The sequence below is a fragment of the Lutjanus erythropterus genome, chromosome 9, assembly GCF_056507025.1.
Source record: "Lutjanus erythropterus isolate fLutEry1 chromosome 9, fLutEry1.hap2, whole genome shotgun sequence".
NCBI lineage: Eukaryota > Metazoa > Chordata > Actinopteri > Lutjaniformes > Lutjanidae > Lutjanus > Lutjanus erythropterus.
This window is the reverse complement of record NC_139325.1, coordinates 8,107,099-8,168,793: the sequence shown is the minus strand read 5'-3', so window position 1 is coordinate 8,168,793 and position 61,695 is coordinate 8,107,099. Positions and strand designations below refer to the sequence as shown.

At 39.1% G+C, this 61,695-nt stretch overlaps 2 protein-coding genes across 2 annotated transcripts; both read right to left on the bottom strand.

The window, feature by feature from the left end:
* Positions 1-5,778: 5,778 nt before the first annotated feature.
* Positions 5,779-34,024, bottom strand: slc6a20 (solute carrier family 6 member 20). The gene is made up of 11 exons (XM_084726022.1): positions 33,776-34,024; positions 27,323-27,463; positions 26,796-26,887; positions 23,744-23,971; positions 18,719-18,829; positions 16,538-16,779; positions 15,366-15,528; positions 12,775-12,976; positions 11,665-11,824; positions 11,356-11,521; positions 5,779-7,559 (listed from the first exon to the last, which is right to left on the bottom strand). The coding sequence occupies exons 1-11, from the start codon at positions 33,897-33,899 to the stop codon at positions 7,389-7,391; spliced, it is 1,800 nt and encodes a 599-aa protein (XP_084582148.1). The 5' UTR covers positions 33,900-34,024; the 3' UTR covers positions 5,779-7,388.
* A 19,911-nt stretch (positions 34,025-53,935) lies between these two features.
* Positions 53,936-60,989, bottom strand: ggctb (gamma-glutamylcyclotransferase b). Its single transcript, XM_084725610.1, has 4 exons — positions 60,678-60,989; positions 60,445-60,590; positions 60,197-60,329; positions 53,936-54,875 (listed from the first exon to the last, which is right to left on the bottom strand). The coding sequence occupies exons 1-4, from the start codon at positions 60,786-60,788 to the stop codon at positions 54,711-54,713; spliced, it is 555 nt and encodes a 184-aa protein (XP_084581736.1). The 5' UTR covers positions 60,789-60,989; the 3' UTR covers positions 53,936-54,710.
* Positions 60,990-61,695: the final 706 nt, after the last annotated feature.

Here is a 61,695-nt window from a genome sequence, read left to right as displayed (position 1 = left end):
GTTCAGCACTACAGAGAAACTGAAGGAGTTTGCTGTCTTCCTCTAAAACCCGGTTTCACTTTTTGCGAGTAAATTGTCATGTACAAGTGTGCCATTACAGCTGACTGTAAATGTAGGGGCCATGGAACTTGTCACTTCGATTTTATTTACCACAAAATGTATTTGTTTGCAGAAATAAGTCTGTTATGCTCTCTGTTTGCTTAATTATTGCTCTAAATGAGTAGCCTGTGAACAGGAATAAACAGAACATATCATTAAACAGTATTGTTTAACATGAACACTGTAAATGCTGTCAGAGACACTGTGTTGCTTTAGATGCTAAATGTGCAGCAGTGTAGAAGTAGCAGTAGGAACTGAAGTTCCAGCTTATTTCAGTTCTAGAGAAGCACACAGAGCTCTGGTGGAAGGCCAGCAGCTGTGTGTTATTTCCGAGTTCATTCCTTCTGAATATTGTTGCTGTCCTTGTGCCCTCCGCTCTTGTTTTGTTTTTGAATATGCAGTATGTTTGAGTAGTACTGCTCAGATTGGTGAGTTAGCTGATCTGAGCTCAGTTTAAAGGGACTGTTCACCCAGAAATGAAAATTCAGTCATTATAACACTGCTGGATTTTCCCAGGAAAATCTCCCAAACAGTGGCTGTGAATGGTGACCAGTTTTCAAATGCAAAAAACAACTGGGAAAAAAATTAAATGGCTCCATACTGCTTGTCTGGTGTAATTCAAGTCTCCTAAAGCCAAGTCTCCTAAATGTTTGCACACTGTCACACCATCACATCACACGCACCCAGTTCAGACAGTGTTCATGTGCATGTGAGCGTGAAGATTCAGGCTAAAACCATGGCATAAATAACAGTTTTTAGTCAACTTGTCATGTTTGGGCTTTAGGAGACGAACAGTATGGTGGCATTTCTTTTTTTATTCTGTTTGAAAACTGGTCACCATTCACTTCCATTGTTTGGGAGATTCTGCAATGCTTTTTTTCCTCTGAAACTTCTGCTGTGCTTTGTGGACACAAAACTAAACTTGATCTTCAGTTGTCAGGAGGCTGAGTAGATAATGACAGAATTTTCATTTTTGGGTAAACTATCCCTTTAATGGAGTGTAGGTTTAATTTTGGATGCAGATGCATGGATATACACCAGATTTTGCCTGTTAAACAACATTGCATAATTTCTGACATTCTGTAATTATACAGTATGTTAAATGATGACTATAATGTTTATGTTATGTTCCTTAAAGGGCATTTTTCAAACTGGACCCTATTTTCCCATCTTTCTAAACAGCTGTCAACAGGCTGCAATGTAATCTTAAGGGGAAACTGCACTACCATCAGTCTGTCCATTACAAGTACTTACTTTGCCACTGACAGGCTCAGATTGTTATTCTAAGTGTCTGACAACATTGGATCGCTACAGAGATGGAACTTTTTGTTAAAGAGTAAGATCCTTTTTGTTAAACCAGAAACAGATTATTTTTTGCTCCCACCAAACTAACCAGACAGTCAAATGCACCAAAAACTAAATAAAACTCACCAAAAACAGCTTGGTTTGTATTTCCACTGTTCCAACAATCACCAACTCTGGTTTGGTCAAACTCTTAAATTCATCCTGTTAGATGTTAAAATATTAGGAGAGGAGTGGGAGGGAGGTCAGACATCAGAAAAGTATCGGGGAGGATCCGGGTGTAGAGCCAGAATATTTTATGATTACATTGCAGCTCAGTTCGGCTTCTGCCAGCTGCTGCAGTCTCCCTTAATGCCAGAGCATTTTCAAAACTGTTGTGTCCATTAGTCACTTAAGGCATGTTCTCACCTGCCTCGTTTGGTTTGCCCGTTTACTCCGATTCATTTGAGCTGGTATGAAAGCTGTCAATTGATTCCTGGTGTGGACCAAAGAACCGGACCGAGTGCACCTGAAAAGGTGGGTCTCTGTGTGGTTCCAAACAAACTCCTGTGCGGTTTGTTTGTGATGAGAAAGCAAATGAACCAGCCACAGGATTTTATGATGGAAGGTGAATAGCTCAAAAGCTAAACTGCTAATAAATCCATCTGCTGACAGCTGCAGCATGCTGTCTCTGTGTGAACATGACACATGTCCTGTGGGTTACAAGGCTCCTTCTTTTTGCCCTGTCTCTGTCAGTCATTATTCGTAACATGCTGCAGTTTGCTAAATAATGCATTGGTGCAGGGGCCTGGTGGCATGACTTTATGGAGTCACATGATTCCAGGTGGGTATCCAACTGCCTGGGGAGTGATCTTAAGACTGCATTGTATGTGGCAGATAAATTGTGTTAGACCACCTCTTCTGTTGAGAGATGGCTGTTCCAGGTTAACAAAAATGGCCTCTTTCACTCCTCTCTCAAACCATCTGTCTTCCCTGGCCAAAATATGGTAGTCTGTAAAGTGTTTATGAAATTGGGTTCATATATCTAGGGTGCCTGTCACAACAGGATTGCCTGTATGGAGTCCCACAGCCAATGGTAGAGGGCCACACAACACAGAAGCTGGGTAGATTGGTGCACATGCCTGCGGTTCCATCAGGGCCCAGAGTGGGCCTTCCCCATTCGCAAAATTATCATACCATATAGTTATTTTGTGAATGTTGGCTGCCCAGTAATAATACAAAAAGTTTGGTAGTGCAAGACCACCATATGCCTTGCGCCTCTCCAAAACAGCCTTGTGTACATGGGTTATGTTTTTATTCCAAATGAATATACTAAAGCATTTATCTAACTTTTTAAAGAATGGTTTTGGAAAAAAAAGAAAAAAGAAAAAGAGAACCGTCTGAAATAGGTATAAAAATTTAGGCGGAATAATCATCTTTATTGAATCAATCTGACCAGCTAAAGACAATGGGAGAGTTGACCAATGTCTAAGGTCTTCCCTAGCTTGGTCCATAATTGGTCGAAAATTGTGTATGAACAGCTCTTTGCATCATTTTGTTACCTTGACTCCAAAATATGTTAGGGGACCAGTCATAACTTTGAATGGGTATGAATTAAAGGACATTGACAATGTTTTATCATTAACTGGGAATAATACATTGATTTTGTAACCCAAGGCTGCACCAAATTTAAATATTGTGTCCATACACTTTGGGATTGAGACCTCAGGATCAGACATGAACAACAACAGATCATCTGCATACAGCGAGACTTTATGGACATGGCCACCCCTGTTAATACCCACTATTTCATTGTTTTGTCGCAAAGTCATGGCTAATGGCTCAATTGCAAGATCAAAAAGGATAGGGGAGAGGATAGGGAACAACCCTGTCTTATGCCACTTTGAAGGGTGAAATAATCAGAATGTACATTATTGGTCCTCACTGATGCCTATGGTAAAGTATACAATGTATGAATCCAAGAAATGAAGATTGGCCCAAATCCAAATTTCCTTAGCGATTTAAAAAGATGTTTATATGTGCATCCAATGAAATGACTATCTCTGGGGACTGAGAGAAATGTTTTGAATAAATTACATTAAAGAGGTGGCACAGATTGTAAAATGACTGCCTTCTTACAGAGGTCCGCAGACAGGGAAGTGGAGTGTTGTGAATAAGCTTGGTTAGTTCAGTGAGGTGTTTTGATCTGCTCTTGTTGAGGCAGACTGTGTATTCTATTATCTGACCTAGCCAAACAGCTGCTTAAAGAAATGGGGGTTATCCCAATTAGGGGCATAGATGTTAACTAGAACAGCCTATCCTGGACAATAACAAAGCATCCATTTATATCAGCCACTACCTTTGACGATGTGAAATGCACATATTTCCCAATTAGGATGGCTGTTCCTCAACACCTATACTTAAATTTGGAGTGGAACACTTGTGACACAACCACTTTGCAACCTGGCAATGTCTGATGTGTGTAGAATTGTGTTTCCTGTAGGAATATTACATCTGCCCTAAGTTTCATCAGTACTTCTCTTAATGGAGTGATTAAGTCCCCTCACATTCCAGCTTACAAATTTTTTTATGGTCCTGCTCATTCCTTCTACGGGGGCCAAAACTTAAAAAGGAATGTTGAAGGGCGACTAGGTAAATTCACCTGGTAGTAGATCCACATGTCTAACCCTAGAGTTAAGAGGAAAGGAGGAGAAGAGAAAGGGAGAGCAAGTAACAAATAGAGACTAACAATAATGCAAAGTATACAAAAATCCCCATATGTAACATGAAACACCCCTTGCTGGCCTCTCCCCAACTGATAAGGCTGCACCCTCCCCCTATCCCAAGCCATTTAAGAATAGAAAGTTCAAAATCTTACCTGTAGCAGCTGAGGCCCTGTAGAACCTTTAGAGAACAGTTTAGTTTAACGGCTACAACAGTTGAGACTAGTTCAATGTGTGTTTGGGTGTCTGTGCCCATGCATGTGTGTGTGTCTGCATAGAAATATGACAACAGCATGTGTTTATGTCAAAGTGTGTGTCTGCATCTGTGAAAAAAAACCCCAAAAAAACTAGCTCTTGATATAATTCTGACCCTGAAGTATAGACTTATAAAATTATTGTTATGTTATTGTTATTGTTATGGATGAGCTACATAGACACCTCCGTTCAAAAAGTCAAGATTGTTTGACAAAAAGAGAAATGTGTTCATATTTTCAGCAGGGCGTCTGGTTGACAATTTTTAATCAGCAGGCAGTCAGATCTTGGTTTGTTCTACTTGTGTATTGTTAGTATAACGTAGTGGGTGAAAACACATTTGTCCTCATCGTTCAGACTGCCATATTGTTGAACCCTGCTTTAACTGATGCTTTAGCCATAATTAATTCATTAATTTCTGTAACTTCCAAATGCATGCTATCCTGGGTTTGTTTGTGTTTTGCTTTAAATCTGGTTACAGTTCATATCAACATTATGATTAAAATAACACACAGACATGTATGATTAAGTTTAACTATTGTTTATTGGACCTACATTGCCTAAATTCATTCCTTTATAACATTTGTTTGTTGCTCACCATACCTACCATCTGCTCAGAGACAAAAGGAGGAAGTGCTCAATCACCTCCTCTTGTTATACTCTGAGTGACATCATCACTGACATTATCGGCCAAACCAAGTATGGAGGGGATGTAAATTAAATAAAACGTGTCTGTTTTGATTTGTTTATGTATGTTAAGTATATTTATGTAGTCATTTACAGAAATGTGTATGAGGTTTAGTGAAAAATGATTTAACTTTACAACATCTCAGGTACTGTATTTAACTTTATCTGTTGAATGGTACAGCCCAATGTACTGTGATAGGACGCTTGGTGGTTGTTGTGTGGAGACATGAGTGTGTACACATGAAGTGAAGGTATGTTTTTTGAGTTTGAATGTCAGTGTATAGCTGTGTGTACCAGATGTTCAGTTAGTTTCATTTGAATCAGTTCCTGTTTAGTTTTTTTCCTCCTGGACAAACTTTGAGTCTGCCTCCTACCTCACCTTCTGGCAACTACTATCTTACAGTTAGTGTTACCCTTTACAAGGTTGGCCTAATGTATCTATGAACAATTCCTCACAACTAATACTCTGACCTGGTGATGATAATTGACTGTGAATACTCTAATGTAGTATTAGTCCACTGTGGTGTTAATTCTTGCACTTATGTAAAGGATTTTGGCATTACCATAATGTTTTTCTGTCTTATTTGCTGCGATAGAGACCAGAAGATGAGGAAACAACAAGCTTAAAATGCCAGTAGAGATTAGCCTCAGTGAGCAGGAGGAGACACAAATCACCAAGGAATTTCACTCCATTCAATACAACTATGCAACCAAATGTCTTCATTACAGGACAGGATTAGCACGAAGACGACCTTTATTAACATAAATGTTTTTTCTTTAATAAAAAATTCAGAGCCATCCGTTACTCAGTATGAAAATAAAAGCTGATACAATTACAAAATGGTTAGATCACTACTCATTACATGTTAAATGTTAATGTCACCAAACCAGTTTTCATGGTAGTTCATTGTCTAATTTAGCAACTAAGATTAAACCAGTGGTACTAAAAAGAAAAAAGGCATATTTGTAGACATTACAATCATCAGATCATCCAATCATCTCACACATATCTACAGTATGTACACATTTTACATATATGAGGATGTACAAATGAAATTTTTCAGTATTGAAATTCTATTTGGCACAATAGATCTTATTACTGGGTCATAAAAAGGACCTCGTGTGCTCTCTGTTTAACATGCATCTCTTATAGAGACCATATCATAGCAGATGCCAGACCCTTTAAAACATATAAAAGTTATCAAAAATACTTAATATGTAGGAAAAACAGAAAATTTGTACAATCCTCTTGCCAAGAACACACATCACCAGACAATTTCATACAATAATTATCAACAATTATTATATAACTAGACTGTTAAAACAACTTCACCATAATTAGTCTTTTACTGTGTCCCATCTTATAGTCTTAAAACAAATGACAAAGATGAGCCAATGTGATATTTTTTAGTTTAGTTAGTTCAGTTATTTTTTTAGTGTCTAGCACTACATTAAAACACTGTAGTTCCACATCATGTTTTCATACTGGTGATGTGAACTTCCCCTCTGCTCATATTTCAAAATACAGACCCTTCAAGAAAATTCCTGAAACAAGGGAAGAACAAACTGTACTTGTAGCAGCAGTGCTAGACCTTCTCTAATCCTATTGCTGGACTATAATCCCACTGTGGGATTTTGTTTTGCTCCAAACAAACTTGATTTGACCCTGAATTAGTTCACCCTAGTGACAAGAGAAATGAACATTTTATGGCTGACTATGAAAGTCATGACTTAAGACATGTCTGCAGTGTATAAGATATGAAAAAAACTACATTTACATACATTCATTCCTACATACATTCATCATATTATGACGATTTAACAAACTACCATCAAATGGAATACTGATTTACAACTAAATTTGCTGTAAATGTTTGGCAATTAAACACACTGTATCTACACTAATGACATGTTCCACATTCCACCGTGTAATTATTCTCACTCTACATGGAACGTGATGAACTTCAATCTCTGTCAGTGTACAGAGTATTGATTGGAGTCTGGTCTGGCTCAGAAGTCTGACTTTAATACTGAGAGAAATTATTTGACAATATATTTGCTGGAACATACATTTTTTATGGAGTAAAAATGTTTAACACAATTTTTAATTTGATTTTATGTCTCATTTTTTTGTATTTTCTGCTTCAAGAAATAGATAATCACTGATAAAGAGGTCCTCTTGCAAGAACAACAACTCAAAAATGTTTTAAATAATGTGAGTGAAAAGAAAACACAAATGACCACTGATCATGTGCCTCTGTCCCTCCATGAGATAGAAAATCAATGATGTAATATGTGTAGAAGGCAGGTGATGGTGGGAGGACGGTCCCTGTCATTGTCTGCTCACTAAGCAGAGATTGTGCTGACAGTGCGCTGCCTCTTCTCATGGTTTCCATGTTTCCTCTTCTTGCAGTAGGCATACAGAGCTGCAAGGGGAACACAGCTGACTGATGACACCAACAGGAGCCCGATGAAGAGCTGACCAAAGACAGGATACTCCGTCACCACTGACTGACCCTGAGGAAACAACAGGTACAGTTAACACCTTAGTTAATTAGAAGGTCCAGGCTTACACCCACAGTCTACATTAGGGATGTGTGCGATTAGTTGACTACACCATTAAATGTCACCACTCTCCCCAGTTGGTACCAGAAACACTATTCGGTTAAACTACCAGTGAACTGTTGCCTCTAAACTGTTACATAGCCACCCGCCTCAGGCTGGTGCTGTAGCTCCATCAGCCCCTCTCACAAAGTGCAAATGCCCCGATGGCCCAGATGTTGTAATCAGAAAAATGGAACAGATGACAGCTTGTAAACAGCGCAGTTTGTTAGCATTTCGATGTAGAAAATGAAAATAAGGTTGTATATTAACTGTGTCAGAATAAACCGGTATATAACCACTCGACTAGAGCAACATGTGACCATATTCAGTACAGACAGACATTAACCTGCGAGCAGAGCAGCAGCTGCTAGGACTGCTAACATTAGTCACACTGTGTGTCAGGCTGACAGCTAACATCAGCTCCAGAAGAACCGTGCTGTTTACCCACAGACACGGTGATCCTATTCACTCTGAAAACTCGAAGCATGTAGTGAATTGTTGGCATATTTTGAAAGAAAATATATAATGTTCATAATGCATGGCGCAAAGTAGGACACATTTCTGTGGCATTTCAGTGTTATCCAGTCCTGAGAGTGGGTCTGATAAGCTCCTGCCTTTAAATGTAATAGTGATATAAGGTAAGTTGTTAAGGAGCGCTTTGTAGATAAATATATACCAATGTTGGTCTTGTCTCACAGAGAGAGACGGCCAGCAAACTTTATTGTACAGAATATGGTGATGGGTACTGAAGGTATGACCAGTGATAAACCTAAGAGCAGAGTGGTATATTGCATCCAGGAGCTTAAGGGTGGTAACAGCAGCATGTCATAAATTATGTCACCATAATCAAAAACAGGGAGTTAAACAGATTTAACAATTCTTTTCCTACTAAACATTGGGAAGCAAGATTGGTTTCTGTAGAGAAAGCCAAGTTTCATCCCCAATTGTTTGGCCAGATTATTAACATGAACTTTGTAGGTGAGTTTCTCATCAATCCAGATGCCCAGGTATTTGTAGTGTGGGACTCTTCTGATTACTGTGGCTGATAAAGTGCTGATGTGACATATACTGTAATCGTTTTTCCTGTGAATATCATATATCATATTTTTTCTGCATTTAACATTTGAGGCCAATGAGTGCCTTCTGAAGAATATTAAATGAAAACTGAGGCTTGTCAATGACCAGCTGTATTGAATCTGCACAACAGTATAAAATGGTATCATCAGCATATAAATGAACTGTACAAGTACTTAGGGACTGGACAATATCATTAATGTAGATTGTAAAAAGGATAGGCCCTAAAATTGAACCTTGAAGACATTACCTGCTTTTACACACTGCTGTCTACCTGAGAGGTAACTGTGGAACCATCTTTGAGCGTTAGCATCACATCCAACAATTGACAGTCTGTGTAAAAGCAGGGAATGATCGACTGTGTCAAAAGCCTTTGAAAGGTCAACAAACAGAGCAGCAAAATATTTATTATCATCTACTGCAACCACAATGATACACATAAATTTAGAGATGTTGTGGAGATGGTACTGTGATTAGATCTGAAACCGGACCACTGGTGTGGACTCAGTACAGAATATGTAGTTAAAAAAGATTTCAATTGATCATTTACTAACAATTCAAGTATTTTAGACAGACAGGATAATTTAGATATAGGTCTGTAGTTATTAAGATCATTCATATCTCTTCCTTTATGCAATGGAATAACATGCGCAACCTTCCATACTTTGGGAATTGTACCTGATAGAATGGTTAAATTAAAAATATATTTAACATATTCTGAAATCATCAAAGCAGAAAGCCAGAGAAAGAAAGGGTCTAGACTGTCCTCTCCAGTTGCTTTCTTGGAGTTGATGGCAAGAAGTGCTCCAGTAACTTGATCAGGGGTGAAAAGTTGGAGAGTAAACTGAGGAATGTGTCTTACAGTACATACTGAGACATCAGATTCTGGACTATTTAGAGATTCCCCAGAACCCATACTCCCATATTTGAGAAGATGACCTGCTGCTGCAAAAGCTGTGCATATTTCCCAGTGATCTGTTATCACACGCTGGCTGGAGGTTACATGTGAGGGCAAAGAAACAGTACGTTTATTTTTAGTGGAATTCACTACCTTCCAGAATTTAGCTGGGTTTGAAAAACAGCTTGAGATAGTATTTAAAGAATAATCAGATTTAGCTTTCTTCACGAATGATGTAAATTTATTTCTTAGCTGCCTAAAAGAAAGCCAATGGGAAGGATCCCCAGATTTTCTAGCTAAAGCCCAAGCTTTATTCTTCAATTGGTACAAAGATGAGAGTTCTGAGGTGAAGCAAGGACTCGATCTGTCTTTAATTCTTTGCTTCTTAAAAGGGCCATGTTTGTTAACAACTATGTTGAAGGTATTTATAAAATGATCCAATGCTTATTCAATGTCATGGCAGCACAAGAACAGGCCTTAAGCACCAGATCCATCAAGGCAAGGTCTACCAGCAGACAGAACCCAAGGTGCAGGCCGTGCAAAATAGAGGTGCACAGAGATGTCACGATTTGCATCTGTTCAGCCAACAAAATAATCTGTCTCTGTATTCTGATGGAATACCAGAAGTGGCCATGATTTGTTTAAATCTAATATTCATTGGCAATGCAACTGTTATGAAAAGCAGCAAAATGATTTAATACTGGCATGTAATTAATTAATTCATTCATTCATTTTCTGTAACCGCTTATTCCGTAAGAGTCGCGGGCTGCTGGAGTCTATCCCAGCTGACATTGGGTGAGAGGCGGGGTTCATCGGCGCCAGTTCATCGCATAGAGACAGACAACCACTCACACTCACATTCACACCTACAGGCATGCTAATTAACATAGCATGCATGTCTTTGGACTGTGGGAGAACCCGGAGAGAACCCACGCAGACATGGGGAAAACACGCAAACTCCGCCTGAGCAAGCCGGGGATTGAACTCAGGACCTTCTTGCTGTGTGCCGCCCATGTAATTAATCATTAAATATATTTCCACATCCTCAGGCTACTACTTGTCATGTCTCTCTTTCTTGCACTCTATTTGTAGCTAAACTAAGTTTTATGACCTGTTTGAAGCCTACTACTACCTCCATGGGGGATACTGAAAAATCAGACACTGAGAAAAATGTTTTATAAATAAAACAAGATTCTACTTTGCACTAGAAACCCTACAGTAAAGATATACAACTAAATGTCACCTATTTAACTATGCCAAGGTAATCATGTAGCTGAATTTTTCTTAATAATATAGAGCAACCTCAGATAGAAGAAATATCTGTTTCCATTGCATTAGTTGTGCTTTCCTGATGTATTTGGATTTGGGTGCATCTCTAGTGCAAGTCTGGCCCTGAGACTGTCCAGTACATTGTAAGAGGGTTCAAGATGCAGCCTGGGACAGTGTACACTGAGAGGCATAAAGAGGTAGCTGGGACAGTGTACAGTAACATCTGTGCCCAGTCTTGATTAGAAGGCCCCAAGTCCAGAAGGGACACACCACTGAAAATGGTTGAGAACAACAGAGCTAGCTGTCAATGATACTGAAGGAGATGAAACTGAGTGATTGTGAGTTTGAACATCAGTAGACAGAACTTACTGACTGGCTCAGGCCCAATTTTACCCTTGTGCATAAACATAGTTGCACCAGGTTGGAAAGTGAAAAGCAGTCACTGACAAATAAAAAGCCACAGCTCACCAGCTCCTTGTTCCATGCTTGGTAGGTGGGTACCCCTCCTTTGATGTAGTTGACAATGTAGATAATGAAGAGGGCGATAAGGAGAATGGGACTGGCTACTGTCCACATGAGCTTCCAGTACCAATTGGGACGATGACCGAGCATGTCTTCTATGTCTTTTTCAAACCTAAAATGAGTAGATAATGCATTAAAATCCAATATAAATTGGGGTGCATTGCTGGTTATTTTGTACTTCACACATGCAGTATTAGCTACTAGTTGAGTCAAAACAAAAACTGAGCTGACAGCATACAAACACAATACACCAACCTTTTGATTCCATAGATGTAACTGACAGTTATGACCTCGATGAGGACGATGAACAGCAGAGAGAACGTGGCTCCGTAGTCGTTAAATATGGTAAACCAGTAATTCCCTGATGTGGTGGTGAAGCCCAGGCCCAGCAGCAGACAGAATAAACACACTAAACCTGCAAGCAACACACACACACACACACACATATATGTATATATATATAGACATTGGTCCCACTGAAGAAAAAAGCCAGATGTTAGTAGGTGTTTTTGTCCAGTGTAAAAGGGGCTTAATAAATGAAGTGTTATTATCCTGTTCTAGTCACTGTGGGTGTATGTGCAGTAATCTCTCAGCAAAACTGCATTTGCTAGTAATGTAAAAGTGCCACAAGATGGCAGTAGTTTCATTTAAAGTATCGTAATGGAACAAAACAAGTCACAAAATTTTTGTCACAATGTTCCTGCCAATATTTTACAAGTACTTTACAAGTACCAGTGTAGGAAGCTAATCTTTGTAGTGCTGTGGACAGGGTCAGCAGCAAAATGTGTTTCAGCCACCTACAAAAAGGCCCACCTAAAAAAAATAATCAATTTAAGTGTACACTATATTTAGAATATTTTCACCACTTTTCCTTGCAGTAGCAGATCATGGGAGCTACTGTTCTGCTGCTGCCTTGGTAGGTTAATTTGTTTGCGTTGTCTGACTTTAGTCGCTAACCCTGAAAACACGGAAGTTGCACAGTAACAATATTTGGCTTATATAATGGCAGTTACCTGTCAGAAAATGCTGTCTGATGGCAAAAAGCGCTGTGGAATCATTGTAAATATAGCATACAGTTATGCTCATAATGATATTTTTAGGTGGGCCTTTCTTTTTAGGTGTCTAAAACACATTTTGCTGCTCACTCTGTTGACAGCAGTACATCACTCAGCTTCCTCCACTGGCTCTTCTGCTGTGTAGAGTGTCTAAACTGGATACTTATCTGATTTTGTTTGGAAAGACAAAAAGTATGTATAGCACCGATATGACAATAGTTTACTGGGATGATACAAACCACCAGCACAGGCTGATGGCCACAAGGATTATGATTGCAACATTTCCCATCAGTATCAGCCTGGATCTTACCGTTGAACATCTCATTGCTCATGCGGGACACAACCTTGAAGTCTCGTAGCGGGGTGATGATAGCAGTGACATTGCCCAGCATGCTGCCCATTCCCAACAGCAAGAGCATGGTGAAGTAGAGCACTGACCACAGCTGAGGCAATGGCATATTCTTAATAGCTTCACTGTACACTATGAAGGCCAGACCTGTCCCCTCCACTGCCTGAGACAGATGAAAGACAGAGACAAAGAGTTTATGACTAGAATGGAAACTGAATTAGACTTTGACTCATGTTAACTTGGCCTTTTGAAAATCCTAAGAGGACAGGAATTAATTTGCTATTATAGGTGATCAGGTGAGGGAGAGTCATTCAAAATACATTTGGATATTACATTCTGTCCTCTGAGACTACTGTCAAGGGGACAAATAATGGTATCTCTACCATAAAACTGTTGCTAATTTAATGTCACAATATCCAGTAGAATTTTTCTGTAGAGAATCACACCAAGCCATGTGATGAGCAACCACAATTATATTCCATAATGTGCACACAGTGTAAGTGGACAAACCTTTGTGACAAAGTCATTTCATTTTCTGTAGTTGTTTCACAAACCCAATAATGACATTACTGACCTGTATATTTACGGTCACTTGTCAGTTGACATTGAACAACTGGTCAGGCTCTTGCAATCAAATGTATTGACAGTCACACATCTTTATTGTTTTTTATTAGAGGGAGGCACTCATTCACCAACTATTGTTCATATCCAATGAGCTACTAAAACAAGTTTCACTTTGCAAAAAAGCAAAAATGTTGTTTGGATACGTGAGATGTAACAGTACCTTCAAGCACACACCTCAAAGGCAATAATAAAGCAACTGCAACCAATATTGTGAACGGGGTCACATGTACTGATTAACCTAAATAGAATTATCAGCCACATCTGCAGCTCCCCTCTGCTATATGGAGAATTACCAAGTTTTAGCTCATTGTTTAGTGCGTCATTCATTCAAAACAAAATATTGTTTTGGCTGAACTAGGCAGCTGTATTCTCTAATAACCCTCTGTACACCACCTGCTCAGCATCAAACAGGAGACAGACACAGTTTGAGAAGGACCTGGATGAGACCAAAGACAGAGCTAGTTGAATGCTGAACTTACATTAATCAGGTAGTCAACCTGAAACAAAACTGTTCCAATACACAGAGATGACCTGAACTGCTTGATTCATTCATCTGTCTCCCTACTTCTATTTGTTCTACTTGAAATTGAAGTGACTTCTTTATATATGTTTGTTTGGAAAGCCACCTGTATGGTTAATGTTTGGTTTGGGCCACTTAAACTACTTGGTTCAGACTTGGTTACATGAGTTTGTAAACTCAAGACTTATGTATGTTATCTCCTCTAGATTTTCATTTTTTTTAAACAATGTTTTGGTTAATTATTAATTGTATACAAGTTGGATCGATACTGTACTAACCCGTTTATCTCTCCTTTGTCCACTTCTGACCTTTCAGACTTTTTGTTGCATGTTATCTTACAACTATCGTTTCCGTCTTTCTTGTCATGACAAATGAAGTGCTTATTCTGACAAAACAATTAACCCAGTTTGGTTTGGTTTTGTTTCCTTAAAACACATTGTAATTTTTGGTTGGTTTGTCCTCTAAAAAACAAATGTCCTTTCCTCCAAAAACCAAATACAACAAATACCAAATATACCACAGTACCAATCCTCATTGCTTTTGTTTTTACAGACTGCATCAAAATGCTATTGCATTAAAAAAAAACAGCATAAGAGGGCAGCCTTGTCTAGATTCGTTCTTGTCTAGTTTACCTACATACTTCTTTATAAGAGGCAACATGAATTTTTATACCTTGCTTTTTAAATCACAACTGATCAGCTTATACTGCGAGTACTGTGCGGATTTTCCACTGGCGTTTTGAGCCGCGTCAAGTCAAACCGTATTGCACTGATTTGCAGCCACACCCAAGATGGACCTACTCTAGAGTGGGGCCAAAGTGAGCCTGACAAGCCTCCAAGCAGGCTGTGGTGATGTCTTGCCAACCGCGGCCAACCTGTGACGAACAAGCGAGTGTTGTGACACTCAACTCGTGTGTGAGTGCAGGACAGCAGAGAGAAAGGGGTTTCCAAAAGAAAAGATTTCCTGTTTATGCTGCTTCACAATAAAAGTGCTTAAATAATGAAACAGCAAGTTATGTTTATTGTGAAGACATTAAGGAAACAGCATGTTTTTTCCCAGAGACGTGGATGAACAGTTTATACACCACTATACAGCCACTCTCCACGAGCCTCCTTGAACTTCGTCAAGCTCGTTTTCACTTAAAAGACACAACTCCAAGCAAGTCGCCCTGCTGTAACAGAAATACAACCCCCTGCTGCTCTGGACTGATGGGCAGAGTCAAACCAGGCCAGCTCTGTGTGTGGAAAAGCCCTACTAGATTTAGGTGGTGCTGCATTATTGTTTATTGCACTGTTCATAACTCTGTGGCAACCAACTATATACTCTATCTCTATCTATATATCTATATTAATAATAGTAAATATTAGTGTGTATCACTGTAAGAGGAGTGTAATGTTGAGGAACATACCGTGTCTAGCTCACTCTCCAGGCTACAGTTATCCACTTTGTGGGCGATTTCAGCAAACTGCTGCGGGTATGTGGTGTTCAGCTTCTCAACCCAGTCAAGGACATTGTCCATAGTGATACTGTCCTCTGCTATACTAAAGGTATTCAGCAGCAGTATGCGTATCCTAGACAAGGAAAAAAAAGGACTGTTACATGAAAAATACACTACCTGAACCCTAACCTTCAGCCAGTATATTAAGTATAGCATAGTTCGGTATCACGTCAGTACCCAGCAGAGACACTGTCCTCTCTGCATATATAGAAGACTAGGCTAATACTGTACATTCTGAAGTAAACAACATACCAAAGAAGTCTCAACTTGAGGTCCACTTACTAGTATTTATCAATGGCACAAATTTTTTTTTGTTCTGGAGATAATTTTCAGAATTTCGAAATGTGAGCAAGTTTTCATTTAGAGGAGGAACAGCTGTTTTAGACAAAGCTAAATTTGTGTTTTTCTGTTTCATCTCAGTGTGAAGTGAATATAGACCTTTTTGGTATTTGGTAAAACAAATACTTTAAATACATTGCATTGGACTAATAATAATAATAATAATAATAATAATAATAAAATAATTTTCCATTCAGGCTGACACAGTGACATGTGTGGAAGCCCATTTCCACCACTGAAAGAAAAAACATATCTCCATGGTAAGTCAAAGTTATGACATAAAAAAGTCAAAATTATGAGATAAAAAGACATAATGATGTGAAAAAAGTCAAAATTATGAGATAAAACATCATCATTTTGACTTTTTTTCTATCTCATAATTATGAATTACCATGGGGATATTTTTTGTTTCAGTGGCAGAAATGGGCTTCTATAAACATGGGTAAAAGAGAGACAGAGAATCTGCTTAGAGAGTGTGCAAATGTTAGTGGTCAAGACCAGAGCCCTTTACAACCTCATGGTGTCACTGACACTGTACTGTGTTAGTGTATTTGCATTAAGGTCATCTATCTGTCTTGTGTTGTTATGTCTCTGTGTCTTTTGGTCTTATGTTATATTTCAATTGCACCAATAAAAAGAAACAAAACAAACAAACTAACAAATAAAAATACCCTAAATGTATACACATTTACATGCATGCACACAGGAGTGTGAGTGCTGTCAAATACATGCAGAAGACACACCTCTCCAGACAGTTCTCGTAGTTGACGGTGGCCTTGAACCCATAGATGGAAAAGGTGACGATACTGGCAAAGATGGATGTTCCACTGTTGATCATGGAGACAATGATGGCCTGCCGCTCAAAGTTGTTGTTGTAGTGGTTGTAGCTGGAAAAAGCTATGAGTGACCCAAAACCCAAACCCAGAGAGAAAAAGATCTGAGTGGCCGCATTGATCCATGTATTGGGGTTGGCAAGCTCTTCCATCTAAAAGCAGACAAACACACATGCACATATGGGTGCAGATGCAGACACGCACGCACACACACACACACGCACACACACACACACACATACACAAATATTACATTAAAAGAAATTGTGATTACCCTCCCCCTCCAAGCACATAGGAATAACTACAGTGGGCACTATGTGTTTTGAGCTCCACTCAAACGAGTTTTACCAACGATTAAACCTTTATTAAGATAATTTACTTTTGTTCTTTGAGTTTTAGAAACCCCCAAAATTGTTTTTTTCTTTTTAAACCAAGTGATTCACGTGACAGTGAATGATGGTTAAATTTTCAATTAAAACCATTTAATTTTCACACACGCATGCACGCACGCACCCGTTCAACTACTTGTCAAATCAACCAATCACACAATCACATGGCAGTAACTCAATGCATTTACCCATGTAGACATGGTCAAGACGACCTGCTGAAGTTCAAACCGAGCATCAGAATGGGGAAGAAAGGTGATTTAAGAGACTTTGAATGTGACATGGTTGTTGGTACCAGGCAGGCTGGTCTGAGTATTTCAGAAACTGCTGATCTGCTGGGATTTTCACACACAACCATCTCTAGGGTTTACAGAGAATTGTCCGAAAAAGAGAAAATATCCAGTGGGTGGCAGTTCTCTGGGCACAAATGCCTTGTTGATGCCAGAGGTCAGAGGAGAATGGCCAGAATGGTTTGAGATGACAGACAGGCAACAGTAACTCAAATAACCAATCGTTACAACCAAGGTATGCAGAAGACCATCTCCGAATACACAACACCTTGAAGCAGCTAAGCCACTCCTGTCAGCTAAGAACAGGAAACTAAGGCTACAATTCACACAGGCTCACCAAAATTGGACAACAGAAGATTGGAAAAACATTGCCTGGTCTGATGAGTCTTGATTTCTGCTGCGCCATTCAGATTTTAGGGTCAGTATTTGGCATAAACAACATCAAAAGCATGGATCTGCCTTGTATCAACGCAGGGAGGTGGTATAATGGTGTGGGGATTCTTTTCTTGGCACACTTTGGACTCCTTAGTACCAACTGAACATCGTCTAAACACCACAGCCTCCCTGAGTATTGTTGCTGACCATGTCCACCTCTTCATGACCACGGTGTACCCATCTTCTGATGGCTACTTCCAGCAGAACACACCATGTCACAAAGCTCAAATCATCTCAAACTGGTTTCTTGTACATGACAATGAGTTCACTGTACTCCAATGGCCTCCACAGTCACCAGATCTCAATTCAATAGAGCACCTTTGGGATGTGGTGGACAGTCAACAAATCTGCAGCAACTGTGTGATGCTATCATGTCAATATCTCTGAGGAATGTTTCCAGCACCTTGTTGAATCTATGCCACCAAGAATTAAGGCAATTGTGAAGACAAAAGGGGGATCCAACCCAGTACTCGGTGTGCCTTTTCCTCTAAATTTTGACAGTGGCTACTCTTCTTGAGTTTCCATAAGGTAGCTATGGACACCAAATTTTAAATAAAATTTTAAAAAATTCAGGGAAAAGAGAGAATTTCATAGTTGCGGCACCAGACAGATTTTTTTTTTTTTTTTTTTTTTGCCAAAAATGGCTCCTTTGATTGTAAAAGTTGCATACCTTTGTTGTAAGGTAACAAAAACACAATGGTTCTTATTTTCATGTGATTATGTAATAAATCCCCCTATATCTTACACACTGGACCTTTGCATATAAGCTTTGTTTTGTAAAATGTCAACAAACTCTACTGTGCAGACACCCACACAACGTAAAAATAAAATAAATAAAAATATGGTGAGAAATGAGTATTGTCCTTGGCCACAGTATAAACTCACATGAGACTTCATGAAAAACGGTACAGAGGGTCAGCAGTTTGTTCTGTAACCTCTGAGCTGTAATGCCTGTTGCCAAATCTCCAACATGAACTTACCTTTGGTGTGAACATGTATTTGACACCATTGATGGCCCCATGAAGGGTGATGCCCCGGATCAGGTAGATAAAGAGGACCACATATGGAAATGTTGCTGTGAAGTACACCACCTGCAGATGGAGTCAAACAACAAAGGATGGGTCAGTTCAAACGTGGGAGTGAACATGTTGAGTTAGCGGGTGGCATGTTCATTGTATCCCCACCATCATCTCTCTGATAGTGGGTTTTAAAGGTACACTATGCATGAGTTGTTGTTTGTAACCACACCATTCAAGGTTGGCCCCTCCTCCCAAGCTCAGCGACTGAGAGAGAGAGAGATAGAGACAGAGAGAAAGCAGTGGACGAGCGAACTAGAAAGTGAATTAAGAGAGAGTGGCATTGCTGACAATAAAGCAGTGAATCAGAGAAATAAAACGTTATTTTCTGATTGTTTCACATCAGCTATCTTGTAGAGCACAAATAAAAAGGCCCCACCTCCATACAACCCTGCAGGAAGGTGCCACCTTGCCATATTTTATGTGAATGCAGCTGAAGTGAACCTTCACTCTGTCTGCTGTGCCTGTGTGTGTTTTGGCCCTTTTCCATACAAAAGGCTGGTCTGCCTCGGTTTGACTCGTCATGTCAGCTCAGCATGGCATTTCCATTACAACAGGACTACATGCTTGAAGGTGTGTCTTTTACCTGAAGACGACCTCAAGGAGGCTTGAGTTGAGGAGCTGTAGAGTGGTGGATACACCATTCATCTTGTCGTTTGTCTATGGGATAAACACGCTGTTTCCTAATAAATTCATCACAATAAATGTCCCCTGTTTTTGTCATGGTTTTGGATTTTGTTGGACACTTCCTGTTTTATTTTGTAGTCTTGGTTCTCCCTCGTGTGTCTTTGTTGTTTTTACTTCCTGTCTTTGTCTGTTTTCCCACCCTTTTCATTGTCATGTGTTTCACCTGTTTGCCCACCTGTGTCTCATTAGTTCTCTCTACTTAGTCCCTGTGTTTCTCTGTGTCTTTGTCAGTTCATTGTGGTAGTCCCTATGTCAGTAAGTTTGCCTTCCCTGTTTCCCTTCTGTGTGTCAACCATGTTGTTTTTTCCCTGGACCGTTTTTTGAGTTACCCTTTGTGGATTCTGTTTCATTGGTCTTGGATTTTTTACCTCCCTGCATCAGTGTAAGCCTTTGTTTCCTTGTTTTACTTTATTAAACCTTTTTGAGCTGGAAGCCTCCTGTTGTCTGCATTTGGGTCCCTGAGGGCAGGGTAGAGGCGGAGACCCTCTGGAGGCCGGCGGCAAAGGCGAAGGTGAAGACCCTCTGGAGACGGGTGACGAAGGCAAAGGTGGGACCCCTTGGGCGGACGAGCAGGAGGCCGGCGGCGAAGGCAGGACTCCTCAGGTGGACGAGCAGGAGGCCGGCAGCAAAGGTGGGACCCCTCGGGCAGACGAGCAGAAGGCCGGCAGCAAAGGCGGGACCCCTCGGGCAGACGAGCAGGAGGCCAGCGGCGAAGGTGGGACCCCTCGGCCGGAGGAGCAGGAACTGGAACTGGCACCGATGGCTGTGATGACAGCAGCCCAGCCGGAACAGGAACTGGAGCTGGTGATCGCTGTGGCCCAGCTGGAGCAGGAGCAGGAGCTGGCGATGGCTGCGGCGGCGGCCCAGCCAGAGCAGGAACTGGCTGCAGTGGCCCCACCAGGATAGGAGGAGATGGTGGCGGCGGCCCCACCGGAACAGGAGATGGTGGCAGCGGCCCCACCGAAACAGGGGAGATGAAGGCCGTGACGCTGGGCAGCGAAACCTCCCTGGCACTGGGCAGCGAAACCTCCCTGGCGCTGGGCAGCTGGGGCTCTGGAACGCTGGGCAGCTAAGAGGCATGACCGGCAGCCATTCTTGTGTCTAGGGGCCCTCTCAGATAGGGACTATGGGGCAGGATCAGGCAGGGGACAGGCTGGCAGAGAAGCAGGCTTCACACCAACAGGCTGGAGGCCTGTAGGTGGCTGGCTAGCCAGCTTGGGTGCTGGAGTGGGGAGAAGGAGGAGAAGGAGGCTTCCAGCTCTAAAAGGTTTAATAAAGTAAAACAAGGAAACAAAGGCTTACACTGATGCAGGGAGGTAAAAAATCCAAGACCAATGAAACAGAATCCACAAAGGGTAACTCAAAAAACGGTCCAGGGAAAAAACAACATGGTTGACACACAGAAGGGAAACAGGGAAGGCAAACTTACTGACATAGGGACTACCACAATGAACTGACAAAGACACAGAGAAACACAGGGACTAAGTAGAGAGAACTAATGAGACACAGGTGGGCAAACAGGTGAAACACATGACAATGAAAAGGGTGGGAAAACAGACAAAGACAGGAAGTAAAAACAACAAAGACACACGAGGGAGAACCAAGACTACAAAATAAAACAGGAAGTGTCCAACAAAATCCAAAACCATGACAGTTTTTTGGTATTGAAACACATTTAGCGAATACGAAACAGTAAAATAATGCAGATACCTGAAAGTTCAAATAGCGACTCAGGAGAGAAACTGCATTTCAAAACTCATTTTGATGATGAGCTCATGAGGAGGCTCATCATGGGTTGGCTGTGGCCGATGACACGTCACTGCAGCCCACTTGGAGGTAGGTCAGGCTTGCTTTGGCCCCACTCCAGAGTGCTGTGTGGAAATGGCGCAGTATGGTATGGCAATGATATTATTACAAAATTTATAGAAAATTTTAAATATAATCATAAAAATAATGCTATCAATCAAATGCATCAACTTCATTTATTGTGTGTTTTGTCTCTTTTTTGTAAAGAAATTTTACTCAAACACAAGTGTAGGGAAGTTGAGAGGGACAGTAACTGTAACTGTAACTCATTTAAGAGTGTGCAGGAGGATTTAAAAAGTGCTGGATTATTTTCAAGATATAGGCTTCTACCAAAGCCAATTTCAAATAATTTACAGAAGATGTTATTAAAATAATTTGTAGAATCTGTGCCCTACAGTGCATTTTGAGATGCATTTGGTGGAGCAGCATGCCTGCTCAGCACCATTTATCAGCATGAGTGGAGAGTAGCTTTTGGATCCATGAGTTCTCTTTTCCATGGATCTGACACGGCTTACCTCTGTCCTCCATCTGCCTGAACATACAGACCTTGCTCTGTGTTCCATAAAAGGAGTTAAACGTTATGGATATGATTTGGACTGCGATATTAAAGATCAGATAATGATGTGAAAAAGGACATGATGCTGTGATATTGTTGCACTAAGCACAGACACAGATACTTTGACTGAATGGTCTCACTCTGCAGCTGTGTGCAGCTGTCTGTGATGTCACCACAACCTGAAGCATTTATTTATGCTTCAAGTCTATTTTTTCAAAAATGCACACTTGCCCAATAAAGAGGCACTGAACTCATATATTATCTACAATTTGCAACCTAGACAGAGTGTGCCGTTTTTCCTGGACAGAGACAGAGAAAGAGGCAGAGACAAAGAGGCTTTTCACACTGCACTTAGCCCCAGGCTCAGGGAGCTGTTAGCCCTAGGTTAAGAGCTTTCACACTGGCATAATCTTAGAACATTCCAAAGTTGTCTAACCTACTTTAGCCTCAGGCTTGCTGTCAGCCCTGAGTTTGTAAGGTTATCTCCTGAAAATTAATTAAATCCAGAAAAGTAGTCACAGAACATTCTAAAATATTCACATCAGATAGTGTACCAACAGACATATAACCCAGGGCTAGAACAAATGCAGTGTGAAGCACAATCTGGCCCTTAACACTAAAAAAACAAAAGAAATGATAGTGGACTTTCGTAAATCTGGACATCTCATCCACCACTTTACATTGGAAGTGAGGTGGTGGAGAGGGTCGACAGCTTTAAGTTCCTGGGTGTAACTGTAGCAGATGACCTGACCTGGGGCACTAACACCGCCTCAGCCATAGGAAAGGCCCAGCAGCATCTCTACTACCTGAGCTAATTTTCCACAGAAACTCATGATGAACATCTATCACTGTGCAGTAGAAAGTGTTCTAACCAATGGCCTTCTAGTGTGGTTCTCCAGCTGCTCTAAGACTGAACAGCAGGCGCTCCAGAGAGCGGAGAAAATGGTGGAGAGAGTCATTGGGATGAGCCTCCCTGAGATCACCTCTGTCTACACCTGCCGCTGTCTGAGGAGAGTACACAACATCCTGCGGGACGCAGCACACCCTGCACATCACCTGCTGCCCTGAGGGAGAAGATACAGGTCCATCTGGGCCAGGACCAGCAGACTGAGCCACAGCCTGTACCCCCAGGCAATGAGGCTACTTAATGAGCACTTTACCCCCCCACTACATCTCTCACACAACCACAAGAACTGTGAACTGGACCTTGCATTGCTGCGGCACTCACCCATACCACACCTACAGAATTCCAGAAGTCCTACAGAGACAGAGACAGGACAGAGACAGCTCCACTATCATCCTCTTGCCTTCTCTCTCAAACTTTATCAGGGTATGTGGACTGAGGGGTCTAGTGACAACCCACATTTCCCATAATGTCTTGGCCATGAGCTGGACTGAACTGAACAGCTTGTGAAATTTTTCCTCGCCGCAGGTGCCTCAGTGCTTTGCTCTTGGTAGGCACAATTGACTTTCTAAATAGTACAGTCTAGACCTGCTCTTTTTGACTATTTTTGTTGTTATTTGGCTCTATACGAATAAAACAGTCTAACTAAACTAAAATTGAATGAGGCAACATGTGGGATACCTTAACATGATAGTATCATATGTTGTTTCTACTATGGTAACAACTCACAGATATCAACAATACCAGTAAATCATAACACCAACATTTAGAACAGCAAAATAATTAGAAAATTAGAAAATACAGGCAGAGAGCAGGATCTCTGCACACAGACACCATAGGGATTCTTTTTACATGAATCTATACATTATTGTTAGGAAAATCATGCATAGCACGCTTTTAAGTGTTTTTAACAGTTGTCAACTGCAGTTGGTAGACTAGACTTGACTGCAAATTTAGGGATTTGGAGCTCTCTTACCTTTCCAGTTGACTTTACTCCTCGGACAATGAACAGGTAGGTAATCACCCATGCAAGCACGAGGCACAGTGCTTGGCCTGTGTGAATGCCTCCATGCTCTTCAATAGAAGAGGAGATGTCCAGTGTTTCCCTGTAGAAGAAGTACTGGGTGGGTGAAGCCCGTTCACACTCCTCTATAGGTCCTGTCCGGTTGGAATTGATGGGGCACTCTGCCCAGGGCAGGACTGACTGGGATGGGAGTGAACGCACAACAGTACAGGTGTGTTACTTTACTGTACTGTCCAAATGAGATCCATTTTGTATGTATGTGTGTGTGTGTACATATATATCAGGGATGCACCAATACCACTTTTTTCAGACCGAGTACAAGTACAAGCACTTACATTTGGGTACTTGCTGATACCAAGTACCGATATGAGTACTTAATAATGCCATTAAAGTTCTTACAATAACTTTTTTTTAACATGTTTTATTTTCATTAGATGCTCACTTTCTAAATTCAACAAATCACTGTTGCTGTTTCCTGCTACAAGTGTAACCATGGTTACTGTACACATTACATTTTTAGGTTATTTGTAGTAAGTTACTTTACTGATTTTGTGTTCCTTATTAAGCTGTGTAGTTTACTGTGTATGTGACATATTTCAGTATAATAATTTCACAACATTATTACATACTTGCAGAATTAAGTTTACTATTATAAATGGTGTTATATATGATAATTATTTATTTTTTATAACTCTGTTTATTGTGGTTTTCAACAAAAATTACAGTACTGTAAGATACATTTGTCAACATTGTGTGCAAGAATAAGAAGAAAACACACACTGAACATAGTAACAATTAGAGAAAAGAACAAAAGAAAAACAACCTAAACAAGGAAGTAGGCAAATAAACAAGACAAAACAGAAAAAAAAGAGCAAGCTCTGTCCCCAAATGAAAGTAATAAGCAAATACATAAACAGAATTGATTAATTAATGAATATGCTGGAAAAACATAATTGGGTACAAAGTAACAAAGATACATATGGCAGGCTATCAGGTATGTACTTGTAAAGAAAGAGAAAACAGCAGTGCATAAAAATGTAAAAAGTAATTATGGTCAATTTTTATTTTGTTTTTCCTCCTTCTTTATGGAACAGCAGGCAGTTGAACCTTCTCTTTGATATAGTTAAGAATGGGATTCCATACTTTATAAAACTTCTTTATGGAGCCCCTCAATGAGTATTTTATTTTCTCTAATTTGAGAAAGTGCAATAAATATCTTATCCAGTGAGTAAAGGAAGGTGGGTATGCATCTTTCCATTTAAGTAAAATTAGGCGTCTGGCAAGCAGGGTAGTGAAAGCGACACAGTTCGCCTCAGACTTGGACAGTCTGTGAGGCTCTGTAGGGATGTCGAAAATAGCTATGAATGGACAAGGGTCAATAATTTTGTTCAGGGATTCTGAGACAGTTTTAAAGATGAGAGACCAGAATTCTCGAAGCTCAGCACATGACCAGAACATATGGGCATGAGTGGTGAGAGATAGGTTGCAACGGTTACATAAAGGATTAACATCTGGGAACTATTTAGACAATTTCTGTTTTGTCCAATGAGCTCAATTCAGGATTTTGCACTGTATTACACACATACAGAGGATGTATGAACTCGTTTCAGGATAGACTGCCATAGTTCCTCTGTGATACTCTCGCCCAAATCCAGTTCCCAGTCTGCCTTAATATGAGAGAGATGTGACTGGTGTGCCAGTGTGATCCTGTTATGAAGTATGGAGATTATACCTCTGAACGATGGAGGCCGCTCCAAGAGTGCATCGCCTGGGTTGCATGGGGGTAAGGCAGGAAACTGGGACAGGGTTTTGTGAACAAAGTCATGGGCCTGAAGGTAAATTTAAGTAGTAAATTTAGTAAATTTAAGGCAAAGTTGTTCAAATGATTTCAAAGATAATGACAACCATCCGAAATGGTGTTGTCCAAATTTTAATGGTTGACTTCACAACTTTGTTTTTAGTGCAACCTGCTGCAGGGGTGACAACTGGGCCATAGCCCAAGGCTGGCAGAGAAGAGGGTAGGCACGATGAAGATTCAAGAATATACCATGATGGTGCGTCTGCGCCAGGGTCTTCATAAAGCCAGGTCTCAGGATTGAGAGACCCACTGCCTTCGGATTCTTCGCATTCAACTAGTTTACTCCTGCTAGGACATTTCGGACAGCGGCTGGCTGCGGTCTGCATATGCACTCTGTGCATTTCTTTCAGTTTTAAATGGCGGCGGCGGAGGGGAGTTTGTGGCTGGGGCCTTGGTCCGCAGAGTTTGCATGTTCTCCTCTTGCCACGTGTGTTCTCTCCAGGTACTCCGTCATCCTCCCACAGTCCAAAGACATGCAGCATAATAGGTTAATTGGTGACTCTAAATTGTCCATTGTGAAAATGTCTGTCTCTATGTGTCAGCCCTGTGATGAACTGGCGACTTGTCCAGGGTGAACCCTGCCTCTCGCCCAATGTCAGCTGGGATAGACTCCAGCAGCCCGCGACTCGTCAAGGATGAGCAGTTACAGATGATGAATGAATGAATGAATGGACTTAAATGGAATTTTACAGACAGTTTCCAAAGTCTCTGCGGTCATTAGTGGATGATGTTGAGGACAGCGAGGCCCTCGCTGATGATGACGGTGCGTCCAAAAAAAGAGGGTAAGCACTGGCAAACAACTTGAATGTGTTGGTTCTTAAGATGTTTGTTTGTATCCAGCGGCTACTTTTTGTGACGTGGTATCAGGTGTGGGGTATCGGAGTAGTTTTATGAGTTTTTTTTACGAGTATGTGAGGACAGTATTGGACCGATACCTGATGCTGGTGCATCCCTAATACATACACACACACACATATATATACATATATATATGCATTTTATATATACATATACATATATGTATATACATATATATGTATATATATATATATATATATATATATATATATATATATATATATACACACACACATGTAGTATCTGACATTGAAAAAAAATGTAAAAGTATGTTAATTAGTAGCTCACTTGAAATGAATGAAAGAGGTACCAGAAACTCCATGCATTGATGATGTTGTAATACAGACACAGATAGAGGGATGTCACAACACTAGCAAGACCTAAAATGAGAGAATTATACAAAAAGTAAATTTAATTGATTTATTTTCCATATTGCACATCAACCTATAAACCCATAGCTCCTGTGTCAGTTTATCCACGTGTGTCAACAATGAAGTCAAAGCTCTGTGAAGCAGAAAACACATCCCATGGTTTTGAGCTAGGGCATAAAAAGTAACAAGTTACCAGAGTTACAGTAATTAAACAAAAAAATCAAGCAGGCTTAGTTGTCCAAAAAGACAAAGGTGGGATTCAGGCAGAAGCATTAGCATTTCACTTACAGTACAGTATAAATTATGGCTAAAAATGTTTTAAAATCAACATGCTGTTCTCTTTCCTGTCACCAGACAGGCAGAGGTGCTACCTCATTAGGGTCCACAGCTGCATTCATGCACAGTACTGTCTTTTGTAGTACAGTTGACTGACTCAGCACTTACCCACTCCTCCCAAATAAGGGCTGATGGCAGTCCATGCCCCAATGCTGCCTAAACACATCTTCTGACCAATTGCAAGCTCCAAGTAGAACAAGGGAACACCCTCCAGAAGCAGCATGACGAGGTATGGAATCAAGAATCCCCCTGAAGGTGGAAAGATAGTTGTACAACTCAGAAAAACAGAGACCAACCAAATATCTGCTATATTCCTACAATAAGTCTTTTTGATGTTGATCAGGGGGCAGAATATGAAAAACACCTCATAATATAAGGTGCTCAGTCAATACATTATATACAGGTGTACCTATTAAACTGATGGGTGGCCATGTGTTCGTAAAAAGGATAGTTCAGCCACAATTCAGTTAATTATAAAATAATTAATAATTAATGATAAAATAATTATCTACTCACCCTCATGCTGATCGAGAGTCGGGTTTATTTTGTTAGTTAACAAAACACTGCTGAAGTTTCACAGGACAAGAGTAGAGATGCAGCAATTCCAATTTTCTTGGCTGACGCCAATTTTTTAAGGGTCTGACCTGCTGATTCTGATTTTGGCCAATTCAGATTTTCAGTCAATTGAATGTTCATAATAAAACACTATGAAATAACTTGACTTTTTCTCCAAAAGTGCTTCAGATTACAGACAGGCCTTATTATGTTATTATAGTAATATTAAATACTAGAGGGAACGTGATCTCATGAGGTTCCCAGGATGCAATTTCATGTGTGAAAGCAGATGTAAACAAACCAGAGACTGATGTGGTCCAGCAGTTTGCTCCAGTAAAACTTTGCAGTGAGAAAAACAGACGCAGAAGTTAAACAAGTCTGGATCAGAAAATATTTGAGGAGACACATCAACACAGGCTGTTTATTCATCAGCCAAAACAGAAGGTGAGATTTTATCTGTCAGTCTGTGAACAGCGGTCTGCTGCTGCCTAACATAAAAAAAAGCCTGAGGAGCTAAAAAGTTTACCACTGTTTGGCGACACTCAGCAGCTCGGCTGAATGTGCGTAGCTGTGATCGGCACGGTGGTGGGTGTGATATCACAGTCAGTTTGTCTGCTGTGCACATGACATGACCATCGTGCAGAGCATGCCTGTGAATATGAGTGGCACAGAAATGTATATGTGATGCTGACCGGTGCCGGTCATGCAGAAAACCGGCCGATTCCAGTCTCTGGCTGGTTGATCCGTCATCCCCAGAAAACAGCGTTGCAAAATCTCCCAAACAATGGAAGTGAATGGTAACCAGTTTTCAAACGTAAAAAAACAACAGAATAAAAACATAAAATCCTCCATACTGCTCATCTGATGTAATCCAAGTCTCCTAAAGCCACAACATTCCAAATTGGCTAAAAAAAAAATGTTATTTACACCATGTTTTTACCCTGAACCTTCACTGTAGATCCTGAGCCTGGAGCCATGTTCACATGCACACTGACAACTGGGTCTGTGTGGTGTGATGGTGTGCAAACAGTAAGCAGTATGGAGGCATTTATAGTCTTTTTTTTTAGTTAATTTTTTTACATTTGATAAGTGTTCTCTATTCACTTCCATTGTTTATGAGATTCCACAACACTGTTGTCCTGTGAAACTCCAGCAGTGTTCTGTGGACTAACAAAATAAACCTGACCCTCAATTGACATGAGAGTGAGTAGATAATGACTGTTCTGAGAAGAAAATTTGCAACTTGAGCATCTGTGATCTATAAAACTCTAACTTAAAATTGACGGTACCTGTCAGTGATTCCACTTATGTAATGCAGCACAATGAGAGTTTAATAAAGAATAACTGTGGACTGAAAGAGAAACGCAAACTGTGGAGGACAAGATCACAGTGATGGCAGATGAGATTGCAGCCAGACAACACATAGTATTTTGTGAACTAAACAGCAGGATAACAAACAAAGACAAACATGTGGCTCATAAGCGTGCCTCTATTAATTCTTTTCATCATTAATTGATATAACATATGATACAGCTCACAAAGCCGATGCAGAGCATCACAGGCTGCAGTACCCTGACATAACCAGCAGGAACATCACTTTTGTCAAGTCTAGACTTTGCCTAGAGTCAAAGTAAGGTTTTATAAATAACTACTTATACAAGGTTTTCTGCTTAAGTCATACTTCAGATCAAAAGTGATTGATATGAATGAATCCTCTGCACTCTGCTGAATGATCTCCTCTAGGTGAGTTTGCGTTTGTTGCTGATCAGAGCGCAGTGCCCTGTTGGTACTTGTGTTGGCACGTGTTATGACCGGCACTTGAAGCATTTTATTGCTAGGGCTGGCTATCTGTTCATAAGAGTGTTCTTAAGGTTTCAGTAGTGAGTGCCACAGACATGTTTGGTCTGGAGATTCAGAACCCAGCCAGCTTTACTTACTGGAGACAAAAACAAACAAACAAAAAAACAAAAACAAAAACAAAAACAAAAAACTAACAAACTAACAAACAAACAACATTAAAAAAAATAAATCCAAGAAGTTTCCTGACAAGGACTATGTCATTTAAACACTATAAGGAAATTAGAGATCATGTCTGTTGTATTATTGTTGGATGATATAGACAAAATAAAATATCACAATATTTTTGACCAAATACCTTAACATCAATATTGTGACAATAGTGTAGGGATGACTATTGGTGCTTTCACAAAACATTAAATTTTTTGATAAATAATCATAAGTGTAAGGATTAAGTGGGTAAAAACAAATCATAGAACAGCTAGAACAATCTGGTGAGTTCAGAAATAACATTGCCGTAATGCAGCTTTTAAAACCAGGAAAAGACTAAATCTATCATGATATATAGTCTCATATCATATATTGCCCAACCCTAATATAAACTTCCAGTTAATCAGTTTCAGTTCCTCCAATTCAGTGCCAGCCTTTCACTCAGTACACAGCAGGTCAGGGCTTCTGATAAAATACAATTCAACCTACAAATGTATGGAGAATTTCCAATAATAAATGAAAAAGGGAGGACTATTCACTTCAGTTTAAATTAAATATAAAATAAAATAATAAAATAATTTTATTGGAGCACCCCACTTGTATCTGAGGAAAGCTGAAGCCCCCATAAATTGCAGCATTTATACAGGTGCTGGAAATCCTTAAACACTTGTCATATTTTCAAGGTTTGAAAAGTGCTTGTAATTGTAATCACATTACTTTCATAATAAATTGCTGCCTGACTGAATTAGTTGGTTGACGTTTTAGATAAAGAAATAAAATAAGTCAGATATTTGCTGAGCCAGATTGTACAGGAAGTTAATGATTAATCACTTATTGATTACTTGCCAAATAAGAATTTAACCAATTAAACATGTAGTAGATCAGAAATGTCTGTAGGATTCTGTCACAAAACACAATTTTGGTTGATATTCACACAACAACATCTGATTTAATTTGATGAAGACGTGAAATAATCCCTTTGTATATAAACATTCCAGTTACCACCACTGTACAGTGCTGGAAAAGCTTGAAAAGAGCTTGAATTTGACTTTGGGAAAGTTGTATGAACCCTGAATTGTGATTTTAGTCAACATGTGCAGATCTGACTTTGAGGACCTCAGAAGAGACAAAGTCTTGGGGACCGCCTGTGATTTCTGGCGCCCCGGACCCCAGGTTGGGAACCAATGCTGAAATCAAACAATCTTATTAATAGATATCATGACATCATTAATAATCTTCGTCCTACCAGTCAAGCAGGCGTCACATACAAATCATCCATTAGTGTGGGAAACTGTCCCTCTACTACATCTGTATTAGTATTCTGTGCTCACATGGTGCAAATATTTTTAAAACATGTCACATACCTTTTGTGTTAGTCTTTCACATAACTTGGTAGAAGTGTTTGAAATCTTTCTCATTTTTATTTTGTTTTCCCCTCAACTTTCACAAGTCAAAATCTCATCTTATGTGCTTTATAATTAAATGATTTGAATTCAAAACCTTACAGTATTGTGGACATTTCAAAATGACAATTATTTGGCAAGTTAACAATTGCTCAATGTCACAAAAATGATTCCACTACATGTTTTGGAGTTAGTGAAGCAGGGTAATGTTCACTTAGTTGTCCTTGTCCAACCCAGCAGCTGGCTGTCACATGTCCCCACTGGTTTCCTGCTTGGAAGTTACAGTACAGGACAGTAATTACAGTAGATGTTTGCTCGTTGTTCAGTGATCCGTGAATAGGACCAATAAAGACATAACAATTATCCCATTGGACCACATTATCTACCCTGGACATGTGACGACAGGGATACTCAACTTAAGGCCTGTGGGCCAAATCTGGCCCATCAACCATTTTCTTATTCACACTGAAAATAAATCAATTCACAGTGAGATTTCTTGTTTGTTTTATTAGTTCAAGTAGTAAAAGTTCAACAATGTCACCTGGCTGTTGATTGGAATTTGTATATTAGCCTACACACACTGACAGAGCTGAAATATTATTATTAAATATACCATTCACTTTGTCCCTGGTAGAGGCAGTTCAGTATGTTTATGGTTTATGTTTATGAATCATTCCAACATTTAATAGAAGAGTTTCCAGCTGTTTAATGTTGTATATATGCTTTCAAATGTTACCAAAGCAATTGCAACTAAAATGCAGTTGTAGTTTTTAAATGCAAGAAAATATCTAATTTATGTGTTAGTTCATTTAGTTAATACAGACCTGGGCAAAATGTGGCCTGGGGGCCGGATGTGGCCCACTGAAAGGTTTCATGTGGCCCACAAGACCATCATGGAAAAAACAAAAATTCAATAGCCAATAGCATTTTGTTTATCATTAAACTGTTATCAGACCATAATTTTGAAAAGGCTTAGTGCTGCGTTCAGTGGTAATGATAATGAACTGAATCTTTTATATTAAACTGTAACTTTATTCACTCAGTGCTGAACATCCATGTTGTTTATGTTCTTTGACTTTTGCTGATACTATTGTTACAACCTGTTTGCAGCCTGCATGGTGCACTGTAAAACATCAAGTTTTAGACACTGCCAACAAAAATACTAGTCTGCAATTCATCACATGACAAGTCAGAAAGTGTGACCAACTGTAGCAGGGCCCTATATGGAACATGTCTGACTTTCCACTGTTAGAGATTTGGCCATCATTAGGACCTTATATCATTTGTGTTTGGCCACGGCAGCCTGATCAATTTCTCATGTGGCCCCCCCATGAAAAATAATTGCTCACCCTTGAGTTAATAAGTCATTTGATTTGAAAATTAAGAATTTCAAGGTAAGATGAGTTATTTATATTATTAATGTGTGTTTGTAATGTTTTATCCTCCTGTGTAAAAAGGTCTAAAAGTAGGGCTTACGTGACAGGGAAAAACAGTATTGCGATACAAGTCAAAGATAGTTGGAATTGTTATTTTTGCATCACAAATTTTTATTTTCACTGAAAAAAAAATCTATTAAAATCATGATAATGTGATATCTATGCCAAACAAACATGTTTTCAGAGCAAGATTTTCACGCCAGAGCTTCTCTGCGGCACTACAGTACTTCATTATGGTGCTGTTTTGTCCTGTACTGTCCTGTACTTTTCTTTTATCATGAATTTGCAGCTTCTGTGATTTGGATATTGCACTTTATAGAATATTTTGATTCACTGTGCAGCCCTCTTCATTCTAAAAACATTTATACAAGACAGCAAAAGGTTTTGTGACCATCCAGCAGAGTATATCTGCTCTTTATTAGCTCCCCCTAATAAACACCTCCTGTCTCCTATCACTTGACTGTGGTGCTGTAGCAGCAGCTAAAGTGTAAAGTCTGGTGACAGATACATACTGTATAAATCTCTAATCTCTAATTCATTTGAGGTGTTGTTTCCTTCTACCCTTGTTTATGACCTGGTTTATTGCTAGTTTCAACTTTGAGTCAACTGTCTGTTTAGCAATAACTCAATGAGTCTGATAAGAGCTGCCTTGGAAATTTACCGCCACAAACAGCCCACCTGCATGACTCAGATATAGGCAACAAGTCAATAAACTGCTGGAGAACACAACCCCCTGTATCACACTTTACACTATTTTCTACTCATCTCCTTATTTGTGTATGTATTTATTTATTTATCTATTGATCAATTTATTGATCTATTTTTCTATCTATTGATGTATTTATCTATTCACGTATCTGTTTATCCATCTATTTATTAATTTATTTGAATTTAAATTCAATTTATTTTAATTTCATTCAAAATGTAAAGGCAGAGCCGCCTTTGCACTTGAAGTTGAGCCGAGGAGAGTCCTGGACATGATGTCCACATGAGATGGAGGTGACTGTGTGAAGCTGGTCCCTCAGGTGTCGCGGTGTTTTTGGTCTCTGTCTCTAAAACGATCCTGCGCTCGCGATGTGCAGGCTGTGTTGAGATCAGGGTGAACCTGTTCATCATTCAGAGGTCGGTGTTGTGTGTAGGTGGTGTACAGCCTCACTTACCTCCACCGTGCATCTGACAGAGGTATGGAAAGCGCCACACGTTCCCCAGTCCCACCGCGTAAGACACACACGCCAGCACGAACTGGACGGGGTTGTCCCAGTTTGGTCTCGCATCTTTTCCCATGTCTCCGTCCTGTGCTCGTCTTCAGGTTTGTCCTCAGCAGCCGCTCGAACCTCAGCGAGTCAGTGGAACAATAAGGCAGCGGATGAGTGTGTGTGTGTGGTAGGATGTATGTGTGTGTGTGTGTGTGTGTGTGTGCATGTGTGTGTCTGTCAGCGGGCGTCCTATGAGCGTTTTAAACGCTCACTGATTGTAACGTGGTCATCACAAGGAGGAGGGTCCTCTAACAGGAGGACGCTTATTTTTGTAACGTTAGATAACTACATCTCCCATCAGCCTTTCATTGAAGAGTGTTGTCAAAGCTTCTTGGGATATGTAGTCCTTCAGTGATAAAACCTACATGTGTTGGAATGAAAAATGTGTCAGATTGTTACCATCAGGTCCCGTAGAAGACAAACATTTATTTCTCAGTCCTCGAAACCAGCCATCCCCAAAGACTGGCACAGGACATTTTATTTGGGTCGCCAAATAAATAAAATACTATAGAAGAAATTCAGCGAATTTAAGACTTGTAAATTGTTTTACTGGTGAGAGGAAAAAACGAGAGCCTGTTAATTTTGTCTCCTTTGTGAAGCAGCCTAGAATCTATATATTTTCCTGATGAAAGGAAATAAAAAAAAAATAAAAAGATGACCTGTATATATTGGGCCCACATTAGATTTATTTCTCATTTACTAAGTATTTAAAATGTGTATAATTTCAATAAAATGTGTCAGGAATAGTTATTTAAGCTTTTCAACTAAATGCTTTCCATAAATTGGGTCCCCAGAAAAAAGCTTGGGAGACACTGTTCTAAACAAACATCATCATCCACATGATGAGATGGAGGCAACTGTCAGTCAGACCAGCCAGCCGTGAGGTGGGAGGGACGCAGCAGATAACTCAGGTGAATGTTTGATTGCACAGGATCTTTAACCCAGTAGTACTCCGTCTTGTGTGGAAAGTCCGAGTCTATTGTCTACGCCTGAATGGGTGCTTCATCAACTAACCTACTTCTGTGCAGCTTTCATGCTGATGTATGGAATGTAGATGCTGACTAAAGTTCCTTTTTTCTCACGCCATATATCCAGAGTCTACATTTAATGGTTTGTTTTTATTGTGCTTTGACATAATTACGTGGTTATGTAACTACTGTGGTGCATGGAGTATGTCACTGGAATACTACAGACTTTTACTATGTTAAGTAATACTGCAGTCAAATAATACATTGATAAATTAATAGTTATAGATATTTTGATCAAAATTTCATGTAAATGTCTCAGACAGCTCAATTTAATACTACTACTACTACAACTATGGCTAATAATAATTAATGACAATAAGAAGAATAACAATAACTATAAAAATATGTTTTTCAAATTATAATTCCATTCTCCTACCCTGTATTTAAATGAGGAATTGCTTAATTGTTTTTTTTAAGAGTTTTAATTTACTTTTGGTTTCTCCATGAACTAAATGTCTGTATCATATTTTGTTTCTCCATTGGTCGTGAAAGTGTCCACACTTCATACTGATGTCCATAAGCACATTTATTCTTGTAACACTGTGAATTTAACAAGGACAACGTAATAATCACTTTAGCTTATAAAGTGTCCCAAAATGACAGTAAATATCTAAATCTAACAGCATAAGAAAACTGTTTAACTTTCGTAAAAGGATCTCATGGCAACATGTAAACAATGCTCTTATCATATTTCATCTCACAGTTCTTTTCTTCAGTGCTTTAACATTTACAGTTTTCATTTTGAGATGAGGTGGGTATCAGAGGAACATAGCAACCGAGCAGGTGTATAGGGATGAAGTAAACTGGACAGGTAGGATGGTGGAGAGATTTATAATTGTGGAGAAGTACTTTAAAACAGATGCAGTATTTAAGCCAGTGCAGTTGTTGGAGGGTGGGGGTGATGTTTTCCCAGGACCTTGGCAGAGAATTCTTCTAGATGAATTCTTTACGTTCTATAGATTACTTTAAAGACAGCTCTAATTTAGTAAGTGACGTGGTAAAAGGCAGAACCTCTGATTTGTGCATCAAATGAGAGGGAAATGATGACGTGCTGGATGGCCAGTTGTAGATGATAGTCCTGCTGTGATACTTAGATGGGTCAGTATTCATATCCTTTACTTAAGTGAAAGTACTAATACCACACTGTCAGAATACTCAACTACAAGTAAAAGTCCTACAATCAAAACCCAGTGTGTGGGGTTTAGTTGCATCTAGTGGTGAGCTCACAAAGTGCAAACACCTCATCTCATTCTCCCCTTCAAGTGTGTAAGAGATCCTACGGTGGCTGCAAAATGTGCAAAGCGTATATAGTGTAAGGCCGTATATAGAGCCAGTGTTTGGTTTGTCCACTCTGGGCTACTGTAAAATTGGCGATGCAACATGGTGGACCTCATGAAAGAACCCCTACCCCTACTCTGCCAATGATTGGTTGTAGCTTCAAGGCATTTGCTCAAAGCTAAAGGTTACTTAGTGTAACCGGTCTGGTCAAACACTTCAGTTTGCTACAAGCTCTGCGTTGTGTTGTGGATGATGAGGAAGGAGACGAGGACAACTTCTGCCTTGATCCGAGGGGATTTAATCTGTGCAAAACACATTAAAATCAGTACAGCAATTTCTCATGACCAGTTTTCCACAGCCACACCTTTAAAAACAAGGGAACAACACAACAACCTGAGTGAAAAACTGCTGTCATGCTCCATTAGCTTAACTTGAGATCGGTAACTTAGCATGCTACATAAAAGTGCTGGACTGATAAAATAAATAAATAAATACAAATGCCAAAATAAATGTGCAGTAGCAACTAACATGTGTGACCTGTACCATGTGAAGTTTGTACCTCTGCTCAGCGTTTTTCCCACATTTTAACACTTTATAAACAGGAACACCCGTAACCCTTACCTCTCCCCACAGCGTCCAGAAAACGAGTGAGGAGAATAGCGCGAATCTCCAGGAAGTGACATCACCAAAGGGTCGGAGGTCACACAACAAAAACACAATTTACGAAACAACACAAGTATGAACACATAAAATAACAAAATCAAAACGTATAAACACAAACAATGGATTTGGTGAAATGTGAGGCTATTACAATTATACATTGGTTACATCAGCTATGATGCTTACTGGGGCTACGAACTGATCAGGACTGTGAAGAGAGGCACTCAGACAGATGGCAAATTATGTTTTTGTTCCTGGTGTTTCACCTTATCTCAACGTCACCCTACCCTCATCCCTAACCTTACCCAGAAAAGTGGTGGAAGAGCAGGTTCACTGGCATCAGCTGGCTGGAGCTCTAGAGAGAGAGAGACTGCCAAGCCTAGCAGAATACTCATTGCTGGGGGTAGATGTTGTTCACATTAGGGCTGCCAGTGGTGAGGACAGGTAGCTGGACTGTAAGGAGAGACTATCAGGTCTCTGGCCCTCCCAGTAGCTGCAACAACACTAAATCATTAGCGTTCAACAGAAGCTTGGAGCTCCTGGAGGGGTATAGCAAATCAGAGCAGGTGATTATATACTAATGAAAATGTAATTATGAGTATTACATTCAATTTCTACCAATAAACACCTCTTAATCTTACACACTGAACCTTTACCGTTCACAGTTTTTATATTTATTTATATTTTATATTTTCAGTTTCTAATGGGAAAGTTTGAACATATGCTGCAACAAGAATACTGTGAAATTTACACAACCTTGCTGGCAGCACTTAGCTAATAAGTTGCTGTAATACATTTTACAGTATGCTTACTGCAAATTTAATCACTGTACCTGTACAATACTGTAATTGTTATTTCAGTGATAGTTACTGTATTGTAACTGTCATCACAGTAATAAGGTGCTAGATTTTTTTTTAAATCATAGCAGATTACTATAAAAGGCTATTGCATTCACTTTAATACTGTAGTGCTGTAATTTATTGTTTTCTTTCCCTTCTTTCGACTTAAAAAACTTAGACTTAAATTCCCTGCACACAACTCTCATTTGTATATTTGTTTAAGTATTTATTAATGTTATGGAGGATATAAAGAGGATGGTTCCTTTTCTGCCTTCCTCATAACAAAAACTACAAAACACCTGTTAAAAATAATGCAAAATGTACTGTAACAAAACAGATATGATTGTTTCTGCAAGTAAAAAAGAAAATCCCACTCATTTACTGCATTGTGATTTACAGCAAAAATTATGTACAAGTCACTCGTCAATGTATTTTGACAAAGATGCTTTCCAGATCTACAGCAACTTTCTGTATACAGGTTAAACAGTAAGCGTTTTCATTTTACAGTAATGATGCCAAAAAAAAAAAAAAAAAAATCCTTTACTTGAGAAAAAGCACAAATACCACTCTGTCAAGTAAAAGTATCATAGTGCAGTATGAAATCATCATATGTTTGCAGTGTGGCTGTCCTTTGAGAACTTTTCATTGTGTTAGAAAAACAAGCCTGTTTTCGGCTTTGTGACGATGCATTTTCCAGCTAATCCAATAGGGTCTTTAAAGAGTTTACTTAGTTTAAGTAGGAGGAGAATTTTCTCAACCTATAAAGAAAGACTTCATCCTTCATTGAGTAAATGTACTTAGTTACATTCCATCCCTTAACATACCATATAAATGACAGAATACACAGCGTGTTATTGTCATTAGTAAGCTAATGAATAAGAGCTGCTATGGCAGAGGGGACGACACACCCCAAACACACTATTTCATAAGCCATTAGGATTTTATTTGAAGGATCCTATGAGTACTGGTAAACGGTACATGGTCCTCTGAGGCACAATCGTGACAAACATCAATTTGTCTCTCTATCAGTTAACTAATTACTAGATGGACAAAATGGTAGGGGACAGTCAGCAACATGTAGAATGGTTAACCTCAAGATGTTAACTATTATTCACTTTGTAGCACTTCCTTTACTCATTATAGAAAGTTGTACACAAAAAACTGAAAACAAGTTTATTCAAATTTAGGCTATTTTGAGTGGGTTACAATGGTTTTGGTTTTGTGTGAGCTGTAATCCCACTAAAACAGTCTCTTACTGCATTCATTAATATTAGTCAAATGAATCAAACTTGACTTCATTTGTAAACCATTAAATAATTAGTTAATGATGATGCCGTCAGGTCAGGTCATTTCTTTAAAGATAAATAACAGGTTGAATATAAACCAGAGTGAAGTGTGTGATCTACTGTCTGGAACCTTTTCTCTGCCTGAAAACACACTGAACCCACTGCTGATTAAATCATCCTCCCGCCAACTTCATCCCATCCCAGCCATCTTTTTATACGCTTTTGATTTAGCAGTTGAATAGAAACAGTATTATCTACAGTATCTGCCTTCCCTCTCTGATTTTCCTCTCCTATTCCTCCTCTTTTATCCTCTTCAAGGGATAGTTGACCCAAAAATGAAAAAAAAAAATAAAATCAATTATTATCTACTCACCCTCACACCAATTGAAGGTTGGGGTTAGTTTGCCAGCCTGCAAAACACTGCTGGACTTTCACAGGAAAACAATATTGCAGAATCTCCCAAACAATGGAATTGAATGGTGACCAGTTTTCAAACGTAAGAAAACAACAGAATAAAAACATAAAATGCCTCCATATTGCTTGTCTGGCATTATCCAAGCCCCAACATGCCATCTGCACACCACACACACGCCCAGTTCAGACAGTGTGCACATGAACATGACTGTAAGCTAAAGATCTACAGTGAAGATTCAGGCTAAAAACATGGGGTAAATAACATTTTTTTTAGTCAACTTGGCATGTTGGGGCTTTAGGAGACTTGGATTACATTATGGAGGCATTTAATGTTTTTATTCTGTTGTTCTCTTTTGTTTTACATTTGAAAACTGGTCACTATTCACCACTGTTTGGGGAATTCTGCAACACTGTTTTGTTTTGTGGACTAAAAAACAAAATCTAACTTCCAGTCAGCATGAGGGTGAGTAGATAATGATTGAATTTTGATTTTTGGATGAACTATCCCTTTGAGCATTCAGACATGTTGTATACATGAACATCAAGAGAATAAAAACATGGTGCAGTTGTGTCCAGATGATGTCATGGCTGTTTGATTGACTGGTTGGACATGGGCGGTGGAGATCACTTGCTACTGCACCAACAGTAACAGTATCAGCACATTTTAATGAAGGTGACAAAGAAAGAAATAGAAAACATCAGGGAAGCTGAGCTACCATATTCAGAGACCTGGGACTCACAGCTCCAACAACATCATCAAGTTTACTGATGATCCAACCTGTGATCAGCCTGATCACTGGAGACGATGATGATTCTAGAGCAGTGGTTGCCCACCTTTTTGACATGCCTTCAGACGCTGAAAAAAGTTCAAGCCCCCTGACCCCACAATTATTACATTTGAACAGTGTGATCTCAAAGTTTAGTTGAGGAGTTTGAGACAAGAAAAAAGTTGTCTGGTGGACACAGTGTGGACATTAAATACCAAAAGGTGCCAGAGTGGCAGCATGTGGCAGACCCTGTGAAGGTCACAAGGTCAAACAGTTGCTGAAATTAATAAAAAAAAAAAAAAGAAGCGGTACGACAGCAAAGTAGAAGCCAAAAAGTGCAAAAAGGCACAAGCAGTGTGAGTGGCGGGGAAAGAGGAGACCTCACTCTTTTGATGAGAAACTGACTGATTATAAAGAAATAATTATAAATCATACAGCTACAATTATAAAAAATTAAAATAGTGTGTACAATCCTAAATTCCAGGGTAATAGCCTTTATTCAAGAACAGAACATGATTAGTAAACCTTGTATTGGCTTTCTCCCAAAAGACTAAACCTCCGATCATATAGACACCTTACATACAATTTTAAAAAAGCATTTGATTTCTTTTGGCATGAAGGACTTTCATCCTTGAAAGTGGAATAAAGTGGTGAGGAGTATGATCTCATCAAATGTATGTATGAAAATTAACATTCAAAGAACCGAATATTTTAATCAAGCGCGTGGTGTGAAGCAAGGATACTCTCTAAGTCCTACATCATTTAACCTGTATATAAATGAACTTGCAGACTTGCACCAGTTGGACTGTTCAGCAGCTCCAGGTCTCACCCTCTTGGACACAGATATCAGATGTTTGCTGTATGCTAGTGACCTTATTCTGTTGTCGCCAACCAGAGATGGTCTTCAGCATAACCTGACTGTCCTGGAACAATACTGCTAGAACTTGGCCTTGAAGGTATTGTTATTTAGCTCTAAACAGAGAATATAAATTGGCTGAATATCTCAGAGACTGATCCTCATTAAATACAGGCTGAGTGACCACCACCTGGCCATAGAAACAGGACGAGACAGGCAGACACAGCTGCCCAGACAGGAGTGTGTATGAGAGGAGGTGCACTTCCTCCTCCATTGTGAGAAATTCTCTTCACTCAGAGACTTCCACTATGGAGAAATAACAAAGATTAAAACTGACTTTCATGTATTAACCCCCTCTGAAGGGACAGCGGCTCCTCAGGCAGCTAAATATATATGTGCCTGCTACAGCCTGAGGGACTCACAACCAGTAGGAGTTAAACTGTAATACAGTACAACATATTGTGTATATAGAACCAGAGCTGGTCCTGACCTAAATGGGGCCCTAAGCAAAATACTGCTAAGGGGCCTTCCTAACTGGCTCGAGAGCCATGGAAACCAGTAATGTCACACCTGACAGCCCAGTACTTCCACTACAACCCTCCCTCCTTTAAACCAGTTTGCTCCATCTGTCAGTCAAAGAATAAGTAGATCTATACAGAACAGAATGGGATACAAAAAACAATATTTATTGAACAGTACATTTTGTGTATTTTGTGAATCTTTAAAATGTACAAAATCCTAAAACATAACACTGCTTTGGGTCTGCTGCCTTGTAATGACTTCAATTAAATGTAATATTTATTTATAATTTTTATATTTTCTGTCAGTCCAGATTTCCATCAAGTACTGGACTTATTTTGCGCTTTACTTGAGTTCCATTTTATCCAACTTTATGCTTCATACTTCATCCCAGAGGCAAATACTGCACTTTTTAAACCACAAATCTGTATAAAAGCTGTTTTCTGACTTTTGAGAGATACGTGATTCTCACAGGACAGTTGTGCTACAGGCATTAGATGGTCTTATAGACCATGATGCATTGCTGTAGATTAAACTAGCCACAGTGACCTATAAATTTGTTAAAATGAGCTCAATGTTAAACATCTACAGCAGTAAACACCAGAAACATTAAATCAATAATTAATCCAAAAACATTAGATATAATAACACTGACAGGAACATTTTACTGTAACATGAATACTTTTACTTTTACTTTAACTATGTTTATCTGGTAATATTTTCATACTTGTACTTCAGTAAGGTTTTGTGAATGCAGGAGTTTTACTTGTAGTGAAGTATTTTTACAGATCTGAATACTTTTTACGCTGCTAGCCACCATGGAAGAGTAACATCATGCCCATATATTGTCTGGACAGATGGACAGACTGGTCTCCACAGAGGCTGCTGTAGGACAGTGTGTACATGCATTTGAACGCATGTTCATGCATGATGCAGTTATCTTTTCTGAGCTACAGATTATAAACACTGCTGCCCGTTGGCGCTCATCAAACATGATAAATGGTTTTATTTCATTCTCACTTCCGTCAGACACAAAGTCACAGAACAGCCCCGGACTGCAGCACACCTAACATCAGACAGACAGAGGGAGGAGCATCACATGCTGCAAACTATCACATCAACTTAACCTGGCTGTGAATGAATGATATTGTAACATCTGATTGTAACATCTACCCCTGAGAACCAAAGGACGAAATGTCAAGATTGGAAATTTGAACCAAAGATCTTTTGTAAAACAGGCAGCTGCAGCATCCATTCAACTAAAAGAGCCAGGCCTGTTAATGAAGGGTCATGCAACTGTATTAGTGTGTTATATATGTCTGGCCTAACTAGAAGCATGTCCACACCAGGAGTGAAGCTCAACTGGGAGAACTTCTGCAACCTGGAAGATGGCACTGGAGAGTGCCCACCGCTTCCACCACTGTAACACCCAAGCCTTGTTAATGCCCACCCCAAGAGTCAGAGGATGAAATGTGAAGACTGGGGATTCAAATCGGTGACCTCTTGTGACGCAGTCAGCTGCAGCATTCTTTTTCTGCCCTTTTGATTAGCATTAGTTCCACCTGTGTCTGGTTAGATTTTTGTCTCTTTAGTCCTTGTGTGTCATTCCCTTTGTGTATTTTTTTGTTTTTTGGACTCTGGTTGTGACCTGACTGGCTTTTTTTTTTTTTTTTTTTATGAAATACATTTGAACTGTTTTCTGCTTTGCCCATCTGCATTTTTGGCTCCACCATCTTATTTTATTTTGACACAACATGACCTTAAAATTGCTAAAGTAGATCCTGTGTTTAAATCTGCAGACCATAGTTCATTTAACAATTAGCACCCTGTTACTATCTGTCCATGTTTTTCAAAGATTTTGGAGAAGTTGGTTTACAGTAGACTGATGAAACATCTGCAGGAGTGTAGCATCCTGTATAAACATCAGTATGGATTTAGGAAAAACTATTCTGCAAAAATGGCTGTGCTTCATCAGGTATGCTTGAAGAATATTTCTTATGACTTATCCAAAGCTTTTGTGTGGTTAAACATGAAATCTTTCACACTGTGGTTTCACTGGAATCACTCAAAAATGTTTTGACATTAATATTCATAATCACCACCAGATTGTGAATATAAATGGTTGGACATCTAATGAGGCTGTTATAACATGCAGGGTCCCACAGTGATCTATTTTAGGACCACTCCTATTGCTTATTTATATTAATGACCTGATTCCAGCTTCATCCTCTTTGTGACTTTTGTTTGTCAATGATACAAGTTATTTCTCTCACATATCTCTCCATGTCAAAAAATCTAATATTATCGCATTTACATAAGCAATGAAAAAATATTGTAAACCTAACTCCTTTGTTTCTGTTGAAAATAACCCAAAATACTCAACTCTCATCAACAAGCTTCCTTGGAATCCTGATTGATGAATCTCTAACCTGAAAGGGTCATATTCAGTTTGTTTGTTATAAAATGTCCCAAACCAGTTGCATCATTGGGAAATTGTTGTGTTTCATCCTTCTGCCATTGGAGTCATTCGTTTCTTCTTTCTTCAGTTTATGTGCGTATGCAGGGTCAGAGTTACCGTGGAGCACAGCACATTCTCACATCAAGTTTGTTTTTTTTTAATTAATACCAACTTTTGCTTAGAAAGTGATTTCTTTTGTGTGATCAGTGGTCATCTACGCCCCCCTTGCAGCGGCTCTATGCCCCCACAGTTTGGGAATCACTGTTCTTGAGTATTCTCCAAGTGTATGTAACTCTACTCAATGGATACTAACTGTATAACTGTCTATATTGCTTGATTTTATTTTATTTAGTTTTATTTTATAATTTTATCTGATCCTATTAAACTGACAAATGTCACTGATCCCAGGTCATATCAGCTGTCACTAATTAGTAGTGGTGGAAAGAGTGAAAAATCTGCACTTAAGTATAAATACAGTTACATCACCATATTACTCAATTACAAGTGAAAGCACTGGTATTAGAAAAATACTAGTACAAGTTCAAAGTATTCTTCTCAAAAGCTACTCAGAATATTAGTTACTTTTTAAATGCTGGTGTTTAATCAGTCCTGCCAGGAAGTAACAATGTTGATGACTGATATAAATTCAGCCAATCACCATGACCCAATCACTGCAACTTTTCTGCACATTTGACCAATCATTTTAATTTTCTGTGAGTTCCACCAATTATAGAAGCTCCCCACCCAAATGTCATACATGTTGTATACATAATAATAAACTGACTGAATGTTTCATTTATTATTTTTTGTATTTTTATTTCTTCATTTTGTCACAGGTACTGAAAATAGCATCATCAAACACTCTGTGCACAACATTCTTTGTTGCAGTTTTCACTTCCTCTGGCAATATCATTGCAAAAACTACCTAAAAAGATTTTTTTTAAGAAAACTTGCCATGAAAAAAGGCGTTTTAGATTGAGAGTTAGACTCTAAATGACTCTAAAATCACAAGAGACTAAAACTGAGATGTATACAAATCAAGATCTCATCCTTTTGATCATTACAGGCCATTATCATGGTGAGAACTGGAATGGAGATAAACTAGTAAATCAAGACCTTCCTCCTCAAAATGAAACAAACTTCGATGCTAATGATTTAGTTACTGTTTCAAGGCCCAGAACTCATCACAAGCCATGACGAGGATAAGTGCATATTGGTTGTGGTTCCGACCAGTAATTTTATTTCCAAGGTTTGATACCATGAGATTTTTTTTGTGATTTGGAAGCAATTACCTTTATAAGGTTCTTCTAAATTAAAACACAAAACAAACATATATTTTTTACTTGACCCTAGTGGTATCTATCAATCTATTTCTGCCCCCTTACGAGTGATTTCGGACAAATTACCATATTCACCAGTTTTCTCGTATTTTGAACTTTCTTTCTGATACGAAAACAATTTACGAGCTCCAGACCTGTCATAGAATCATGTGAAGCAGTCTGCTCTTATCCAAACGGAAATCTTTTCTTAATTTGAAATTATAATCTAATTGTAAATCTACACATAAAGCCTCTCATCATTAATTGAATGATGTCAGGTGGTTTGGCTGTATATCTGCACATGCAGGTTTATGAAGTTACTGCTCACTTGTTCTGTCCTTGATCTCTGATGGACCCCGTGCTCCTTGCAGTCCACTCAGGTAACACAGCAATAACAGCACTCACTGTCCTGTTTCTTTGCTTTAGCAGGTCCTTTAATTCCACTGCTGACACTGTTAAAATGATTTTCTTTTATGGATCTCTGAAAGCTGAACATCAAACTCCTAACTCTTTATGTTGCTCTTTTTACTCTTTGATGTCATTTTCATGAATGAACACTTCCTGACATATGGGGCAGGAAATGTAGCCTTATATGGTATTACTGGGGTGTTACACCAAGTTGATTATACAAGTACCATGCATGTGCACTCAGATACACAGAGACGGAGCATTTAGTTATCTGAAGTTACAAATGTTTGTTAAATCTGACATGGCATGTTCATGTAAGCCCTCCGTATGAAAAAAAGTAAGAGAAATTTAAGATAACAATGCAAAAAAGTTCTTGCATGAGGCCCTCACTGTGAACTGTTTTCATTCAGACTTCTCTCTACTGAAGAAACTGTCCCAAAGAAAACTGGATTCACTGGCTTGCAGGTCACCAGGACTCTCAGATGGAGCTGGTTGTGTAATGGCCCATGTGTGGTTTCTTGCTGTGTCCCACTTAACTTGTTGAGTCCACCCCACACGCAATACCATGTTTGGGCCTCTGCAAGGCCAACAGGCCCCACATTTAGGACTGTGGGGTGTATAATAGGACAGGATACATGAAATGATGGAACAAAGTGAAAGGACAAATACAATATAAGTTATCGTCTTACAGTGTGTTCACACTGTTCTCCTCCTTTGAATGAGCACTGAGGGTCCATCCTTCAAAGAATTCAATTAGTCTGGGTTTCACTAATCTCTCCTGACAGACACTTCATGCAGAACGAAGACTGCTCCTGCTGTTTGATTCTTGTTAGGACAAACATATCTTGACAGTCAGACGCTGTCAAATTATTATGGGGTGGAGGAGGTGCTCTAAAAACCCTAAGCAGAGATGTAACAGGAGGGCCCCAACAGGGCTGCATACAGTAAAAGCTACAGAACTGGGTGATGTTTTCAATTGGTTCAGAGATATTAGCAACATTTTTTTCAGATTGTTTTACAGTTTTACATTGTGTCCAATGAGTTTCATAACTCAACAAAAATGAGTGTATAAAAGATGTGTAAGAAATGTACATGTACAAACAGTGTACATTATACCACCTACTGTATCTACTAGGTGAAGTGTGAAACTGCTGCTTATAAAGTTATGATTGGTCTAATTAACCCAAACCTGCTGACACCTAGAAAACCAACCACACTTTAAAACAGAGCGTACATACAAAATGTGGGCAGTAGGTTGGGGTGGGGTAAAGGTTGAGTGTGTGGGGCCCAACTATATACAGTGATGTAATAAGTAATGTGAAAAACAAAGTCTGCAAGCCTGCCGTTCATTTCACATTTTCAACCTACAGTTGGCATGACCACAGCATGGCCGCAATTATCCTTGAACCTTATCTGAGTCATTATTACTGTGACAGATTAAGTCTCTGAACCATAGCAAAGTAGTCATTTAACCCAAACCACAATCTTTCCCTAAATCTAACAAGGTACTTATTTTATACCAAATCATGATCTTTCCCTAAACCTAACCAAGTCATTTTTGTGCCTAAACTTAACCAGAACTTTACTATAATTAAACATATTAATTTTTAGGCTTGGACAAATGATGTTATGCTGCCAAAGGAGATGTTGGATTAGAAAACACTTCCACATGTCATTCTCCAGGGTGAGGATTACATCAACATGACATAGAAACATTACAAACAAGTCCACGTTTATTGCCACGTGCTAAAGGTACAGTGTACAATCAGTGCAATGAAATTCCTCATGCACTGGCTCCCTCTCAGCTCTTAAAACCAGACTATGTGCTGGGTGACTAGTGTCCTTTACAGTGTACAGTGCCTTCTTCCTGCAGTGGACATTGTAAATGCTATGTATCTGTCTAAAACTACTACAAAAGAAAGAGAGGCTCTTAATGTGTTGCCATCAGTTGGCGCCATCTTGTCATCTGAGGAGGTCTATTACTATGAAAAGGTTGTTGAAAAGGACCAGTCTGGACAAGGATACAAAACAATTTTAAGAGATAAGATAAGATGTAATTTGATTCGAAGGGGTAATTTAATTTGACACAGCAACAAAAGAAAGAAGCAGCACAAGAGGAAAGACTTTATACAATAACTGGGAATGTGCTGCGTGGATATTCATGTGTATTGTGCAATATGTCAATAACCTATAGTTTATGTACATGTACATGTTTACATCTACAAGGTGGTAGATCAGAGCTAACATTAGAATTATATGAAGGTCTTCTGATTTTGTATATTAATACAACTATGATGACACAGAGTGTTTTTTACGGTGGCCGACAAGTGTAAACGCGCTGCATGTACAGACAGGTGCTGCAAATACAGAAACGCGCTGCATATAAGAAAACAGATGCAAAAGGAAAACGCTGCAAATACAGAAACACGCTGCATAAACAGAAACTTGCTGCAAATACAGAAACGCGCTGCATACAGGAAAACAGATGCAAAACGAAATCGCTGCAAATACAGAAACGCGCTGCATAAACAGAAACGTGCTGCAAATACAGAAACGCGCTAAAACAGATGCAAAACGAAAACGCTGCAAATACAGAAACGCGCTGCAATTGAGAAAACAAATGCAAAAAGAAAACGGCGCATATACAGAAACGCGCTGCAAATGAGAAAACAAATGCAAAACGAAAACGCTGCATATATAGTCACACAACGGAAGTGCTCCAGGCCTCTAGGGGCAGTGCTGAGCTTTCCCCCGAGAGACAGACAACGGACGAATCAACCTGCGGAGGAGAGGAATAGGCCTACGTGAAATGGCACATATTACTAGATAAAATCCTTACTGTCTGTTATGTATTATGCACTCCCTGTACTTTACTGTTGTTTTATGTATGAATGTTGTCATGTTGCTTATATAATGTCATGTTTCCTTGTATGTCTTCAACATGACAATAAAGTTTGTTTAAAAAAATAAATAAATAAAATAAAAAAAATCCCGAAAGGGGAAACGTAATTATGAAGAATAAACATCCCGTAACTGTTTTTTAAACTAAAAAAAAAAAAAAAAAAAAAAAAAAAAAAAGGAATAGACCTATGTGAGAAGTAGAAAGTTATTGGTGAGAGGAAAATTGGAGGCTTGAGAGGCTACATGAAAAAGTATTCTTTTTTCTTTTTCTTTCTTTCTTTCTTTTTTCCACATGTGGCCCTCATCTTTTACTGTATTATGAAAGTGCAGCTGATATACATTTTTACATTTTTGTTTGTTTGTCGGATTTACATTTTCTGATTTTTTGCCTCTCCCGCCTCCAATTTTCCTCTCACCAATAACTTTCTACTTCTCACGTAGGCCTATTCCTCTCCTCCGCAGGTTGATTCGTCCGTTGTCTGTCTCTCGGGGGAAAGCTCAGCACTGCCCCTAGAGGCCTGGAGCACTTCCATTGTGTGACTGTATATGCGGCGTTTTGTTTTTGCATTTGTTTTCTCATTTGCAGCGCGTTTCTGTATATGCAGCGTTTTCTTTTTGCATCTGTTTTCCTATATGCAGCGCGTTTCTGTATTTGCAGCACGTTTCTGTTTATGCAGCGCGTTTCTGTATTTGCAGCGTTTTCCTTTTGCATCTGTTTTCTTATATGCAGCGCGTTTCTGTAATTGCAGCGCCTGTCTGTATATGCAGCGCGTTTGCACTTGTCGGCCACCGTAGTTTTTGATGTTAAGATCACATCAGAAAAAACAGTTTCTCTGCTGTACTATTACTGTGAACCTGTTACAAAATGTAATCACTAACCTTTTGGATGACCTCAATACCAGATGGTGAAATTAACGTTTTATGATTGTTGTTAGAATTATTATTCTTCCAGATATTCCTTACTTTGTTAAGCGCAAAATGAATACACATTTAGATTAATAGTGGTCATTATAAACATTTAAGTGTTCTTGGCACAGACTTTTTCCAGTCTGAAACTTTTGCTTTTACCCACACACCATCCTGGTCCCTGACATATGGATGTCAATTTCCACCACTAAAAGAAAAATGTTCTCATATATATTATGAGATGGAAAAGTCATAATTTTTGACTTCTTATCTCATAATTTTTACTTTTTTTTAATCTCATAATTATGACTTACCATGGGGATATTTTTTTTGTCTCAGTGGCAGAAGTGGGCTTCTATACCAACATTACCTCCTACAGTCCAGGGCCCCGTTTCCCAGAGCCTTCGTAGCGCTACGTGAGTCGTAAGTTGTATTTTAAGGTCTCCGTAAGGGGAGAAAAAGAATTAGAATCAAACGGCAGATGGGACACTTCTAACCTTAGATGAGCATTCGACCACACTGTAGGTCCTGGTATGTGTGGCAGGAACCTGATGGCAGTCTCCAGTGTTTAGCCTTCTGCTCTGCACTGCTGGAGGCCGTGTGATGCTATGAACGCGAGCTGCAGCTGCAGAATCTGTTTTTCCTTGTTCCCCACAGACAGGACAGCTTTCTGTCCTACATCCCTCTGTCTCTGATGCTGATGTTTATTTGGGATTTCGTCACAGCTCTGCTTGGGTGGTTAAGAGGCCTGGAAAATATGTGAAGTGAAGAGAGAGCGTTTGTGGAGATGGATGCTGTAGAGCAGCCTGGCTGGCAGAGGGGGGCTGAGAGGAGATGTTTTGTCAACAGACATGGAATTTTACTCTCAATGAGACCAATACTGTGTCCTCTTTCCATAAACCAGAATAGCCTCTCTGCAGTAGAGTGGCCTTTCAGACACCCGGCCCTGAAGAGTAGGGCAGCTGGAGCCAGTCAGATGCCAGAATGTTGTGGAACATCCTCAGTTTTCCAGTGAAAATAGCAACAGGCTCTGCCACCCACCTGCTCTGACCTCCTGTCACTCCTTCACTGTCTGCAGTGTTGCAGCAAACAGTGAGTTAGAACATAATTACATCAGATATCCTCTCAGTGTGACTCCCTTCTTCTCTACTCTAACATGAACCATCAGTGAGTTTACAGTGAGTTCACACAATTATTAGTTCAATGGAAACACACACAGACATGTCATATGTGGACACCGTTGGCTTGCCAACCCTAATTAACATTTTTTCAGCCCAAACCCGATTACAGCCCGACATTTTTCTTAACACGCTTCCTTCTATGCACCAAACAGTAGGAATTTTCAGTAACAGGGACAATACATGCAGGGAATTGGAACTGGCAATTATTTAATTGGGGGAAAAAAAGGAAAATAAATAAATAAATGTAGCATAGCCCAAACCAGACATGAGCCTGTGAGATATGTAACAAATTAGGTCCTGCTGGGTCGCGCTGGTTTCAGGCACAGATCTCAAGCTCTACTTCTCATAGATCACAAACATACCAATACACTGATGCATTGAAACTACCTGAGAAATGTTACAAATATTTCTTCACAAATTTTGATTTACAAACACAAAACTTTTGTACACATGTGCAAATTATACCTGTGTGCACAAAACATTTTCACACTCAAACAAAATATTTCTACTGTTGTAACCTTTTTTTTGCACATGTGAAAATTACATCTGTATGCACAAAACCTTTTGACACATGCACAATATAACTCTACAACTACAAAATGTTTTGACATATGCACAGGATATTTCTACAGCTGCAAAATTTAGAAAGAAACATGCAACTGCAGCCTGTAAAGTTACACGTGAACATCGTTTCACGAGCTCAAAATATTGATGACCCTTTTTTGACATACAATCTCCTCCCATGTGCATCCAGACACAGACAGCCTCCTTTAAGAAGCTCAGTGTGAAGCTGACATGCACATCACATCACATTAAGGTTTGTGTGAAGGACACTCTGTCTGTAGAGACCAGACCATCATGAACTATGACTGATCAACTTAAACTGCCTGTGTTCATTCTGTTTTCATTGGTGGCCTTGCACTAATTGGCAACATGCAGTTAGAGGCAGCACACATGAGTGATCTCTCTGGCTCTCTGGCATATTGACTGTCATTTAGAAGGAGACATAACTGCCACCCATTCACCCAAGTGCACAAAGAAAGTGAGCTATTATATAAGTACACACCCGTAGACAGGGGTGGAAGTAACTAATTACAAATACTCAAGTTACTGTAGTTAATTTTTTGGGGGGGTACTTGTACATTAATGAGTAAATTTGTACTTTTACTCATACTTAAGTATGCATTACACTATGTAATCTACTTATTTAATTTTAAATTCATAACTGAGTACAATTTGAATTAATAACCAAACTTTACATCTGCATTTTTGTAACCAATCACAAACAGGCCAATGAAAACAATTAAATATGGACAAAGCACAGCAGCACAGGTTTGGAGTAAGGATGTTCATGATTAATCATTAATCAATGAATCACCATTTAAGAATTTAATCAATTAAAATGCATTCATGGATCAGTATTTAATCAATAGTCCAGAAATGACAGGGACTTTGTCTGGCAGAACCATTTGTTGAATAATTAAACTTAAACATAAAATGAGAAAAAAAAATTGACAAAATAACCAAGAAAAAAAAATGAAAATCTGAAAATTCTAAATGATTAATAATTAATCAGTTATGAGCCTTTTTTTTAAAAAAACTGTGAAACATAAACATTTGTAGAGGTGTCTGTGAGCACTGAGCAGAACAGAGGAGGAGTTTGGAGAGATTCAGATAAAAGTTTCAAAGAGACGCAAACACTTTTGACTGATTTGATCAGGCTCGCTACAAGGCCCATCAGGGAGCCACACTCTGTGTAGAGCACACATGCACAACCACTGCAGCTGCCTGTCGGGTAGTGGGACAGCTGGTCATCTGTGCTGGGGAGTTACCCTACAAGCACATTTGTAAAACAGAATAATGTGGTCTCAACAATCCTCTGCTAAGCCCTACACAGTCTGCTTTATGTTTGCCACCATTCCCTTCAAAATTCAAGGAGATTTGCCAACCTCCATCAATTTAAGGAGTTAAAAAGGTTTCAAGGGCTGTACAGGAGACAATAAAAACAATAAGAGATGCTGCATGTTAGTGGAGTTAGAAACCCAATTAGACATGATTGTAGTTCATGACCTGAAGTACAACTCTGTCATGTACAGGCTACTTGAAGAAAAGAGGAAGACATATTTAATTAACCTCCAGGGGAAATGACATTTTTCCCTCCATTGTAATGTTTATACACAGGCCTGAAATACACACACACAAAGAGGACCTCTACACATGCATCAGAGAGATGTCAAAGCAAGGGGGCTGCATTCATACATACAGTCAGGCACTCTGAACAGCTAGGGGTTCCTTGTCACTGTCCAGGGGGTGAACCAGGACCTCTCAGCTACCAGTCCATGCTCCGTACTTTGTAGTCCTTATGGACTGAGCTACTGCTGCCATCTCAACAAAAAGAACCAACCAGGGGTGGAAGAAACTAATTATTGTAATTAAGTAGATTTTTACAGTACTTGTACTTTCATGAGTACAAGTCTCTACTTTTAATCATATTTAAGTATTTATTACACTGAAATGTATGTAATAAAACTGTAATGTAATCTACTTAGTTACTTTTCAAATCATAGTTGAGTACTGAGTACAATTTGAATTAATATCCAAACCTTTCATCTGCATTTTTGTAGCCAATAAGATGATCTGATCATAAACAGGCCAATGAAAACTAGGAGATACAAATGAAAAACAAAACACTGCAGCAGCACAGGTTTAAAATAAGAATGTTAATGATTGATCATTAACTGATTAATCACAGTTGAGAAACCGACCAATTAAAAAATGTATTGGATGTTTAATTAATAGTCATGGCAGGAATTGTGCCTCGTCTGACGTTGTTTTGTCTGATGGCACCATTTGTTTAACACAAAAACTTATTAAACTTGATGATTTTTAAAAAAGGAGGAGGAGGAGAAGGAGGAGGAGAAGAAAAGATAAAGCTCAGCACCTTCTGTGGCATGAGCTGGACCTTTTACCTGGCGGACCTACACACCTTCAGGGAGGGGCGTTCCATTAAGTTAATCCTCCATGTTTCTTTTGCACACACTAATGATGAGACTAAAGTAAAAATACTCCAAACTGTGTGCCTCAAGACACAAGACTTTGCTACTTCACTCTCTCTCCTTTGTTTCATGTCTCCACAATTGCTGTTTAATACAAATGAGTTAAAAAATTGTCAAGCCTTTCAAAACAAAGAGCACTTTGAGATGAACTACAGACTGATCACAGAGATTTCAGTCGTCAGCAGGGATTTCCATTTCTGCCATTTTATTGAAGTGAAATGACAAAGTTGTATCTGTGTCGACATGAACCACTTTAATGTGTATTTCAAATAATGTTACAGCTGGCTATGTGGGAAATGACAATAGCATCACAAATATTACATTTCATAGAGCTTTAAAGGAACATATTTGTGTCTTGCATTATTCGATCATGACAAGTTAAAGCTACAGATTTTCATCTATTTCCATAAACTATGAAAATAATCCTACAGCGACTAACTCCCTTTATTTAGGTCATTATTATCTCTGATATTAATTGAGTCAGTTATGTAATTGTAGATTGGTCCTGACAAATCATTCTGCACTTTTACTGTAACTGCAGTGCCATGCCATGTCCTCCTTGTAATTAATGGGCAAAAACACTTGTATAGTCCTTTAAATAATATTTCAACTGTACATGAAGTGGTGAACTAGTGGTGTTAGGAGCAAGAAATGAGCATTGAGATATGTGTCAACCATAAAAACATAACAGCACATTGTGAAGCCAAAAAGAAAATAATATAACAACCTGTACTATTACTCTTTAGGGTGATGGTGATGTATTCACTCAACATTTATGGTTGACCTAACACCTCTGTATCGTCAAAACTGTACAACGACTATCCAGGCTGCTGGAGTTAAGGTTAGCCATGTTAGGCATGATGCAGCTGTTGAGGTGAACTTGTTAAGCTACACTTTTAGCTTGAATGTGGTGGTACAAGGACTTTCCTAGAGATAAAAGTGGACCTGGATCCTGCTGGGGTATCAGGCATCGGAGCGGTGGTTGGCCCTCTCTTTGGCCCTTCTTCTGGCTCGCTCCAGTTCAGCCATCATGGGCAGAGGACCCTCATACATGTTGGTCTTAATAGCTCTCAGCTTCTCCTGGTAGTCCTTTGGCAAGCCATTCTGCTCTGCTCCCATCACGATCACCTGCAGTGGTCAATATAAGCTCAATATATTGACTGCGCTTATACTGAAGTCCCTGACAGCCACATTTTTTCACAGTTCACTGTTTTAATGTTGTTTTAAATGTATTTTAGACACCTAAAAAAATCAGTTTAAGTGGACGCTATATTTAGAATATTTTCACCACTTTACTTTGCTGTCAGAGAGACTTTTCTGACAGGAAACTGAACTTATATAACATCACCAGACTCCTTTGTAAAAAAAAAAAAAAAAGTCAATATCTTCACAGAGTTGCTGGTCTCCAGAATCCAAACTGACCTTTGAAAACACCACAATCACACAATAACACAAACAAATAGTGGTGGAAAGAGTACTGAAAATCTGAACTCAGAGTACAGGTACTGTTACATTACTAAAATGTTACTCAATTACAAATAAAACTACTGATGTTAGAAAAATAGGTAAGTAAAAATGCAAAGTATTCATCTAAAAAAAAAACTACTCAGAGTATTAGCTACTTTTTAACTGTTGATGTTTAATACATTATCAATAGCAGCACTCAGTCAGAGGTTTCTCTTTCTCCAAATATTCTAAATTTCTCCTGTCTCCTTCTCTGTCCTGCTCAGTGCTCACAGTCACTTTTACAAACTCGGGTTGCATATTTTCTGTAATTTTCCTTAACCACTAGTTGAAAACACTAATAATCAATTAATCATTCATAATTTATAAGATTTTTTTAATTAAAAAGAAAATCTCATTTCAGGTTTTTCTGCTTTGTCATTTTTTTCTTATTTAAAGTCTGACTTTCCTTATTTAACAAATAATTTTAATTGGTTGAATTCTCAATAGTGATTAACCAATTAATCATTAACACCCTTACTTCAAACCAGAGCTGCTGCAGTGTTTTGTTTTTCTTCTATATGTCCTGGTTTTAATTGGCCTGTTTATAATCAGATCATCTTATTGGCTACTAAAATGCAGGTGAAGTTTGTATATGAATTCAAATTGTACTCAATTACGATTGAAAGTAACTAAGTAGATCACATCTTGTAATGCACACTTAACTACATATAAAGCACAGACTTGAAAATCTACTCATAGAAGTACAAGTACCCAAAAATACTTCTTAATTACAGTACCTTGAGTATTTGTTATTAGTTACTTCCTGTGCAAACAAAGCTATCGAAGCAGCAGCAGCTCAGTGTGTTTACCTGCGAGGCAAAATGATGGATAGTGGCTTTGGAGAGAGTGATGGCTGGCTTATATAACAGACAGCAAGGAACAGCAGTAAAAATATTCTAAATATAGGGTACACCTTTTTAAGTGTCTAAAATAGGTTTGGTTGCTGACCCTGTCCACACACACAGCTTTGCCTCTTGTAACACTATTGCTGCTTCTCCAAAATGTTGACTGTCATCTACTGTAGAGAATACACTGAGAAGTACCTCATATAACAACAACATTTCAAAAAATCTGTACTTTCCCTTTAAAGTCAGTCATTCATTGTACAATGGTCCATTGTCATGTCTCATCTTCATTACCAGGGATGGAAGTAACTAATTACAAATACTCAAATTACAGTAATTAAGTGTTTTTGGGGTACTTGTATTTTGGTGAGTAGATTTTCAAGTCACTTTTCCTTGTAGTTATGTATGCATTACACCATGAAAACCAACTTAGTTACTTTTAAAATCATAATTGTGTACAAATTGAATTGATATTCAGACCTTTCATCTGCATTTTAGTAGCCAGTCAGGTGATCTGATTGCGGAGAAGGAGTCTGGAGGATTTTAGACTGAAGATTTGAAGAAACAGTACCCTCTTTGAATAGCTGCTACTGATGTGTTAAACATCAGTGGTTAAAAAGTAACTAATACTCTGAGTAGTTTTTGAAACCAGTACTTTTACTTGTATTTGAGTAAAATTTTAGTCATCTAACAGTACTTGTACTTGAGTATAGATTTTCAGTACTCTTTCAACCACTCTACATTGTTAATGCACATATTGTATGTGTTAAAGTATTAGAGTTATTGTGTAGAGCAGCTGTGTAGTGGCAGCGTGCACCAGCTGTAGTCCTCTGTCAGCCTGTCAGGATCCAAAGATCCCAGTAACTTTGAGCCCAGCATAACAGGGGGAACAATATGGTGGACTGTGTGGAAACACACTATAGAAGACAAAGCTGTGACCACAAAGCCACGCTGTCCCTCTCGGCATGCTGTTTTTCTCTCAGGCATGTTTGCAGCTCTCACATGTGCAAAAGAACAATCTGGTATTCAAGCTGTCAGATCTGTAAAAACGTAGCATGGCAGAGGGGGCGTGTCCTCACTGTTTAGACCTGTTGATCACATAGTCAGGTGACGAGGGGTGTGACCAAACTGATCCCCATTCCAGATGCTTCACACAGAGAAACGGGTAGGAGTGAATAGGTGATGATGCCTCTGACCTGATTCATGATCGTATTCTTTTGTCTTCCAAATCCAAAACAACAACATTAAACAATCATGTTTGACATCACACAGAGTGACAAGGGGCCATTAAAAAGGTCATTTACAGGGTCACCCATGGGTGACTATTTATAATTCTATGACTGCAAATTCAAAGTATATCACTGATCTGCCTTATTTCATACTTCAGCCCAGAGTGGAGATGTGAGCTTTTCTCGTCCACTGACACTTTGCTTTTCAAATGTTTACTCAGTACTGTGTGTAGCTTTGGTTATGGCCACTACCTGTACACGTTTTACTTTGTTCCCTCATTTTGAAATGTTGAATGGCACTAAATATTATAATTTATGACATGGCTTTGATAAATACTCAATTCTGATTGGTTAACTAGAGCATTCTAAGGTCTGTTATTTCTGTATAGCAGACTCTGGAGGTACATAACCATGTAATAGGCGGGATAATGAACAGTGAGCATGTCAGAAATGTGAAATAAAGCCATAAAGTTATTTTAAAATTAATATTTTGCATCACATAAATGTGTGCCAAATACATTTTTTTGGTGAATAACCATGCAGGATAAGTACAGTGAGCAGGTCATTATTCTGAAATACACTCATTCAGGATGATGCAAGACCCCTTCAAGAGCCCCAGGGTCCTGCATCATCCTGTCATGATTTATTTCACAATAACAACTTGCTCACTGTACATTATCCCTTAAATGGAGCTTGGAGGCTGACAAATCATGGCAACAACATAGTCATATTTTGATAAAATGTCCTGGTCACTAGATATATATCCTAAAATTTATGACAACTAATGTTTTTTACCAGAAAGATTTCTGGAGGAAATGTAAATTCTTGATTGTCTTCGTTGTCAAGATTTTTTCTCTTCTTTAAAGCTTCGCAGGACTTTTAACATCAGAGCTCATATCGAGCATCTGGCTTGTGGTTTGTTTAGGTTACTGCAACACATTGGTTGAGCTCATTTTGGTTAAATATTGAGGTGGGCAGGTTTATGTTGATTTGCCAAAACAGATCATAATATAAAACAACATAAGAACATCATCGTAATTCTGTGGCCAAAAACAGATATTGAAGAAAAACAAATGAAATATGTCCGCAGTGAAGATTTTCATTTTCAATATCGATTAAGTCCCCATCATTCTGTAAAAAAACAAAATGAAAAACATAATGTGGACCGCATTCTTTTTCTCTTCAAATGTAGTTGATGTTGTAACTTAGTAATACATTTAAGAAAAAAGGCTTGCTTGCTTTTAATTCAATAATGAGATTCAAGGGATCCTCATCAAAATAGTTTGTTAAAAGCCACTATCAGTCAAGCTTGTTAGTCAGAGTGTGAAGTTAGTGCCCTGCTGCCAGAGTGCTTCATTCATCAGGAACCAAACACTGCTCCATAGTAGCAGAACTGATTTAAACACAGAAACTGCAACTATTCAATGACTTCTGTAATACTAAATCTATACAATCAGCCCACCAGTAACTGAATCGGACAGCAGGAGTTTTGCAGATTGGATCTTGCCTCTCACAGCATCACATAAATGATTAAAGGATAAATCTGGTGATACACTCAGTTGCCAGTGTATTAGGTACACCTAAAGTACTGCAGTCTAATTGACCTGGTATAAATCCTCCCTTCCTGAAGGTTCTAATGTTGAGTTTGAACTGAAACTAAAGCCTGATACATCTTATTCCTCTGTGCCACTGGGCTCCATTGTTGACCAAGAACAATTAAAAACACACCAGTGAGCCAAACTGTTGAACTGGGTGACATGTTCCTTCATTACCATGAAGACACACACTGTAGTTTATTTTGGATGTAAAATGGTAAAATAATTTAAAGTTAAAAAAACAAACAAACAAAAAAAAACAAAAAACAGTTTTGTAAAATAGTTTACTTCAGAACTACACTTAATTCAAATTTTGAGGTGCCTGTACTTAAGTATTTCTATTTTATATTACTTTATGTTTCTACTCCCCTACATTTCAAAGGAAAATGCCCATTTTTATGTCTCTATGTTTATTTGGCAGATAGATTCAAATTACTATACAGATTAAGAATTTACATAAAAATATACATATAATAAGCTTATAAAATGAAACACATTGTAAAGATGAAACTAGTAGTCCCCAGCCATTTGGTGTCTGACCTAAAACAAGTGTGTGATTGGGTCCTTTATCACATTTCAGATGTCTGTGAGTCTCCCCTCTAAACTTCTCAGATGGTATTTTTTTAAATAACTATTTGGGGCCTGAGGAGGTAAAATTTTCCTACATATACACACTTAATATAGTACAAAGATTTATAAAAAAAAACAAACAAACAGATTTGTGCAGCAGAACTTTGTTTTTCTTCTGTCCTCTCCTATTAATAATCCAAAATCCAACTCAGAGCACCCCTAGGTTGAAAACCACAGGACAAAACTACCCAACTGTATCTTAAATAGATAAAATCTCCATCTCAAGAAGCTACATCAGTAAAATACTGTTTACACACTGGCATCAGAGGTAAAGTCTACTAGTAAAAATAATGATTAATGAAATTTTACTGCATAATCACTACTTTAACTGTTGGTAGTAAAGATGTATTCTGTTGATAATACCTTTTAATACAAGTACATTTCATTTACATGTTTAAGATTTCCATCTTAAGTAGGAACCATTTTGGGCTTGGGGCTGAGTGCCACTGACAGGGTAGGGAGGTCAGAAGATACTGAGACTAACACATTGTTGGTTTAGGGCTTTTTGTTTATGATTATCCTTTAAAACTTTTGGAAAAGATTAGACCTACTTTGTGGACTATGTTCTCAACAATAATCACTCCCCAGCATTACATTGAAGAGCTCTGAGCCCACAAGCAGGGATTTATTGAAAGCAGTCTTACCTGGAGGTACTGTGGAGATGGTGGGGCATACACACAGCTGTTCATTATGTAGGTACGACAGTTGAGCTCCTGGCCTTTTGTCTTCACTGATAGCTCCACAGGACTGTATGCACCCAACGTCACATTCTCTTGACTGAGTGTGCGCACACACGCACACACATAAAAACATACACATGGTAGCTGTCAGTTTCACAGGAAAACATTCAAGGAAATCCTTTATTCTAGAAATTAATGAGTGAAAACTTTACCTGTCTAGAGACTCCAGATCAGACATGTTCATCCTCCACACCACACCCCACACCTCATCCCCTAGGCTGTGCTCTATGGTGGCTACACCTCCATGCCACCGGTCACTGGCAAGGCCTTTATGGTTCCCAAACACCAGTTTATAATCCTGAAAAGGAGTAAAAGTGAGAAGTTCTAAGTGTGTAGTTAATATGGGATGGAACGTTGATGCCTCTACTGTAATATCAGACTGTACCTTGAGCCTGGCCACACAGTGTACTGTCGCAGAGGGGTTCTTGAGCTGGAGCCGCTCCTTCAGCAGGTTGCTGCCATATGCAAAGTATAGGAAGGTGAGGTTATTCTCCATGCTGCCACTAGTTTCTGCCAGGAGGATGATGAGAACAGGGAGGGTTGAGATGAGGAAAATTATGAGTCAGAGGAAGGCAACACTGACAGAGATGGAGATCCAAGCTAAGCCACAGCTGAGTGTTTGGAGGAGCAGAGGGCTGAGTAGAGAGAGCATGAGTTGCAGAGTGACAGAAATGAAGTACTGGCCTTCCAGCACTCACACACCATTCTCATGCTAATCCCCTGCACTGCCACTGAGCCCTATTCACACTCACAATACATGGTTTGCCTCATGTGTTGAGCCAACAGCACTCAGCCATACACAGATCGCATTACACACACACACACACACACACATGCGCACACACACACACACACACACACACACACACACACACACACACACACACACTGAGGTACAAAATATACAACATTTCAGAAAAGGCCATTCTGATTGGATGTCACCCTGAGGTAGATCAGACGTATATCTATGGGATATCATAATTTTCATTATCATCATCATCATCATCATCACCAGTGGGCAGGAAAGTGAGGCAGAGGTTGCTGGTGTGGTCTGGGTATTGTTTGTTCACATCTTCTCCTTTCAGATGCTGTTATTAGCTTCTGCAGCATACGGATAATTATTGTTGTAGTTTGCAGCACACTCATGGGATAGCTTTCTCCGGGTCAACTTGTCGAATGCCATGTGCTCCCAGGTGTTTAGGTCAATGTTGCAGTTTTTGATATTTGTCTTCATGTCATCTCTAAATCTTTTCTTCTGACCAGTTGAGGCATATTGACCTGTCTGAAGCTGGGAGTAGAGAATTCACTGTGGCGTGACTGTGAGACTAGAGTCATCAACAGAGAGATGGGGGTGAGAAAGGACTGTTCGTCTTGGTGGTGACTGATAGAGGACTTTTTGATGT

What these genes read in the sequence shown, in the direction of transcription:
- ggctb (XM_084725610.1), bottom strand. Translation starts at nt 60,788, where the DNA reads ATGGAGAATAACCTCACCTTCCTATACTTTGCATATGGCAGCAACCTG. An exon ending in ACTGTGTGGCCAGGCTCAAG is followed by an intron (nt 60,591 to 60,677) that starts GTACAGTCTGAT and finishes ACTCCTTTTCAG; the next exon opens with GATTATAAACTGGTGTTTGG. An exon ending in CATCTCCACAGTACCTCCAG is followed by an intron (nt 54,876 to 60,196) that starts GTAAGACTGCTT and finishes TGACCACTGCAG; the next exon opens with GTGATCGTGATGGGAGCAGA.
- slc6a20 (XM_084726022.1), bottom strand. Translation starts at nt 33,899, where the DNA reads ATGGGAAAAGATGCGAGACCAAACTGGGACAACCCCGTCCAGTTCGTG. An exon ending in CTGTCAGATGCACGGTGGAG is followed by an intron (nt 27,464 to 33,775) that starts GTAAGTGAGGCT and finishes TTCCACCTTCAG; the next exon opens with GGGGATTCTTGATTCCATAC. An exon ending in GAGCAATGAGATGTTCAACG is followed by an intron (nt 11,825 to 12,774) that starts GTAAGATCCAGG and finishes TGTTGCTTGCAG; the next exon opens with GTTTAGTGTGTTTATTCTGT.